The sequence below is a fragment of the Setaria viridis genome, chromosome 4, assembly GCF_005286985.2.
Source record: "Setaria viridis chromosome 4, Setaria_viridis_v4.0, whole genome shotgun sequence".
Classification (NCBI taxonomy): domain Eukaryota; kingdom Viridiplantae; phylum Streptophyta; class Magnoliopsida; order Poales; family Poaceae; genus Setaria; species Setaria viridis.
In genome coordinates, this window is record NC_048266.2 from 16,447,430 (window position 1) to 16,519,518 (window position 72,089).

At 46.7% G+C, this 72,089-nt stretch overlaps 1 protein-coding gene across 1 annotated transcript; it reads left to right on the forward strand.

Moving 5' to 3' along the window:
- Positions 1-26,209: 26,209 nt before the first annotated feature.
- On the forward strand, positions 26,210-29,756 carry LOC117854240 (uncharacterized protein At2g39795, mitochondrial). Its single transcript, XM_034736540.2, has 3 exons — positions 26,210-26,564; positions 27,672-28,009; positions 29,434-29,756. The coding sequence occupies exons 1-3, from the start codon at positions 26,280-26,282 to the stop codon at positions 29,591-29,593; spliced, it is 783 nt and encodes a 260-aa protein (XP_034592431.1). The 5' UTR covers positions 26,210-26,279; the 3' UTR covers positions 29,594-29,756.
- Positions 29,757-72,089: the final 42,333 nt, after the last annotated feature.

A 72,089-nucleotide genomic window follows, 5' to 3' on the forward strand; every position in this document is an offset into this window, starting at 1 on the left:
GCGCGGAAGAGACTTGGGACCAGTCCCTCTCTCGTCGATTTGTAACCCCCTACTACAGAACCCCGCGTGGGCAACACGAACATCCTCGATACTGGACGTAGGGCTTCCCTTGCCCGAACTAGTCTAAACCCGTGTCTCCCACGCTACCACCTGAGGCTTACGCGCATAAAAGAATTTTACTAGTCTAAGTCTTGATCCGCCGATCTTGACGACGACACCACTCCACGTGCCTACACTTCGAGGGTTTTCTTGCTATTTTGTGGGATACCTTGAGGTCGTTTGGGTACCAGTCACCGCCTCTTTACGCGGGACGGGAGTACTAGGAGCACGGAGTGCAGCAGTGCAATGTGCAAGTGGTTGTACCTCCACCCCTTGTACAGCCCGAGTGGCCCCAGCTCGAGGTCTCGACCTACGGTCACACCCTTGAGGACACCTAGGAGTCGGCTGCCCTGCAGGCTCTCACCCAGTTTTGCTGGCTACACCCGCTTGAGGTTGTTTTGGACCCGATCGGTTTGTTTCCAGCCAAGGATCGGCTGGACCCGGCTTGGCTTGACCGCGTCAACAACATGGAGGTGTTGGCAGCCTCCCACTCGTTGGTCTCCCTCTCTACTACCACCAGGTGCATGTCAGCTTTGTACCGGCTGATCGAGCTTCAAGGCCGGGCTATGGCTGTCTTGGCTCGGATAGCCGTAGACACCCAGGAGCATTTCAACGCCGCCAAGAGAGACTTGGTGGAATGGTCATATCAGCTCATTCAGAGGAGCATAGGTCAATGACATGCAGGCCAGGATTTCTGAGCTTGAAGAAAAAGTGACGGATATGGAGCATGATATGATTCAGCTTGCCGAAGAAAAGATGGAGGCTGAGATGAAGCTCGCGGTTGCTAATGCACACTTGGACGAGCACCACGCGAGCTCGATGCTATCCATGCCTTGAAAATGCAGCTGGACGAACAAGAAGACCCTGAGGAGGTAGTGGGAGTGTCCAGTATGGACATTGAAGATGGCGACGCCCCTTCTTCGACGCATAGTGTTCCCTCAATGGGCAACGTAGATAACTTTTAGGTTGAAGACTGTAGGGAGCTAATCTTTTGTTGTACTCCTCGGCAATCTAAATTTTGGATAGTGATGAATAGGTTAGCCTTGAGTTGAGTGTTCCTCCTGTGTTAAAGAACCAACCATATAATGATCTTGGTAGAATCAGTTCCTTTTGGGACTCGCCTTGGATGCCAAAGTGTGTGGGTTTTTGTGCTGTGACCGCACGCAGGTTTCCATTCCTTTGGGTTTGTCCAAAGTGTGGCCGACCCCGGATTGCAAGGTCAGATGCACCCGACCCCTCGCGGCAGGTCTCCGCCTCGCCCGACCCCTTGTTGCACGGTTTCGTTTCGCCGACCCGAGCACTTAAGGTCAGATATAGTGGAACCCATGGGATATGGTTTTGGCTCGCCTGAGGTTGTGTGCAGGACGGAGCTAGCTGCTAACTAGGATGGCAAGAAGAGGTGTACACCTCCTTAATAAAGAAATATTGTTGTGTTGCACTATCGGCAAGAGTCGTATTTAAGGATTTAACATATACATTCCCGCATGATTGGAATACTTCTGAGATTATGGAATTAATGGAACGTTGACTCTTGCAGATGGCGCACCGCACCCGATCCGGCTCTGTGCCCAGTGGCAGTGAGCAGAGGCAGGACCTTCCCACGCCTCCGCCCCCACCTTCGCTGGAAGCCATCTTGGCAGCTCAAACGGAGCTGCTAAGGCACAATGTCCAAGAGCAACAGCAGCAGCCCCATTGATGGAGGGCTCATCAGCAACCTCCGGTTGCTCGTTATGAAGACTTTTTGTGCATGCAGCCCCCGACCTTCCACAAGACAGAGGACCCTCTCGATGCTGACGCATGGGTTCGCACGATCGAATCAAAATTTGAACTCCTCAGCGCCCCGTGCCCTGACCAGAACAAGGCCCGGTTCGCAGCTCAACAACTGCGTGGTTCCGCCCGGCTTTGGTGGGACCACTACCACGCCATGTTGCCGGTCGACCATGTTGTCAGCTGAATGAGTTCAAGACCGCTCTCAGAGGGCACCACATTCCAGAAGGTCTCCTAGAGCGTAAACTCAATGAGTTCCTGGCCCTTACCCAGGGAAGCCGCGACGTCTTACACTACGCGCAAGCTTTCAACGACCTGTGCCGCTACGCAGGCTATCACGCGGATACCGACGAGAAGAAGAGGGATAGGTTCCGCAGAGGTTTAAGCTTGGAGCTCAAGGAGAGGTTGAACCCTATCAAGGTGGATACCTATAATGAGTTGGTGAATCTGTCCATCTCCCAAGAAGACTGCATGCAGGCCCTCAAGGCCGACCAGAAACGGAAGGCCTTAGTGGCATTACCGAGCCCGCCCGCTCGAAGATTCAGAATGATTCCCCCTCAGGTGACCCACAGGCCACAGCAATCGGGATGATGGATTGCTCACCCTCCACCACCAAGGGCACCTCGTTTCCCCGATTTCCACCCGCAGGCCCCCCGGCCAACCTTATCACCGCCGCCGCGCCCTGTGAATGGTAACCGCTGTTTCACCTGCGGCAATGAAGGGCACTTTGCTAAGGGCTTCCCCAGAAACAAGAATCAGTGGCCCGGCCAAAACCCCGCAGCCAACAGGGGAAGAAGACCCAAGGTGCAGGTTTGCCAGGGTCGGCTCAACTACACCAGCCTAACCGAGCTCCCCGAAGGTGCGCCAGTAATGACGGGTACCTTCCTTGTCCATAATCAAACTGTTGTTGTTTTGTTTGACTCGGGACATCCCATAGCTTCATCGGGAATAAGACTGGTGAGAGATGTAAGCTGAGCGTTGGTCACACCAAAGGGTCGTATGTGATCTCCACCCCGGGAGGGAAAATGGCCTCAGACAAGATAGTTAACCTTGTGCCTATCCAGTTAGGCCAGACTCTTTTTAGGGAGAATCTCATCATCCTTTACCTAAAAGAAATAGATATCATCTTGGGGATGGATTGGATGACCCGACACCAGGTGGTTCTAGACGTAGCTGCCCGAGCTCTCCACATCAACTCACCCTTGCATGGAAACTCTACCCTACACTTGACCCACCCTGAATACGCAACTCCTTGTGCGTACCCTGTAACAGAAGCCCGGATAGAAGATCTTCCTGTTGTCCGCGAGTACCCCGATGTATTTCCAGATGACTTGCCCGGCATGCCGCCAGATAGAGATATCAAGTTCGCCATTGAATTGCAGCCAGGCACCACCCCGATATCGAAGAGACCCTATCGGATGCCACCCGCCGAGCTGGCCAAGTTGAAAACCCAATTGCATGGTCTGTTGAAGAAAGGCTTTATCCGACCCAGTACTTCACCCTGGGGTTGCCCAGCCCTGTTTGTGAAAAAGAAGGATGAAAGTCTATGCATGTGTGTGGACTACCGATCCCTCAATGCGGTGACTATCAAGAACAAGTATCCACTTCCCCGCATTGATGTTCTGTTTGACCAATTAGCTGGAGCCAGAGTGTTCTCCAAGATTTATCTTCGTTCCGGTTATCACCAAATCAAGATCAGACCCTGTGACGTTCCCAAAATTGCTTTCTCCACAAGATATGGACTCTACGAGTACTTGGTTATGTCTTTTGGACTCACCAATGCACCCACTTACTTCATGTATCTCATGAATTCGGTGTTCATGCCCGAGGTGGACAAGTTCGTGGTGGTGTTCATTGATGATATCCTAGTATACTCGAAGAGCGAAGAAAAACATGTCGAGCATCTTCATGTAATTCTTCAACGGTTGAGAGATCATTAGCTTTATGCCAAGTTCTCCAAGTGTGAATTCTGGTTGGAGAGTGTCAAGTTCTTGAGACACACCATCTCTAAGAATGGTATAGCAGTTGACCCCAGCAAGGTACAGGAGGTCATGGACTGGAAGCCACCCACTTCAGTTCACCAGATCCGAAGTTTCCTTGGACTAGCAGGCTACTATCGGCGTTTCATCCCGAATTTCTCCAAGATAGCTAAGCCGATGACTAAGCTGCTGAAGAAGGAAGTCAAGTTTGTGTGGAGCAACAAGTGTGAAGAAGCCTTCCACACCTTGAAACATCTGCTGACTTCAGCCCTGGTTTTAGCTCAACTCGACCCTTCCAGGCCGTTTGACGTATACTATGATGCCTCTGGCACTGACTTGGGTGTGTTCTTATGCAAGACAACCGAGTCATTGCCTATGCCTCGTGGGCGTTGCGACCGCATGAGCTGAACTATCCGACCCATGATCTTGAGTTGCCAGCAGTGATTCATGCCTTAAAGATATGGAAACACTATCTGATGGGCACCCACTGCAACATCTACACCGATCACAAGAGCCTCAAGTACATCTTTACTCAAGCCGACCTCAACATGCGCCAAAGAAGATGGTTGGAGTTGATAAAGGATTATGATCTAGGAGTACATTATCACCCCGGCAAAGCCAACGTGGTGGCAGATGCTCTTAGCCGCAAGACCCATTGCAATTGCTTGATGACAACCAACTTCACAAAGACCATGTGTAAGGAGATGGAAAAGCTTAGTTTGGAAATTGTTTCCCATGGAACCCTCTGCCATATCTCCCTTGAGTTCGTTTTGGAGGACCAAATTGGGTCAGCACAGTTAGAGGATGAGGAAATAAGGCGAATCAAAAGGAAGACTTCATGGAAGGATGAAGGGTACAAGCAATTCTGAAGGGATGAGAATGGGAGAGTGTACTATGGAAACCGACTTGTTGTGCCATCCGACCCCACTCTTAAGAAGCAAATCCTAGATGAAGCCCATCTCTCCAAGTTCTCAATCCATCCTGGCAGCAATAAGATGTATCATGATCTCCGTCAAATTTTTTGGTGGAATGGAATGAAGCCAGAAATTGAACACTATGTCTCGGAATGTGACACCTGCCAACGTGTCAAGGCCAGCCATTTGAAGGTAGCAGGTACCCTGCAACCGCTACCTATTCCATCCTGGAAATGGGAAGACATCAGCATGGACTTCATTGTTGGACTGCCCCCTACGCCGCAGCGATATGACTCCATTTGGGTTATCGTGGATCGCCTTACCAAGTCTGCCCACTTTCTTCCTGTTCACACCACCTACCTGGCCAAGAAATATGCAGAGTTGTATCTTGACCACATTGTTTCTCTGCACGGTGTGCCTAGGACGATCATATCTGATCGAGGAGTTCAGTTTGTAGCGCGTTTCTGGTAACAGCTACAAGCATCACTTGGCACCAAGCTCATTTGTAGCTCTACCTATCATCTGCAAACCGATGGCCAGACTGAAAGAGTGAATCAGATCCTTGAAGACATGCTACGAGCTTGTGTCATCCATTATGACAAGAATTGGGATAAGAGCTTACCCTTGGCAGAGTTTTCCTATAACAACAGCTACCAGACTAGCTTAAAGATGGCATCGTTTGAAGCTCTATATGGTTAGAGATGTCGGACGCTGTTGAGTTGGTCACAAGTTGGAGAGAGACAGACCTATGGTCCTGATTTAGTAGTAGAAGCAGAAGAGCAAGTTAAGATAATTCAAGCGAATCTCAAGGCTGCCCAATCTTGATAGAAGAGTTACTCTAACAAGAGGAGGAGACCCCTGCAGTTTGACATTGGTGATTACGTGTATCTTCGCGTCTCCCCGACCAAAGGAGTGCAACAGTTTGGAGTAAAGGGGAAATTGGCTCCCCGATACGTTGGTCCTTATGAGATTGTGGAAATTTGTGGACCCGTTGCTTACCGGATCCAACTACCAGAACAGCTTTCGGCCATTCATGATGTTTTCCATGTATCCCAACTGAAGAAATGTGTCCAAGTCCCAACTGAGGTCTTGGAACAGGAGCAACTTCAAATCGAGCCCGACCTGACTTACACCGAGTACCCGGCCAAGGTCCTCGACCGTAAAGAAAGACACACCCGACGGCAAATTGTGAAAATGTACAAGATACTATGGAGCAATCACACGGAGGAAGAAGCAACCTGAGAAACAGAGGAATATCTGAACAAGCACTTCTGAGGTTTTCTTTTCAACAAAGAAGGTAAGGACTGCACACTCCCACTGGTTGCCCTTACACCCGAATCTTGGGACGAGATTCTTTTTAAGGGGGGTAGGCTGTAACGACTCAGGTTCATCAGCCGAGATAATCCTAAGACAAGTTTCCTAATCTACTGTCTCCATCAGCTGACCCCTGAAACCTAACCCAAACCACCGGTTCTCCTCTAAGTCCCAAAGACAGTGTTCCTTCAAATCTTGGAGCTGTGAGAGAACCAAAGACTGAGTGGTCGACCCACAACCAGATCCCTCGGTTCTCTCGAGTCAAACGGGCCAGAGCAGCGTGCGCCCCGCTTCAGAGCTTCCCTGCCGTGTGGCTCAACTTCTCCGACGCGCGCCGCCTCTCCTAGTCGCCGGCCGCGACAGGATAGATTAGCACGCCTCCCTCCCAATCGCGTGCGGAAGCCCCTGCAACCCTTTCTGCCTTGCCTCATCTCGCTCGCACCCTCGCCGGCCGCGCCAAGGCGCCCTGTCGCCGTTGTGGCAGAGGTTTTGCCGCTACCGCGGCAGACCGCCTCGCATCCCGCACCCATCACCTCGCCCGGATCCCCGGCCACGCGCGCCGATGTCTTCCGGCTTTCCCGCCTCTCCACCGTCGTGCCTCCCACGAGCGCGCTCCACGACGATGCCGTCCTCGCCAACCATGACTCCGGCAGAGACAACTCCTTTTTCCACCTCGCCAGTGATGTGCCCCGGCAAGCCGCTTTTTTGCGCTCACTCGTGCCGCCGCTCGCCCTATCACCTCGCCTGTTGTGACCTCGCTTGCAGTGCCTCCCTTCCTATCACACGCCAGTCAAGTCACCGCCTACAATCCGCCGCTTGACGCGACCAGACCTTGCTCGCCTTCGCAACCTCTAAATCCCGGCAAAACCGCGCCTGCGCCGGCTTTGTCTCCAATTCCCAATGACCAAAGACCCTATCCCTGAAGCTCTGCTTCACCGCCCAAGTCTGTTCCTTCCCGACCCCAAAATTTCACCAGTAGACCTGAAGGTAAGCTGCTGACCCCTTCCTGGTTCGCCCGACCCTGTCTGTTTCACCAACCCTTATCCACCCCGCCCGAGGGCTCGGCTGTATCTTTTTCTTTGACCCGAGGGTATCTGTGTAAATATCGGCGGCTTCTCTGTGTTAAGTCTGACGACCCCAGTACAGTTATTCCTTAAGTTTAAGGGTCAGATCATAAATTTCTCCCCATCCGACCCTTTTATCCTATTCTCCCCCAACTGAAGTTGGACTCCCCCACCTTTTTGGAGCTTTGCTACAAGTCCTGGGCCGAAGCTTGCAAGTGTTGTTGAAATAACCGTCTAAGTGCTAACTCCTGCATTGCATTCGTGTAGAGCTACATCTCACCGACGGCACCTACGAACTGCATCCGACGTCAGAAGATGGAGCAGTATCTGAGCTACCGACTGACAGAGCTGAAGCAGAACCTGCCGAGGACCAGTATGCCTCCACCCCGCTTGAAGGCAAGCCCCAGAGCATGAACCTAACTTTCTAAACTTGCACATGCCTTCCTTCTTATGAATGTGCATTTACGTATAGCAGTTGTTTGAAACCATAGATGCATGACTTAGTTCCTTTGATCTGAACACTAGTCTGTTGGGTTCGAGTAGTTGCAATGCTTAATAGGACTCGGTAAAAGTTGAGTGATTTCCTGTCACTCGCGAGTTATAGGAGTTGGTTGTTCTCCTTCTGGTTACAACTATAAGGACGATGGACGGGGCAGGGTTTGTGTGGCGGATCCACTTCGGATTAGCTTGATTAGACAGGGTTAAGCCACCTAATATGCGACACCCATGCTTAAGTCAAGTTAACACGAAGTGCCGTCGGATTTCATCCGATTTAACCACTTGAACAGGATCGAGTTTAGCAACCCACACGAAGGTGAGTGGTTCCAGAGAATACAACTAGTCCACTGAGTTAAACGGTTTACCCTTTTAGTTCGGCCACAAAAACCAACATCAGAGTTTTTACAAGGTTCAAGGTAAAATAGCAAAAGGTAAAACCACTAGCGGAAGCAATCGTCGGGGTCGGACATCCCTGGTGAGGCCAACCGGGACATCACTGGTTCCTCTCCTCGCCGTCCGAGGAAGGATCCCACTCGACCGTCTAGCCCGGCGGGAGCTGGGGCGGCCAAGCGCCAGCAAAAGAGGGGTCGGGAGCAGCAACTTCACTTGGAAAACAGGAGCCACAACAAGGCTGAGCTACTAAGCTCAACAAGACTTAACCGATAGGAGTAAAAACTACTCCTCCTCTAGACATGCAGGGCTTTCTGGCTGAGGGGGTTTGTTTGCCAAAGCACTAGTAACCCTATTTTCAAGTTTTAGCTCTGGTTCTAGGTTCATTTACCAGTCTAGGTTTTGCAACCTATTCTAAGCAATCATAGAACCAATCAAGATGTATAGATATATCCACAAACATGTCATCATCAGATTCCTCATTTACTCAGGGTGACATAGCGATCAAGCAATCTCAAATTGTGAGAGGCAGACGAATCGATTCGAGTTCTTTAACCATGCATGGTGAATCTAGCCTCACGACATCCGCGCACCCGGAGGTCGCTTCCTGTGTCGGCCTTCCCCATCAATCCCCTAACCCGTGTCGGGCCCATTTCCTTTGGTGTAAGGTTCCACAGACCCGGCCTCTGCCGTCCTGTGACCACGCTTACCACCACGTGCGACAACCAGCAGGGAAAACTCCGTTCCAAGAACAATGGAGCGACCGCTCACGTCTAGGTTCAATCCGGTACTAGGCTTCCTCATCCCATACTAAGTATGAGGCTAGTACTTTCAAACACTTGATCACGAACACCACCACTGTCGGGCCTTAGCAAGTTTTCATAGACAGACGGGGCAACCATCCGACCACCAAAGAGTTTTCAAAACCCTGCCCCGTCCATCGTCCTTATAGTTGCAACAGAAGGTAGACATCCAACTCCTACAACTCGCGAGTGACAGGAGATCACTCGACTTTTACCGTCTCCTAGTTAAGCAAGGCAACTACTCGGTCCAATAGCTAGTGCTCAGGTCATGGGGATAACTAAGTCATGCATCTAGGGTTTCACACAACTCCTATACGTAAATGCACAAGCATGTTACAGAAGGAATGCGCAAGTCTGGTAAAACACGCAAGGTTTCCATGCAACCGGGGCTTGCCTTCAAGCAAAGAGGAAGGAAACTGCTCGACTTCGGGGTTGACTTCGGCTTCAGCGGGCAGGAGCTCAGCTACAACTTCTTCTTCTGGCGCCGGGTGTAGCTCGTAGAAGCCGTTGGCGAGGTGCAGCTCTACACGAATGCAATGCAAAAGTTAGCATAGACAGTTATTTCAACAGCAACACTGGCTCGCCTGAGCCCAGAAACTCACGACAAAGAGCAGGAGGGTAGGGAGGTTTAAGAGAGCTGGTGAAGATCAAAAGGCAAGTGTCGGAAAGGAACTTATGCTCTGATCCTTGAACTAGAGGATGTGGGATACTAGGGATCCTCAGACGCAAGCGTTGAAGGGTTCCTAAGTTTTACACATACACCCTCGGGTTGAAGAAAAAGATCACAGCCGAACCCTCGGGCGAGGCGGATAAGGGTCGGCGGAACAGATAGGGTCGGGCGAGACGGAACCGGGGTCGGGCGGATAGGAGGGGTCGGGCGAAGCGGACTGGGGTCGGCAACTTACCTTCTTCCTGAAAGGAAAGCTTGGGGTTGGGAAGAAGCAGACTTGGGCGGAGGGACTAAAGCTTGAACAACGACTAAGACCGGAAAAGCTACGGCGGCGGCGGCGCTTCTTGCTGATCACAAGAGAGCTTTTACGCAGCACGGAGGAGCAAGCTGCTGGGTGACTTGGAGAAAACTGAGAGAGAATCCGAGAGCAGAGCTCCTCAGGAACTTGGTGTGTGGCGCTAGGAGCTTGAGCAGGGAGCGAGAGAATGGCTGAAGGCAACAATGGCGGAGGGAACTCCGGCGGCTGGTGCATTCCTTTTATAGCTGCTGGAACAGAGGAAAGGAAGCGGCGCGGGAGAGAGAGAAGGGAAGCGGCGCGAAGGCTGGGGAGAAGCAATGGAGTGCTCTGCCGGGGCGGCGATTGAGCGAAGAGGGCGGTGGTGCAGGGCTCCGGGGGTGACGCCAGCGGTCATTGGGTTCTGCCGTCAGGGCGGCGTAGGAGCGGGTAGACCGGTGGTTGAGATTTGGCGGAGGCGGGTGTCGCCATGCGGAAGATTTGATAGAAGTGACCGGTTTAACGGCGCTAGAATCGAGGGCGCACAGGTGAGAAGACAGGCAGCCGCGGGCGCGCGGGCGAGCGCGGAGCAACAGATTGTCGGGCGGCGTCTGACAGGGCGGGGAAAGGAGCTATCGCTGCCGCGGTCGGAGTTGGCGATGGAGGAATCGTCGTGTAGCGGAGACCAGGTAGCGCGACTATGGTCAAAGTGACGGAAAAGACGGGCGACATCGGGCTCCGGGGCCGGGATCTGGCGGCGTGATGATGGGCGCGGGAGGCGAGGTCCTGCAGAAAGGTTGCAGAGGGGCTTCCGCTGCCATTGGGGAAGGGGGCGCGAGAACCCACTTGGTCGCGAGCCAGAGACAAAACTGCGCGGCGGGCGTCGGAGAAGACGAGCCACGCGGCAGGAAGACTCTGAAGCGGGCATGCAACTCGAGTGCGCCTGTCGCGGAGGATCTGGGAAAAAGATCTCGCTGGTCCACCGGGTGGATAGAACGGATGTTTGAGGAAGACTTAGAAGGATCCGATGGTGGGCTGAGCTGGCCGGGGTCGGGAGGGGAGCGAAACGGGAAGGGGTCAGGTCTTCCGGGGTCGGAACCGGGCGGAAGGCTGAGCACTCGGCGCGATAAAACAAGACAGATGACTATGATCAAGGGCTCCGATTAAGATTATCTCGGGAGATTAGGGTCAATCGTCACAGCTTGGTGAACTCCTTTGGTGGTCGGCTGATCGCCCTATCTGTTTACTTGAATCTGTTTAAGGCCCGACAGTGGTGGTGTTCGTGATCAAGTGTTTGAAAGTACTAATCTCATACCCATTATGGGATGGGGAAGCCTAGTACCTGAGTGAACCTGGACGTGAGTGGTTCGATCCACTGTCTCTGGAACGGAGTTCCCCTGCGGCCGCATGTGGTGGCAAGTGTGGTCACAGAATGGCAGAGACCGGGTCTGTGGAACCTTGCACCAAGGGAAGTGGGCCCGACATGGGTCAGGGAATTGATGGGGAAGGCCGACACAGGAAGCGACCCTTGGTGGTGCGCGGATGTCGTGAGGTTAGGTTCGCCATGCATGGTTAAGGAACTCGAATCGATTCGTCTGCCTCTCACAGTTTGAGACTGCTTGATCGCTATGCTACACTGAGTAAAGAAGGAATCTGATGATGACATGGACTTGATGTTGAGTTTATACACATAATGTTTGGATCTATGCTTGTTTAGTATAAGTTGCCAATGTAGACTGGTTAATGAACTTAGAATCTGAGCTAAAACCTTGAAAGTAAGGACCTAACATAGTTGCTTTTGGCAAACAAAACCCCTCAGCCAAAGAGCCTCGCATGTCTAGAAGTGGTGGAGTAGTTTTTCCCACTGGTCGGTTAAGTCTTGTTGAGCTTAGAAGCTCAGCCTTGTTTGTGGCATCTCTTTTCAGGTGAAGTTGAAACTTCCGAGCTTGCTGCTGTTGGCACTTGGCCACCCCAGCTTCCTCCTAGGTGGACGGTCGAGTGGGATCCCTCCTCGGACAGCAAGGAGAGGGATCATTGATGTCTCGATCGGCCTTATCAGGGACATCCGACCCCGGCGCTAGCTTCCGCTATGTTTGGTCTTACGTTGTTTTTGAACCTTGTAAAACTTTGATTTCAAACCAGTGTGTAATGAATTGCTGAACTAATTGTGGATCTATTGTATTCTTTGGAACCACTCACCTTCGTGTGAGCTATGCTAACTCGGCCCTGTTAAGTGGTTAAATCGGATGAAATCCGATGGATCGTCGAGTTAACTTGATTAAGGCATGAGATTCGCGTGTTACGTGACTTAACTATGCTTTAGTTAAGTTAATCCAAGGTGTTCCACCACACGAACCCTCACTCATCGATGGTGATCTTAGGAATAAAATTAACAGCAACCGCGATGCACGCAATATCATCAACAACCAGCGTCGGGAGCATGAACATGAAGGAAACTATAGGGGTGATGACAATGATCACGTTCCCACCTTTACAAGCTGGATTAGGAGCACAATCTCCAAGTATGATGGCAAACAGTATCCAGTTCAGTGGCTTTGCTACTACTCACTAGCAGTCCAAGCTGCAGGGAGGACCGATGACACAAAGGTTATCTACTTTCCTTTATGTATGGAATCTGCGCCACTAACCTAGCTCGAATCCTTGAAGCCCAATTCCATCAACTCCTGGCTAGACTTGAAATGAGCTTTCACTAGCAACTATGCAGGGGCAATGCAGCGCCCTGGTAACACAATAGACTTGGCACAAGTCAAGCAGCAACGAGATGAGTCACTACGCAGCTATCCACATCATTTCTTTGACAAAAAGGCCACAATTGTAGACATTTTAGAACCAGATCTAATAGAATGCTCCCAGAACAGTCTCTATGATCGCCGTATGTTCCAAGACTTCGGTAGGCATCATCCCACGAATGTTAAAGCACTCAAGATCATGGCCCAAACATGGGCAGATGAGGAGGATAAAGAACGCGAGAGGTTTGACTCAAATCGCAATCGCAGCCGTGACAACAACAATAATCACAACAACAGAGAGCAAGATAGAAACCGCAACGACAACCACTGAAATAACTACTCGGGCAACCAAAACCGCAAGCGCAAGCCTGACAATACAGTCGCAGCAATGACGAACTCAAGTAAGAAAGGGTCTAACAGAAATGAAGATAGGCCCATATTCAATGAGCTGTTGAAAAAGCAGTGCCCATGGCATGCGCATAGCAAGCACGCCGCGATAGATTGCTACAGCTTGCGTAGGGTAATGAAAGATTTGCCAGAACCCCCGAACAATAACAACGACAAGGGGAAAGGCAAGGTAGACGAAGGCGAAGACGGCAAAAACAAGTTCCAGACCGCATCAAAGACCGTCAACGTCATCTTCGGTAGGATCCCAGGCACTTCCTCTAAGCGGTCCCAAAAAGTAGTACTCAGAGAGATCATGTCCATTGAGCCCGCTACTCCTACACCCCTCAAGTGGTCTGAAGTAGAGATTACTTTCTCCAAGAAAGACCAATGGACAAGTTTCTCAAAACCAAGACGGTTCCCCCTCGTCTTGGACCCAGTTGTCACTGGCTCAAGACTCACCAAAGTACTAATCGATGGCGGGAGTGGCCTCAACATCATTTTCGCCGAAACTCTAAAGAAGATGGGTCTCGACATCACTAACATGCTCACATAATGAACTCCCCGTTCTATAGGATCGTCCCAGGCAATGCATCTATACTGCTTGGACAGGTAGTCCTACCAGTTACCTTCGGGACTAAGGAGCACTACCACACAGAGTACATAAGGTTCGAGATAGCAGACTTCGAGACTTCTAATCACACTATCCTCGGAAGACCAGCACTGGCTAAGTTCATGGCAATCCCACACTATGTTTACCTACTCCTAAAGATACCAGGACCTAAGGGAGTACTCTCCCTCTGTGGAGACTTACGAAGATCATATGAATGCGACACAGAAGTTGTTGAGCTAGCGGCAACTACTCAAGTACCCAGCTCAATACAACAAGTCTTCGCTGCTTCAAAAAAGCTCTCCCTAACGGAACTCAAAATCCCAGAGAACAAGTTGGGAGCTACTAAAGTCAAACCGACAAGTGAAGTGGACTTCAAAGCCATTGACCTTAAAACTGGTGACTCCTCCAAGACAGCCTTGATCGGCACAGGGCTGGATGCCAAATAGGAAAACACACTCGTCAGCTTCTTTCAGGCAAACTGAGACATTTTTGCATGGAAACCGACAGATATGCTAGGTGTTCCTAAGGAGTTGATCAAGCATTCACTCAACATAGATCCTAAAGCTACTCCAAAGAGACAGCGACAACGCAGATTTGCCCAGGACAAAAGAGAAGCCATCAAGAAAGAGCTAGCAAAACTACTTGTGGCAGGCTTCATAAAAGAGGTTGTTGACGCAAGATTTTGACACATATGGAATCGACGTCAAGGGAAGAAAGAATTGGCCGATGCGGCAGATTAAAAGGTCATGACTGGGAATCGGCCGATTGGTGCTACAGTTGGGGATCGACCGATTGGCGCTACAGTGTTTTGGCAGACGGAGTTGGTGGAGATCGGCCGACTGGAAGGCTGGAGCGATTGGGCCAATATGGGCTTAAAGTGGATCAGGGAAAGAAGATAGAGAAAGATTGGTCCGCGGGAGTATAGTAACCAACTCCGATACGAGTTGTGTTTGTAAATATTCATTTTCGTTTAAGATTAGAGATAGATCCTAGTCGGTTAAGAAATTTGTTGTAACAGGCTATAAATAGCTATCCTCAGAGATTTGTAAAACAATACATCAATCAATACAACAATCTACTATTTCCTCATACTTTACTTTCAAGTCGGCGACTTCGCCAATACTTTTCTTCTTTCACGAGTTCGTACGGGTTGGCGGGGCTGCATCGACACGATCTCCTGCCAATTCTGTATGTTCTGTTTATCGAGTAACATCTAAGCTTTAACTTCGGGTGCATCGTTGTTGTTTTGTTTAGATTTATTCACCAGTTATCGATATTTACTAGAATTATAGGTTTATCTATTGTTCTAGTTTTATCACCAGTTATCCAGCTTGGGATTTGAACTGTCAGCTCTGTTATTGTTACTTTCATTCATCATTATTATATAGCCGATTAGATCTATTTCAAGTGTTGCTTTCGTAGCTTTGTCTAGCTTACTCTAGTAGTTTCCTTTGCAATCACTACGTGATTGTCGGCTGTATCATAGCCGAATATCTTTATATAGCAAATCGGCCGATTCGCTGATACGCTTTCGAGATCGGAACCTTAGCCGATCGGAACCCCTGGAATTTGACACGTTTTCTTCCTTGCCAATCAACAGGTCGGATTGGCTGGCACGCCGCGCGAACCGCACCAGGGCAATCACCCGAACAGGAGGTAAGCAGATTCTCCCGGGTCGTGTGTCCGACGCTGAGGGTCAATCGGCTAACTTTTAGCGACAACACACTTTTGACACGCCCGGTGGGACAACCTCAACATCCATCATGTCAAAAGCTGCCGAGATCTCCAAAGATAACATCATCGAGGTGATGGAAGCAAATCTCAAGGATGACCAGAGAGAAGAATTGGCAAAGCAAATGGAACAATACAGGAAAAAAATGCTTGCAATCTTTTAGTCGTACCAGGAGCGGGGAGACCGTCAAGAAACCTCCTTTTACAACTCCCAGCCAGATCACCATTGCTGAGGATTTGGCCAAGATGTCCGACATGATCCAACAGTCTGTCTACCAGGCCTTCATCGATCAATCCCCGGTGATGGCCAACATGGTGTACAATGCCGTCATCAGCTCCCCAGCCAATGGTGTATCTCAAGGATATTAGGGGTTGGCGTACGCCCTACCCATCGCAGCCCCTGTTAGGAGCTTACCGGGCAAATCTCAATCGGCTCCTCAGCCGATGCCGACACAGCATGGAGGATACAACACTTCACTGCCTTCAATGCATCCAGGATACAACAGTGCGCCATGCTTTCAATCACAAGCACCACCGTAGCCTGCTCAAGTTTCCTCCGTGCAATCATTGCCATCAAACTCAATGCCTTGGGGGCACTGTCGACAGCGGCCGTTCTAGATCAATCGACCGGCTATGGAGGCTCTCCGATCCAGGCACCATTCCAGTCGGCCACCCAGCCGACGGTTACACAGTGTCAACCGGCCATGTCAGAAATCGGCAGGGGGGCAGACGCTGCTGAGGCACTCCGAGGTGCAGCGCCGATGATACTGTACGATGAGATGGCCGGTTCGCTGTGCCATCAAATGTCAACCGCTCAGCCGGCCACGTTGCTGCAGAATCCGCCGCACGCTTTGATTCATCACCCGGTCATCCCACCGCAGATCCACCAACATGTGCCCAGCCAGTAATTCATCAGCAGCAAGTAGACTAGATGGCAAGGATAGTGGAGGTGATTCAAGATCAATTCGGGTTGAAACCAAGGGTACAAACTTACACATACAAAATGCCATACCCGCCTGCCTACGATCTACTGTTGTTTCCCCATCGGTACAAAGTTCCCGACTTCACCAAGTTTTCAGGGCTGGATGACACCTCAACTGTGGAACACGTAAACAGGTTCATCATCCAATGCAGGGAGGAGGCTACATAGGATGCTCTACGGGTGCGTCTGTTCTCATCATCCCTGTTCGGATCGACTTTCCAGTGGTTCACTACGCTGCCGCCCAATTCCATCGTCACCTAGGCCGACCTGGAAAAATAGATCCACAAATACCTCTACGCAGGAGTCCACGAGATGAAGCTCTCAGATTTGACCAGCCTCAGGCAGAGGAGTGACAAGCTAGTGACCAATTATGTGCAGAGGTTCAGGGAAATCAAAAACAAATGCTACACCCTAGTCTTGACCGATGCGCAGCTGGCCGATATCGCCTTCCCAGCCCTCCTGCCACACATCAAAGAAAAGTACGCTTCCCAGGAGTTCGAGAGCCTGAGTCAGATCGTTCACCGATTAGCCGGCCAAGAAGTACGCACTTTTGATCAGCGGAGAAATTTTCAGAAAAAGGTGGTGTACTTGGAGGGATCTGAATCCGAGGAGGAAACGGAAATCAGCCTAGCGGAATGGGTCAAAGGGAAGAAGCCGATATCGTGTCCTTTCAGGAAAAAAGAGCCAGAAGCATTTGGTTTTGACACCTCCAAGGCCGACAAAATTTTCGACATACTTCTCCAAGAAGGGCAGATCAAGCTCTCGCCTTATCATACGATCCCATCGGCCGAGCAGCTAAAAAAGATGAAGTATTGCAAATGGCATAATGCCACGTCCCACGACACAAATGAGTGCAAGATCTTCCATCAACAGATACAATCGGCCATCGAGCAGGGCAGGCTCAAGTTCGAGGTCCCGACAAAGCCAGCAAAGCCAATGAAGATTGATTAGCACCCTTTCCCCACTAACATGGTTGATACGGGAAGGAACGCGCTTTAGACCAAAGTGCTGACGTCGGAATTGGCCAAGAAAAGCGGAGCTGTGGACCCCAGAAATCAGGCTACGGTTGAAGATGTCAAGGGGAAGAGACGGGTTGACGATGAGGGTGAAGGATCGGAAAGGCCGCGCAAACCTATTACCTCCCAGTTCTTGCTCAACAAGTATTAGCGGCAACAGGAAAGTTCGAGATATCGCGAAGAAATAATGCGACGACACGAAGATCATTGGCGATGTCCTTTCTTCATCCATTGCTGGGAAAATAACCTCAGGTTGCCATCTGCTGATAATTGCCTGGAGTGCAGCGGTCCATATCGCAATAATCATCCGTTCAAGAGATCTCGCTCCAGGGACAGAGGATCAGAGCCAATAAGCAGAAACTGGCGCGAGCAAGAGGATCGGCGCCTTTCAGTGCGTAATCGGCTGGGGGGTAGAGTTGACCGATATGATCAGCCAAGGGACAAACGCAAATAGTATGATAGGTCGGGGGGCAGATCTGACCAGCACGACCGTCTGGGGGGCAGAGTCAGCGCACACGATCAGCTAGAGGAGATGGCTGATGCTAGGGTGTCAGATGAAAACCCCCTAGGATGAGAACCAGACTCGGAACACGCCCGACCGCCGGCCAAACCGGTGAACCCCAGGTGGTGCCCTGATGGATTGACCAAATCCCAAAAACGAAGGATCCAACACCTGCGCCAATTGGAACAACAGGAAGAAGAGCAGAGGCAGATAGTGGATAAGAAAGATGACAGGTCTCGAGTCTGGCACCCCAAAAGAAACAACAATGAGGAAGATGGGAATCAGGAATCGGCAGCTGACGTCAGCATGGTGTTCATCTTGCCGATGAAGTTCATGGCTCCCGCCGATCGGTACGACATGATGAAGATGGAGGAACAGATGGCACAATTGGCTTTGGAGCCAATGACAGCCACTTTTGAGAAACCTGAAGATGAAAAACGGCAACACCTCAAGGAACTGTTCCTCAAATGATACGTCAATGGTCAACCTGTCACCCAGCTACTAGTAGATGGAGGCGCTGCAGTCAACATCATGCCGTACGCCATGTTCCGGAAACTCGGTAAAAGCGATGAGATCTGACCAAGATAGACATGATGCTCATGGACTTTGAAGGCAATGTGTCTCCCGCCCGTGGAGCGCTTTGCGTCGACCTCACCATCGGTATGTTGCTCGATCGTGATTGGATACACGCAAATTGCTGCGTCCCGTCTACAATGCATCAATGCCTCATACAATGGGTTGGCGACAACATCGAGATAGTCACCGCCGATTCCGCCTACAGTGTTGCTGCAGCCGATACGCAATAGTGGAGCTGCGAACACATCAAGTGCATATCCGGAAGAACTTAGGATACTGATTTCCTGAAAGTATCCGAGTTTAGCCTACAGCCGATGTAACGACCTTGGTTTAATCAGCCAAGTTAATCTCAAGACAAACCCCAAATCTGCAGTTTCCATCGGTCCGACCCCTGAAAACCTAGCAAAATCGCACCAACCCAGCAAACGGCAACTCTTCCCTAAGTCCCAAAACCCGTGTTCCTCCAAATCTTAGAGCTGTGGGAGAGCCAGAGACTGAATGGTGGACCCAGAACCAGATCCCAGGGATCTCTCGAGTCAGACGTGTCAGAGCCCGCGTGCGCCCCACTTCAAATCTTCTCCACCGCGTGGCTCGACCTCCCTAACGAGCGCTGCCTCGCCCAGTCGCTGACCGCGATAAGATAGATCGGCGCGCCTCCTTCCCAATCACGCACGGAAGCCCCCACAGCCCTTTCCACCTCGCCTCATCTCGCTCGCACCCTCGCCGGCTGCGCCAAGGCGCCCTGTCGCTGCTGCGACGGAGGAATTGCCGCTGCCGTGCCAGACCACCTCGCATCCCGCACCCATCACCTCGTCCGGATCCCCGGCCGCGTGCCCCGATGCCTTCCGGCTTTTCCGTCTCCCCACAGTCACGCCGCCCACGCGCACGCTCCACGATGATACCACCCTCGCCAACCACAACTCCGGTGGAGACAGCTCCTTTTTCCGCCTCACCAGTAATGTGTCCTGGCAAAGCCGCTGTTCTGTGCTCGCTAGTGTCGCCGCTCGCCCTGTCACCTCACCTGCAGCGACCTCGCCTGCAGTGCCTTTCCTTCCTTCCTGTCACACACTAGTCGAGTCGCCGCCCCCAATCCACCGCTTGAAGCGACCAGACCATGCTCGCTCTCGCCAACTCTTCATCCCGGCAAAACCGCGCCTGCGCCAGCTTTGTCTACAGTGCCCAATGGGCAAAGATCCTATCCCCGAAGCTCCGCTTCGCCGGCCAATGGAGGCGCCACCCAATCGCTGCCATGGCAGAGCACTCCATCCTTTTCGACCTGAACTTCACGCTGCTCGAATTGTCTTTCTCTTCCATGCAACTATAAAAGGGAGTACCAGAGCCCTTACCAGAGTTTCCTTCGCCATCGCTGCCTCGCCGCACCTTACTCTGCTTGTACTTGAGCGCTGCCGCTTAAGCTCGTAAGGAACTTCCCCTCTTCGCTCAAACCTCTTTTCCCAACCCACCAGCCGTCTTTTTTTCTCCGCACGGTGCTAGAGCTTGCTTGTTGTCCACAAGAAGCACCGCTGCCGCTGGAGCACCGTCGAACCTCGCCGCCATCCAAGCCTTAGCGCCTTAGTCCTTCCACCTAAGTCTGTTCCTTTCCGACCCCAAGACTTCACCAGTAGGCCTAAGGGTAAGCTGCTGACCCCTTCCCGGTTCGCCCGACCCTTTTTTCCGCCTCGCCCGACCCTGTCTGTTTTGCCGATCCTTGTCCGCTTCGCCCGAGGGCTCGGCTATATCTTTTTCTTTGACCCGAGGGTATGTGTGTAAAATTTTGGGGACTTCTCTGCGTTAAGTTTGAGGACCCCGGTACAGTTATTCCTCAGGTCTGAGAGTCAGATTATAAGTTTATCCCAACCCGACCCTTTTCGTCTTGTTCTCTATCAACTGAAGCTTGGACTTCCACACCTTTGCTGTAGCTTTGCTACAAGTTTCTGAGCGAAATCTTGCAAGTATTGTTGGAATAACCGACTAAATATTTAACCCCTGCATTTGCACTTCCATGTAGAACTAAATCCCACCGACGGCACATATGAGCTGCATCCGGTGTCAGAAGACGGAGCAGTAGCTGAGCCGCCGACCGCAGGAGCTGAAGCAGAACCCACAGAAGACCAGTTTGCCTCCACCCCGCTCGAAGGCAAACCCCGGAGCATGACCCCAACTTTATAAACTTGCACATGCCTTATTTCGTATGTATGTGCATTTACATTATAGGAGTTGTTTGAAGCCATAGATGCATGACTTAGTTTCCCTTGATCTGAGCACTAGTCTGATAAGTCCGAGTAGTTGCAATGCTTAATAGGACTCGGTAAAAGTCAAGTGATTTCCTGTCACTCGCGAGTTATAGGAGTTGGTTGTTATCCTTCCGGTTACACTATAAGGATGGTGGACGGGGCAGGGCCTGGTGAACTCTTTTGGTGGTCGGTGGATCACCCCATGTGTGTACTTGAATCTGAATAAGGTTTGACAGTGGTGGTGTTCATGATCAAGTGTTTGAAAGTACTAATCTCATACCTAGTATGGGATGGGGAAGCCTAGTACCTGAATGAACCTGGACGTGAGCGGTTCGATCCACTATCTCTGGAACAAAGTTTCCCCTGCGGCCGCATGTGGTGGCAAGCGTGGTCGCAGAATGGCAGAGGCTGGGTCTGCGGAACATTTGCACCAAGGGAAGTGGGCCCGACACGGGTTAGGGGATTGATGGGGACGGCTGACACAGAAAGCGACCCTCGGTGGTGCGCGGATGTCGTGAGATTAGGTTCGCCATGCATGGTTAAGGAACTCGAATCAATTTGTCTACCTCTCAAAGTTTGAGACTGCTTGATCCCTATGCTACACTGAGTAAAGATGGAACATCATGATGATACGAACTTGATGTTTGAGTTATCTACACATATTGTTTGGAACTGTGTTTGTTTAGCATAAGTTGCCAATGTAGGCTGGTTAATGAACTTAGAACCGGAGCTAAAATATTGAAAGTAAGGACCTACTATAGTTGCTTTGGCAAAACAAACCCCTCAGCCATGAGCCTTGCATGTCTAGAAGTGGTGGAGTAGTTTTCCCACCGGTCGGTTAAGTCTTGTTGAGCTTAGAAGCTCAACCTTGTTGTGGCATCTCTTGTCAGGTGAAGTTGAAGCTTCTGAGTGTGTTGCTGCTGGCACTTGGCCGCCCTAGCTTCCTTCTGGGTGGACGGTCGAGTGGGATCCCTCCTCGTATGGCAAGGAGAGGGATCATTGATGTCTCGATCGGCCTTATCAGGGACATCCGACCCCGGCGCTAGCTTCCGCTATTTCATCTTCCCGCTGCTTTTGAATCTTGTAAAACTCTGAATTTCGAACCAGTGTGTAACAAATCATTGAACTAATCATTTGATCTATTGTATTCTCTGGAACCACTCACCTTCGTGTGAGCTATGCTAACTCGGTCCTATCTAGTGGTTTTATCGGATGAAATCCGACGGATCGTCGAATTAACTTGATTTTTAAGGCATGTGATTCGTGTGTTAAGCGACTTAACCGTACTTTAGCTAAGTTAATCCTGATACCAGCTGTGGCGGAGCTCCTCGGATTAACTCGGCGCCTCCATTGGCCAGCGAAGCGGAGCTTCAGGGATAGGGTCTTTGGCCATTGGGCACTCGAGACAAAGCCGACGCAGGCGCGGTTTTGCCGGGATGAAGAGTTGGCGAGGGTGAGCATGGTTTGGTCACATCAAGCGGTGGATTGGGGGCGACGACTCGACTAGCGTGTGACAGGAAGGAAGGAAAGGCACTGCAGGCAAGGTCGTTGCAGGCGAGGTGACAGGGGCGGCGACGCTAGCGAGCGCAGAACAACGGCTTTGCCGGGACACGTTACTGGTGAGGCGGAAAAAGGAGCTGCTCCGCCGGAGCTGTGGTTGGCGAGGGCGGTATCGTCGTGGAGCGCGCGTGTGGGCGGCGCGACTGTGGAGAGACGGAAAAGCTGGAAGGCATCGGGGCGTGTGGCTGGGGATCCGGGCGAGGTGATGGGTGCGGGGTGCGAGGCGATCTGGTGCGGCAGCGGCAATTCCTCCATCGCAGCGGCGATAGGGCGCCTTGGCGGCGGCCGGTGAGGGTGCAAGCGAGACGAGGCGAGGCGGAAAGGGCTGCAGGGGCTTCCGCGCGTGATTGGGAAGGAGGCGCGCCGATCTATCTTGTCGCGGCCGGCGACTGGACGAGGCGGCGCTCGTCAGGGAGGTCGAGCCACGCGGCGGAGAAGCTCTGAAGCGGGGCGCACACGGGCTCTCTGGCGCGTCTGACTCGAGAGATCCGTGGGATCTAGTTTTGGGTCCACCATTCAGTCTCTGGCTTTCCCACAGCTCTAAGATTTGGAGGAACACAGGTTTCGGGACTTAGGGAAGAGTTGCCGTTTGCTGGGTTGGTGCGATTTTGCTGGGTTTTCAGGGGTCGGACCGATGGAAACTGCAGATTTGGAGTTTGTCTTGAGATTAACTCGGCTGATTAAACCAAGGTCGTTACACCTGCACATCACAAGCCAAGAGCAACATCAATCCAACACAATGTTATAAATCACTCATCATCCACGGGTGACCACCAATGGTCCTCATATGGAATAATAATGGACATATATCCCTTGCCTTCTCCGGGGTTAGTCAGTTTAGATCCAACCGGATACGCTGAATTATATACAAGGAAGATTGTACCAGATTTGATCCTATCTCAGTTTAGATCCAAGTTTGGCAACCCTCAAACAGTATCATTTCATTATGCTTTGATCGGCATATACTGTTCCTAGATTTTGTCCTTTCAACGTTGAGCATAATATATGCGCTTTTTTTTCATTTTGGTGTTTTTGTTTTATAATGAACAGAGAATTTACTTACCAGAAGATTTACCTTTTTATTATTGAATAATACATAACCTCAAAACATAGTTTGCAGGAGAAATAGTTAAAGCTGGTGTACTCAAAGTCCACCGCTCGAGAGGAAGTCCTGTTGAAAGCAGGACAACACTGAGGAACTTATCGAGCCGAAAGTTAAAATGCATGTCGCTGTTCACAAAGCAGAAGACGACCGGTCCATAGCAATTCCATTGCAAGTTCTTCAGCGGCGAAGAACTGGCACTGGCAATTCAGTGAAGATTCTGGACTTTCCCATAGCAGTCGTGATTTCTGAGAAACTGTTTTTTCTTTTTCTTTTTTGCTATTGCTATATATATTATTAGGTAACAGGCATTACAAATGAGGCCATAGCAAGAGCTGCTTAGATTCCCGTAAAAAAGTTGCTTAGAAAATTGGATAAATGTCATTAAAACGTGAAAAATAGATATTTGTATTTTAGTAATTTCGTTCGGAAACATGAAAAGATTCATTGGGATCGGGAGTAGTGCTTTTATGCCGCTGCCCTCTAAATGTAGAAATCAAATTACAGAAAATGTAGTCATATGTTGGTTTTAGAATACTTAAGAGACAAATGATGAGATCATTATCAATCTTTATAATTTGTATGATTCACTTCTACGGATCCAGAGCTGTTGAATTAAATGAAAAGCGGAACAAATGAAGGATTATTGTGAGTATTCCATTTATTGATGTCATATGGAGGCGTGCCTTTTGAACGGACGGCAACCACCTTTTGCCAGAGCAACGGATAGCGTGGAGCTGTGGACTGTTAAATGTTAATCTGTTATAGAGAAGGAGCCGTCTGAGTGCAATTGCTGAAGTCTAATGCTTGATGCGTGGGAGATGATCGCGGTGTCTTTATTGACAACAAAAGCCATGCGTGTCTCTTTACTTTGTTTTCGTACAAAGCACAGGGCCTGTTGCTTTTCTATCTCCCCATTCAAGTGTTTAATTTACCACACAAGTTCTATAGCTCTAATATACGGAAGGAGGAAAAGTGAACAAGAATAATAGGCCCGCGAGGCTAGGTTATGTTTGTTTTCCTCCTAAATTATATAAGCTGAATCATGATTTATGAGCAGTAGGGTAAAAGATCATCTTAGATTATTTTGGGATCATTGATAATCAGCTTATTTCAGATTATTTGTGGTCCTTTGGTGGTTCTAAAGTGTTCCTTTTTACTATAGTATCAAAACCCATAATCTGAATTATGTAATTTAGATGGATTATAGTCTAAAACAAATAGGGTCTAACTCGTTGTACTAATTTGTATGGTAAGTTTAGACACGTCAACGAATATGCACCCATAAGATATTGCTGACTTTATAGCAGCATCCGTGACAGAATAAATTAACCACTGCGATACCCATACTGCACCGTTTCTAGTTTTGGTTTGGCAAAATAGGGCCTGTTTAGTTGCCCGATTTTGGACAACCAAAATCACTACGCGCAGCACTGTAGCATACTATAGCGTTTCGTTTATATTTGTAAATTATTGTCCAAATATTGACTAATTAGGCTCAAAAGATTCGTCTCGCAAAGTACAACCAAACTGTGCAATTAGTCTTTGATTTCGTCTACATTCAGTACTCTATGCATATACCGTAAGTTTGATGTGACGGAGAATCTTCTTTTTACATAGTGTCAAAGTTGGGATGTTGAGGTAATTAAACAAGGCCATAGTCAAACTCGTCCCTGAACTTCTATCCATCAGCGCGGTCAATTTGGAGGTGGAGCTGCGGTGAAGTAAGGGATAACGGGGAGCCAGCTGTGTGAGAGAAAAAAAAAGATGAAGAGAAAAGGGTAATTTGGACTTTTGATATGTCTAGCAAAATCCTAAGACCCAGATGATGTGGCGTGCCTACGTAGAGGTCCAGGTTGAATGGATAACGAGATTGATCCAAAAATAGAAGTTCGAGAACTATATGGAACCTTTGAAAAGTTGGAGAATGAAGTTGACTCATGGACGAAAGTTTGAGGACAAATTTAGCTATTTTGCCTTTTGGTTTGATTTCAGGGGCCAAGTTACTGTAGATGGAGCAACTGTAGAATCTTTTACCACCGACACTTCGGAACATCGCCTAACTTGTTTAGACTTCCACCAACACCCGTATCAGCATCTGCTTCCTATTCTTTTCCTCCGTTATCGCTCGGCTCTCAGCGATGCCCCTGAGCGGCTTGGGCCCCGACGCTGCAGAGTGAGCTGCAAATGTCCGTTGTTCTTGAACCGCCTCCACACCGACTCTACCATGTTGCACTCCAGGAACGCTGTGTATCGTAGCGGTAGGGGTACACCATATTCTGCTCCCGGAACCGTACCACCTCATCTGCGTGCAGATTATCCACAGTCGTAGTAACCACGGTCATGTTTGACGTCTACGGAGCCCCCTTCCGTGACGGCGCACCCCTACCCACCCACTAGGGATGGACGCTAGGAGGTTAAAGGCCCAACATAGGGAGCCGAGCTATTTAAGTAGAGACAAGCTGTCAAAGTCAAGTTGAACCCACCAAGATGCTCCACGGGATTTTAGAGTTTAGAATTTTATAAATACTATTTTGTAATATTCCATATATGTTGAGACGGTAATTTAGATACGGCTTGCGAGCCTAACGAGCTGGCTCAAGCTACTAACGAACAGAGTCGAGCTAACCTTTTTGCTCATTTTATTAGCGAGCCAAGCTGGGCCGTTAGGCTAACAAGCCATATCGAGCCGAGCCGCGCGAGCTCAACGTCCAGCCCTACCACCCATCAGGGTGCACTTGCCTTATGAGTCAGTATGGTCGTTGACAATCACACAACTGCCGCCTTCTTTCTCCCTCGGCAATAGGCACGCAAATGGAAGCCGCGTTTGTTGGCACAAATTGCTTGGTAGGTGAGGACATGGCAAGGCAACTCCGATCACTGGGCTGGGCTACACTACATGGGCCATGCATGCAAATGGGCTGCATTCTTTCTTTCCTTCTCCACAAGAAAAACCATTCCCCATTCGCCTCCATGCCCTTAAACCCCACCGTCCAAAACCCTAGACTCCGCAACCGGCCGCCGTTTGCCTCTTGAGAACCCAACAAATCACCAACCATGTCGACGGCGTTCCTCGCCGCCCGGCTCCTCCGCCGCGCCGCCACCGCCTCCTCTCCTCTCTCCACCCTAGCGCGCCGCGCCCTCCACTTGGGGCGTGCCCCCGTTCCCCTCCCGCGCCGTCTCCCCGCTGCCGCCTCGTCTCCCGCGGCCGCCGCCCGCCGCTTTCTGGCGTCGCAGTCTCCGGCGTCCTCTTCCAAGGCCGACGCCGACGAAAATCTGAGGCGAGTCATCGAGTCGGAGATCGAGTGCGTTGTCCAGTCGGAGGAGAGCTTAGCCGACAAGGTCTACTTCTTCATTTTATTTTGCTTGCCTTGCTATCGTAGTTCGATTCTGCGTCTGTATGATTAGTTTAGCCCTTGCAAAACCATGATTTATGAGTACCTGAGGAAATATACAGTCCTAGTTTTGTTAAGGGGATCAGAGTCGCTGAATCTATTGAAAAAAGGGTTTAAGAATCCGTATGTAGATTCAGATACATTGTAGGTCAGAAGGAACTTGGTGCTATATTAACGCAGATGGCACTCCTTACGTGATGAAGTAGCAATTGCTTAATTGGATTGCCACTACAGTTCTGTGCCCTGGCATACCTAGCTGAGAATTTACGGAAATTCCTGTTATTCTAGAGGTACATTAGCAGCCACACTATCATCCAGTAGATATATTTGTCTTCTTCCATACAAAACTTGGAAGGTCATCGTCAGCCATCATTGATTAAAGAACCAAAAGAAAAACCTTATGTGGTCATTATTTGATATTAAACAAACACAAAAACTTAAGGTCATACTGTCATGGTAAAACAAAGGGGGAAAATAGAAATGTGGTATTCTTGGACAAAGTGTCAAACCAGTCAGTTTCTAGAATACCAGTGGGTACTGCTCTTTATTTGTTTGAACCAGTTTTGAGAATCCTGATTAGCATTATATGGTCAAATTCTAATCTATGTTGTAAAGACAGTTAACTTAATTGACAACAGATGGTGTTGTTCTTTATACATCAGTTCACATTCACTGAATCCTTTAGAGCCCAATGGGAAAGTTCCGAATGAAGTTTGTAAACAGTTTAAATATACTTGTTTATTTTCAGGTTCAGGACCTAGTAATTTGTCATGTGTAAGTCAGTGTATGTAACACTAAGTCTATGCTATGAGCAGTATGAATCAATCTGTCAGGTGTAACACCTACAGGATCTAGGTGTTCACCACGGATTGTAATCTCATAGTTTATGCCTTGCGATGCAATCTGTTCCTTATGTTTGGGTCATTTTCCCTCATCTGATATAGCAACTCTTTGACTTTTCTTTGTAGTTAAAGCATTATTAATGCTGTAAACTTTGTTATTGTGTCTGGGCAATGGCACTTGGTTTCATTTGTTTGGTTATTTTGTTGAACAGCGCATTGATCTACCAGATGACTTCCCTTTTGAGGTCATAGACAATCCTGGTGATCAGTCCATAACCCTCAAAAGAGAGTTTGCTGGGGAGACAATTAAATCTGCTGTCTACACCAACTTCGATACAGAGGAAGACTTGGATGTGGATGACGGGAGTGACAACGATAAGGAATCTTTCAAGCCAGCAATTCAGATGGTTGTCACTGTTGAAAAATCAGAAGGGCCAATCCTGGAATTTGACTGCAACTTTAATGATGATGAACTTGCAATTGAAAATATGAGGGTGCTGAACCGTGATGACCTAGATGTTGAGCATGCGTATGAGGGACCACCATTTTCGTAAGTTCTTCCTTTCTTATCTATTGGCTGTTCATTCAGGAATAAGAAAACGCTTTATTCGGGGCATATTATAATCATGAAAAAATGATATACCATCAAGGGTACAGAGCAGCAAATCATTTGCACAGTCACCACAGAGTCTTCATATATGCTTTTGTCATGTCCTAAAGATGCTTACCTGTGTGCACATACCGTACCCTTGCCTTCTGGAAGCTGTTCCTGCCCATTAGCTATATACCAGTGCCCTTTTTTCTGTTGATGTTAATACTTATCTTTATTTTCTTGTTTTTTTCTGCTTTTTTTCTTCAGTTTTATTCTTGTATTGTTTTTTCAATAAGGTGACAGAGAAACTAGATGAAAGTAATAATAAGGATGTTCAATTGGAGGAAATCTGATAGGGACAGTTTTTGCAAAGATATCAGATTTGTTAAATCTAACAGACACAAGATGACAACAATTTTGCTAATTACTTCTGCATGCCAAAATATTTCTGCACAGGTTTAATTTGCACAGTAGGTAGATACTCACTCCGTTCCAAATTCTAAGTCATTTTGGCTTTTTTCTAGATACATAGTATTTACTTCGTATCTAGACATAATGCATATCTAGATTCATAGCAAAAGCTATGTACCTAGAAAAGTCAAAATGACTTACAATTGTCTAGATACGTAGTAAAAACTATGTATCTAGAAAAGCCAAAATGACTTGCAATTTGGAACGGGGGGAGTAGATGCGATTCTTTTGTCCCTGAATCAGCTGCAGCGACATGTGGCAATTTAGGTGTCTCAAAACGCATCAATTCGGCACATAACAATGATTACATGGCATGGCATGACACAGTCATGCAACTAACACAGAAACAGTCGTGAAATGTCTGCATGTGCTCATGTAGCCCGAGCCTTTGGTTCTTTCATGTAACTATCTGCATGACTTTGACATTTTCTTTTGAATTAATTTAGAATCAAATGCAAAGTGTGCACTGAATGTATCTGCTAGTTGCAGTACAAAAACACCAGATGACAGTTGAGAAGAACAGACATGAAAAGGTGCAATAGTCAGGAGCTGAATACTTTAATCTAAGGGCGTGTTTGGATTATCCAGAACTCGCCGAGCATAACTTTTCGGCGTGCCACAACACTGTAGCTGCTGTTTTCTTCACGCCCGAACATCGGTGTTAAGATACGTGCCGCAACTTGCCACAAGTGCGGTGAACGAATCATCTGCCACCCTTGTGGCATGCCGCGGTTTAGCATGAGTAGTTGAGGAAGCAGACCAAACAGGCCCTAAATGCCTAATGGGGCGAAAACTTGATCAGACTCAGTCGATATAGCAATCATGCAACTTTGTGGGTGTTTGTTGTGGCTGTAGTTTCTGGCAAAACTAAAACTAACATGTGAATTATGTTTGCATTATTTTCTGTGCAGGGATTTGGACGAGAGCTTGCAGAAGGCCTTGCACAGGTACCTTGAGACGAGGGGGATCAAACACTCACTGCATGACTGGCTGTACGAGTACATGATGAAAAAGGATGAGAAGGAGTATGTGGTTTGGTTGAAGAACATGAAGGAGTTCATTGGGAACTGAGTGCCTCTGCCCTTTAGTTTCCTTTTGTTGGGAGAACAGGCCTGGAACTCCTATCATAATTGTGCAAATATACCTCTGATGGCAACATATACCTTGCTGGTCCAAGATTTTTTGTTGACCTGGTTATTTGTTATGGAAAGTGGTGCTAGTAGTCTGTCCTTAAGCTATGCTTTGTGCAGGAGCCCTTAATTTCTGAACCATGGTTTACTGTGTGATCTTTATCAGGTTCTCTGAGGCCGAATGATTGCGCAACTCTTTCAGTGCAATGCTTGACTGCTATGCTAACGTCTCCCTGCAGATGGGCCCAAAACATTTTTGAGACGTCTATAAGCCTTCTTGGTCACTTGATAGCAAGTCTTCTTTTTGTTCCCGGAAGGTCAAGAGTATTTTGAGCCAAATCTGTTGCCTACCGCCAGTTCTCCTAATTGGAAATGTCAGTTAGATTTGGTTTGTGCCTAGTTCTACCACGTCCAAGACGAGTCAGCCAAGTCCGGCCGCTAGTGGTTGGCGTTCACAATTGTGGCAACCCTGGTGGTCTAAATTTGAGCCACTGCCATTCAGACCCTATCACATTTGGGTCCACATGCCATTGACCCAAAGGCAGAGGATCTCGTTCCAATTTTTTTGCCTGGGTACTTGATAACTTCGTCGCACTTTTGGCACACTTTGCCAAACTTAGTTGTAGGTTGTAGCAAAGCTTGTGATCAACCAAACATGCCTGCAACTTTGTGGTTGTTTGCTTAATGGTTACCGGAACGAATTAATTTAAGCTAGGTGACCACAACAGGTTCGCCAGTTCCGTGATTGTCTCCAATTGTAACTGAAGAAGGCAGAACAAAACGTGCAAGCCTCGAGCAACGTGGATATCCCGTGACAGGCGACATGCCGTCGTCTGCACAAGAATTATGAGCTTCTCCTGATGACTGATGAGGCACACCTCGAAATAAACCTGCCTGTCGATTTGTCTCGGTCGATTGACCGTCCTAAGCAATTGATGATTTACACTCCGCGCTTGCTTACGGGCCCAGATAACGGAACGCGGGATAGAAACTTGAGGCGAGGAGCATCTAGAAAACGTGCCGGCCAATGCAAAAGCGCCGGCGTGTCGGCCGGGATCATGTGAGTGTGGTGCCTAGTATTTTAATCTTGGCGTGTTGTTGTTGGACCGTGAAGATAAGCTCCTGCTTGCTTGGTCTTTCCATTTTCCTAAGATGTTACGGCTTCGTCTTCAATGATCTGGGGTGTCAACTGGCTAAGCACGGACTATATTAGTTTAAATCGTGTTGCGTATAAGTATCGCATGCGATTGGCATCTTCCAGCTGCGCTTGATAATCTTATCAACAAAAGTGTATATTCCAACAAAAAAAAAAGGTATGCATAACATGAGCGAGACAAATTGGACTTTGCAGCATGTGTTTGAGAATGAAACTTAAAATGAAAGAACGGATCGGAATCGCAGAATCGTACCATGGGACCATGATCCTATAAGATTTTTAAATATGTATTCTTATATAACCGAATATTATTTGCAATCCACCTTAATTATAAATAATATTTTACCATAACCGAATATTTCCTTTTTGTGAAACGTAACTGAATCATTTAAAAGCTTTCATATATCAATTGTTATATTACTTAAAATGTATCGCAAGATAAAAAAATAGTATAAAAAACATGTACAAAGAAACTAACAAAAACCCTGCTTGTATAGAACTCACTTCACTAAAAAAAAGATCCGTAGGGTTGAAACGTAACTCTATGATAAAGTTCACTTCACCAAATGCTTTTGCAATAATGCGTAGATGACATAGATATTAAACCCCGTGCAAGTGTACAACAAACCAGTGTCTTATCAAAATAACCTTCCACCTTCCCATTTGTTTTCCCCAGATACTCTATTGGTCATATACGTGATAACAAAAATCTTGTTAGGGGTCTCGACTCTCAATTACCCACCTTAAGTCTACAGTATAACACTTAATCCACGAATTCCACTGTCCATAGCAAGGGTGAAGATTACTCCCTATAACTATTTCATCATCTTCTTTTGATACTCTGAGGAAGGAACCAATGGATAAGTGGGGAACGCGAGATGCGAATGGAAACAATACAGATCAAAATGAACAGACACGAATGGAAATATGAGCAGTAGTTCCAGTTTGGAGAGAGTCATATCTCTCCAATATCAAACCAAGACTAATTTTCCAGAAGTAAAGGTCCCCATATTTAGTCCCAGGTCACCGGGTGTTGGGGATCACCCAAAAAGGCGGTCAACCCCGAGGTCGTCCGAATCTAATACTGCCCCAGATTCGCGCAAATCCTTTAACCTCGGGGCCAACTCACTAGCTTCGGGTGGACCTTACAGTGCATAAAGGTGCCTTTAGCTGCCAATCTGAGAACGCTCCCGAAGCCAAGGAAAAAGCCTAGCTTGTTCACTAATGAAATAACCACACCATTCAAGATTGACTGTTTTGTGCAAGGTGAAAAGATAAAAGCGCCCGAAGATACAGAATCACTGGGTGAGGTAACGAGGGGAGATCGTACTTCCCGAAGCAGAGCAAGCCTCCTGACGCAGAACCACGGGAACCTCGAAGATGGCCGAGTCCTTCAGAGCAAGTGCATGTCGGCCGGAGCGATCGAAGCTATGTAAGACCTCGGAAGTGAAGTCAAGTTGCTCCATGATGTGAACAACGTGGGAGCATGATTTGTGGAACCGTGTGAGAGTGCAAATCACGGGGCTGTCGGGCGGCAAAGAAAACGTGATGCTAACAAGACCAATTTGTAAAGCATATTCCAGAGATATAGTGGTTGAGCAGGGGTAAATGTGTAATGTTGGCACTATAAAAGGAGGGCCTTACCCTTATGTAAATTTTTACGTGCCTAAGTTTTATTTGGTGGAAGAGTCATCCGAATTTGGTAGGATTGAGTGCGCTATTGATTGACTCGTTACGTCTCCCAGCAAAGTTAGAAGCCAACATTTGGCGCCCACCGTGTTTTAAGCCATCAAGAAGCCCACAATGCCACCACAGAAAAATAAGAGAGCCACCACAGAAGCTGAAGCTACAGAGGAAAGGCAGCTTGTTTCGTCTGAACCAACACAACAGATTGAAATGGATAAGGAAGAAAGATACAGGAGAATAAAAAAACCTAAGAGGAAAAGTTCTCAAAGCAAGAGCCGAACAAGACGCCTCCAACAAAGCCCTACCGCAAACAGACACACAAGACAAGCCCTCAAGTGACTCTGAAGACAAGTTAACTTTGGTCTTGAGGCAATTGGAAGAAGTAAGAAGGCAGAAGGAACGGTTTGCCCAACAGTTGCAAGCTCAATGAGAGGCAGCCAATAAACTTGCAATGTTGAATGAAGCCAAGAAACAACTGGAGGAATTACAACGAGAACTAAAAGTGTTGGAGTACCTACAAGGCACGCCTTAGCAACAAACACCACCACCTATGTAAACCTGCGGCACCAACGCCACTCATGCGATATTCACAAACCACAGCTTTGACTCGCAAGATCCACCACTAGCTTCGAACCTATGTGCTGCCATCGACAAGAGCTCGCCACTGTCTGTCACCTTACAAGCAGCTCCATGGCCATCTACCTCCAAGGCGGTGACACTGCCCAAATTCAACGGCCAGGCTGACCCATGCAAGTTTCTCATGAGCTTTGAAGCCGCAGTCGCCTCGGTTGGAGGAGACGATGTCGTACTAGCGAAGTCGTTTATCATCACATGTGAAGGGGCAGCCTTGAACTGGTACTCCTTTCTCCCACCACAGTCAGTGCACAGTTGGGCTGATCTGAAGGTGAAGCTGACGCAAAACTTCCAGTGTTTCCATCGAGCCATGACTGATGTAGGAGAACTTTACAATTGCAAGCAAAATGACAAAGAGCCTTTGGCAACTTACGTCAAAAGGTTCGTGCAGCTCAAGGTGCAAACACCACACGTGGCAGATAGTGTCGCGATATCAGCTTGCATATTGGGGCTCAACCTCGGTCCAACTGCCTCGAAGCTATCAAGAAAACTGCCACAAAAAATGGAAGCCCTGTTCGCGGAGCTAGAGAAATAATGTAGGTCAGATGAAGACCACAGAAGAAGGGTTGCACAAAGAAACCAACAGAGGCAAATGGAGAAGGGGAGAAATTGGCAAGCTTTGCCATATAATAGCCAGCACCAAGCCAACCAAGTGATGGCAATCGAAGGCAACCAAACACCACACCAAACCCAAAACCATAACCACAGCCAAGCTCAAAACTAGAACCATCAAAACCATGCCAACTTCAGCAACAACCATAGAGGTGGGCACAACGGAAGAGGAAGAGGGTGAAGCAATGGCCCTCCAAAGCCAAACAACCAAACCAGGCAAACAAGACCATACCACTACATATTCCATGGATAGCAAACCGACCATGCAACAGATTGGTTCCCTATTGCATTGGAGGTTAACACAAAAAGGGTGGCAGAAAAGAAAGCAGCTGAAGAAGCAACACAAGCCCCTAAGACTATACATCACACAACCTTCTACCCACACCCACCTTACTATCCAAACCCAACCAACTTCGCAACTTTCCAGCCAACAATGAGTTGGCAACCCTCGTCCCAGTTCCAACCCCAAGCCCAATTAGCCCATCAAACCACAAGCTTCGCACCACCGCAGCCCCATCACAAAATACAGCTACCGCCATCAAACACACCAAATGAAGTCCCAAAAGCTGAACCAAACCCACCAAACACCAATCCCAATGCCTTACCCTCCTATGGTGTGATAATGCCAATCTCAAGGGGATCTTTGCAATCTGGGCACCGGGAAGATAGCTCAAACGCCTTGCCAACTTTCAGCATGATAATGCCAATTGCAGGGGGCTCTGCTCACGAGTTTGAAAACAAGAGGCAAAGAAGAGACTACTTTAGGCAAGTGAACACGATCATACTGGACAGACCTTCGGCAAAGCCAGAATGGGCACATGTGCCAATCACTTTCACTAAGGAGGACTTCAAACTGAAGACAGCCTCGCACAACGACGTTGTGGTAATTGACGTCATTATCGCTGGCTGGAAGATTGGAAAAGTTCTAGTGGACAATGGCAGTTCCGTAGACATCATCTTTGCAAACACCTTCAGAGAAATGAAGATTGACCAGCACTTACTCCAACCGGCAGATGTCCCACTTCTTGGCTTCGGGGGAAGACCAGTCAAAGCCTTAGGCAAAATAGCGCTCCTAGTCTCCTTCAGAAATCGAGACAACTCAAGAACAGAGCACATCACCTTCGATGTGGTCTAGATGTATTACCCCTATTTCGCCATCCTTGGGCGAGGCTCCATCAACAAATTCGATGCGGTCATTAGACAACTCTTTCTCTGCATGAAAATACTAGCCCAGTGGGAGGGGGAGGGGGTCATCATGTTTTATGGTGATCAACAAACGGCAAGAAACATAGAGAAAGGAGTAACACCAGGTCAAAAAAATGTCCATCACCTCACAACCACAGGCGAAGCTAAAGAGCAGGAGAAGAAAAGGCCCTATGTCGAACCCAAGTGGGACAAAGAAAAAAGTAAAGATAAGTACAGATGGTGAAACTAAAAGAGTTCTTCTGGATGGTTACATCGAGGACAGATATGTTACAATTGGAGCCAACCTCGAGCAAGAGGAGGAAAAGCAATTAATCAAGTTCCTGAACAAGAACAAAGATGTCTTCGCCTGGTCCGCAAGCGACCTTAAAGGGGTGGATAGAGAGATAATTGAACACAACCTCGATATCGGACCCGGCACGAAGCCAAAAAAAAAGCTAAGAAAAATGCTCGATGAAAAAGCCCAGGCGGTGAAGGCCGAGGTAGACCGATTACTCGAAGCCAATGTCATCAGGCCCATTGTCTATCCAGAATGGTTAGCTAACACCGTCCTAGTCCAAAAGAAAAATGAAACATGGAGATGTGCATAGACTTCACCGATCTAAACAAGGCGTGCCCAAAAGATGATTGCCCACTCAAGATAATAGATAAAGTGGTGGACAATGCTGCTAACAGCGAAATGCTCTTGTTGTTAGATCTATTTTCGGGTTACCATCAAATTAGGATAAAGAAGGAAGACGAAGGAAAGATAGGTTTTGTAACACCGTTCGGAACCTTCTGCTTTGTCAGAATGCTAGAGGGACTGAAAAATGCAGGTCAGACCTTTTCAAGAATGACCGCTATCGTACTCGCTAGCCAGCTTCGCAGAAATATCCTTGCATATGTCTATGACATAGTCATCAAAAGCAACAAAAGGGCTGATCACTTCCGGGATCTCGTGGAAACTTTTGCCAATCTAAGGGTAGCAAATTTAAAGCTAAGCCTAGAGAAGTGCGTCTTCAATGTGCAGCGAAATAAAGTCTTGGGCTGCCTAGTCACAACCAAGGGCATCCAAGCCAACCCCGACAAAATCCAAGCACTTGTAGAGATGAAGGAGCCAGCCTTGGTGAAGGATGTGCAGCGGTTGCCAGGAAGAGTTGCAGCGCTCAACAGGTTTATTCCTCGCATAGCAAGGCGAAGCCTGCCATTCTTCAAGGTTCTACAAAGCCCCAAAAATTTCAAATGGGGGGAAGAGCAGAGCAAGGCAGTTCAAGAGCTCAAAGATTACCTCCAGGCCATGACCAAGTTATGCCCTCCTAAGCCAAAATCGCCCCTGTTGCTCTATGTCTCAGCTTCGAACACGGCGGTCAGTGCCGCCTTGATTCAAGAAAAAGAGATAGACGGCAAGTTAAAACAAATCCTGGTCTACTTCGCATCAGAGGCACTCTCCGATTCGAAGTTATTCTACACAGAGCTGGAGAAATTTGCTTATGCAGTAGTCATGGTGGCACACAAGTTGCGACATTACTTCGAGGGCCACAGAATTGTCGTTGTCACATACCAACCCCTTCATGATCTCTTCTAAAACAGAGAAGCTTCAGGCAGAATCACTAAATGTGCCTTAGAGTTGTCGGAATTCGTGGTTGACTTTGAAAGAAGAAGCGCTATAAAATCACAAGTTCTGGCTGACTTCGTCGTCGAGTGGACTTCCCCATGTGTCAGTCAAGATGAAATTGAAACCCCATGGGTCATTTACTGCGACGGTGCCTGGTGTGACAAAGGAGCTGGAGTATCAGCTATCGTAACCTCGCCTAGCGGCGTTACCATATGGTACGCCATGAGGCTACAGTTCCCAAGTGGTGCAAATTCAACCAATAGCACTACAGAGTACGAAGCAATTTTACTAGGACTAAGAAAGATGAAAGCTCTAGGGCAGCAAGTCTTTGTGATCAAAACAGACTCCAAGGTAATTAAAGAACACATTGAAAAAGAAAGTGAAGCTAGGGAACCGGAGATGATCAAATACCTTTCCACAATCAGAGCAATGGAGAATATTTCAGGGGCTTTACAATCCAGCACATCCCAAGATCATCAAACGATGAGGCAGACAGGCTCACCAAAGCAGCAGCTCAGAACGAGCTGATCCCCCCGGATGTGTTCTATGAAATCATTGACATGCCATGAGCAAAAGAGATAACTTCGAAGACTGTGAAGCAATACAGAACTTCGATTGGAGGGCTGAAATTATGGCCTACATAAGAGGATACTTTGAGCCTCATGATGAAGTTGAGCTAGCCAGGCTAAAGTAGAAGGTCAGAGGATATGCAATCATACAGGGTGAGTTGTTCAAGGTAGGGATCTCAACACCTTGGCTCCACTGCATCGATACAGAAAGTGGGAAGGAACTGCTAGCAGAAATTCACAAGGGTTTTTGCGGATCACATATTGGATCCTGAGCGCTCATAAGCAAGGCCCTGAGGCAGGGGTTTTACTGGTCCACTGCTGCCCGTGATGCTCAGGGCCTCGTCCGAAGCTGCGAAGCCTGCCAAAAAACGACAAACCAAGGTCATGCTCTGACTCTTCCAATGCAGCTTATCCCTCCAACTTGGCCACTAAAAAGATGGGGAATGGACCTCGTGGGTCCCCTTCCAACAGCCCAAGGAAGTTGCATGTATGCAGTAGTGGCAGTGGATTACTTCACAAAATGGATCGAGGCCAAGCCTCTGGCAACAATAACTTTGGGAACATTTCAGAGATTCTTCAGGCAGAACATCATCTGCAGGTTCGGGGTGCCCAGGGAGTTAACTGCGGATAATAATGGCAAGCAGTTTGATTGCCAAGAGTTCAAAGAATTTTGTGCTAGCCTCGGAATGAAGATAAAGTTTGCTTTGGTCTATCACGCCCAATCGAATGGAGCAGTGGAAAAAGATAATGGTCTCATTTTCTTAGCAATCAAGAAGGGCCTCTTTGATCAGAAAAAGGGCAAATGGGTCGATGAGTTGCCAAAGGTGATATGGTCGCACAACACCACTGAGTCACGTGCAACAGGTTTCACCCCGTTCAGATTGCTCTTCGGTTCCGAGGCTGTGACACCAGAGGAGATAAAAAATGGTAGCCTAAGAGTATTACGCTCCAAAGACATACAGGACGCTGTCAAGATTGAGAAAGACACGATCGAGCTCAAAATAATCCAAGCTTCGGACAACATTGACAAATATCAAAAAGAAACCAGAAAATGGAGAGATAAGAAGGTAGTGCAAAGGGAAATCAAAGTTAGTGACCTCATCATCAAGAGGAAGAAGAATTGGGAAAGTCCAGGGAAACTCCAAGAATCGTGGGAGGGACCTTACATCGTCACAAAGAGCAACAGACTAGGTTCATTCCACCTAGCAGACCAACTCGGCACAGAGTTGCCGCATTCCTGGAACATGAATAGTCTTCGAAAGTACTATCCATAGAGCTTCGCTCACTTTACCTTTGGTCTGTGAAGCTATAAATAGTGCCGAAGGTAAAAGCTTTACATTTTAAGCAAGTCTTTATTTTTTATCGAGTCTGGACTGTACTCTTTTCCTTGCTAGAGGGGCTCCACTTTGGAGGCAAGGTTTTTAATGAGGCAGGTCCATGTAAAACTACCTTCGTTCAATAAATTGAGTTCCCCCTCTAATCTCCGGCTTAGTGCAACAACAAGTTGCGGACAAAAATGTGCGCTCAACACAAAGGCTTGAGTACAATAACAAGTGGTTTAGCCTCGCGCAATCGTAACAAAGACAAGATCGAGTCTCTGTGTTAGAGAGCTCCGTGCAAATAAGTAGCTAAACCTCGTGTCTCGGCATGGAGGAAAGTGTGCATTCAACACCAAGGCTTGGATACAATGACAAGTTGTCCAACCTCGCACACCCTTACAAAAGAAAACAACACTTATGACTAGGCCTAATAGCAATGGCCTAATACTATAAGCTCATTAAAGCGTGTCCCCTCATCTTAAGTGCTTTTGTTTAGACTCCGACTACTAGCCTGAGCTGGCTCAACTGCGACAGCTAGCAGTGCTACCCTCACAAAAACCAGCCTCAGACAAGCATCCACGCGCGAGTGCAGAGGGGGGAGGTGATGTTTTTTTTCCAAAGAGTTAGGTTTTGGTCGACAGAGGTATTTAGAAAAAACGCGCTACACGTGCAATAAAGTGTGCACTCCTGCGAGAAGTATCCTCGACCAGACTACCCCACCGCCGAAGCAGAGCGGGCCATCAACGGCAGGTGGCGGGATTACCCTAGTAGTACCAAGCCTCGAGTCGGCTAACCCCGCACGAGAGTAGAAGGAGGGTGATGTTTTTTAGAACAAAACAATTTCTCCCCCAGCCTCATCAAAACAAGTTGAGCTTGTGCAAAAGCTTCCCCCTTTTTTCTCTTTTTTGTCACTTTTACCCATCTCACACCTTCGCAACCTGAGTCACATAAACGAACATTTCTCCCTAAACCCTTTCCCTTTCGCTCGGAACGGCGGGGGGTGACGTTTTTTTAGATCAAAACTCATCTTTCTTGACCAAGCGAATGAGGAAGCTTCAGCCAGAAGCTATACTTTCGCCTCGCCTCTTGCATGTTCACACCTAAGTTGTACCTGCCTAGAGAGCGCCTTTTAAAGAAACACCTAGGTTGAAGCAACTATAAGTTGCCATATCAACCAGACTACCGTCACTTGCTCTAAGTCAACGAAACTCAGAGCTAAGTTTCTTGTCAACTTATCTTTTTCTCTACGAGGCGAACATCTACTCCAGCTCTCCATAGGAAGTACCTCAAGAGTTTCACCTCGGGCAAGGCGTTCCCAACGAAGATAAGCAAATGCAAGGGCATTGCAACGAAACAGAAAATAGGAAGGCAAAACATACTACGGTAAATCAGGCAATCATCAACCAGAGCAGTAAAAGAGTTTACACGAACCCACACCAGGTTTCACTCAGAATCTCACAACAAAAGTTTCATTACAAAAAACACCAAAGCCCACCGCAATAATTTACAACCATCCTGCTTCATCGTGCTCCTTCTTCTCCGCGTCCGCGCGCCTAGCCTGGTCTTCTGCAAGTTTGTCCCTAGCAAGATGCTGGGTATACTCCTAGCCTAAGGCCATCCAGAGACACCGGAAGATCTTCAGCTTTGTAGCCTTCATGGCCTTGGATTTCTCCGTTGCTCCAAGTTCCGAAGCGGCAGGGAAAAAGAAGGAATCTTGTGCAAGAGCTGGAAAATGATCACAACCTTCCCTCTTGAGAAGCTGGAGGATGCTGTCAGTGCAGAATGACGCAACATAATCATTGAGGCTGGCGATAACTTCGGGAAGAACTTCGAATTCTATCTTCATCCAATCGAAAATTTCCACAACATCATCGTTAACGGGGCAAGGAAGAGGTTCAGCACCATAAAGCTGCAGTGAGGCCTTATACTCCTCATAGAGCCCAGCGAATCTCTCTTTAAGAAGAATTTCAGCTTCTTTGATGAATTTAGTTTTCTCCTCGAGCTCTGGGCCTATAACTTGAATGCATTTCGCCTGCTCTGCAATAGTCCGAGCATCCTTATCAGCAGCAGATCGAAGCTCATCAATAATCTTAGCATTATCCTCCAAATCTCCTTGAGCTTCGCGTTCTCATCTTCAAGCTTCTTCGTTTTCGCCCCGAGTTCCTCACACGTCTTCATTAGTAAATCATTGTTCTTTTTCAGCCCAAAGTTAAGCTCTTTAACCTCATCCTTCAAGTTGCACAAATTCTCATTTTCTTTCTCAAGATCTACAACCCTTGCCTCGAGCGCGGATACCCTTCCCATCTGAGCAATCACGTTTTTTCTCCTCGGCCTCTATCCTTTCTCTGGCAACGGCACTTGCTATAGCAATCTGCACAAACCATCCCCTAGCCAATAAGATAGGACGACAAGGCTAAACATGGCGACATAAAAGGACAAACCTTTCAAACATACCTTTTGCCCAAGGACAAACCTTTCAAACATACCTTTCAAGAAGGACCCTGAGTGCTTGCCTCCCCGGCTGTATCTGCGCCATGGTTCCCCTTTGTCGGGTTAGACCCCCACACCAAAGGCAAGTGATAGGTGTTATAATCTTCACCTGCCGCCGGAGCGTGGGCCACGGTAACCTCTTTTCTCAGGTTCGTCCCGAGGACCTGGTTAAAGCCCTTCAGCTTCGCTAGCAGCTCAACATCTGTAGGGTAACGTTTAACCTTTAGCTTTAGATGAGATTCTCGGTACTTTTCACCAGCAGCACCAATGGTTTCCTCCAATACCATTAAAAATTCAAATGAAGCACCATCACACCTAAAGAACCTTAACCTAGGCAAGTGAACAACCACAACGTTACTTACCTTAACCATTTTGGAAGAGGGGTCCTTCAGGTCTTTAGCAATAGCATTGATCACCTTTTCTTTCGCACGTGATAGCTCCGCCAAGATTCTCTCTTTCTCTGTGCGAGGTTCGAGCCTCGGCGGGACGCGTGCCGCCTTAGATGGATTTGCCTTGATAGTAGTCCGGCTAGCTGCATCTCCATGCGTGGGCGTAGGAGCAGAGGATGGTTTGACGTCTAGATCAATTACATCATCAATCGTGATGGTACGGATGAACCGGGGCCTTGCCCCAGGCTTCTTAACTTTCCACTCTGATGCAGCAGTTTTAACCTTGGTCGCAACAACACCGTGAGGCGCTCGTACCAAGATAGGAACATCAAGCTTAGAATCTGCTTTGGAGGAGCTCTGCCCCACGCCTGCAAAACCAATCGGAGCCGGCGGAATCTTGGTAGCACTAGAAGCACTTGGCCTAGCTTTCTCTTTTTATTATGCGCCTTGAGGCTAGAGGTCTTCAGTTTCACCTTAGCTGCCTCGTGTATGATGGCCAACTGATCAGCTGCTTGAATGGAGCCACCCTCAAGTTTCCTCCTCTTTCCTGCGCCATTGTCGCCTGCCCCGCGAGACCTCTTACCCACAGTTTGTACCCGAGGCGGCATGTCAATCTTAAACGCCTCAAAAATCCGGTTCACTAGAACCTCATGTTTCACAATTCTTCCCAACAACTTCAACTTCGCCCTTGAAATCGGGCCAATGACATTAATAGCATGCCGCTCGACCTCTTCAACATACAGAGCATCAACAAACCCTGTAGGGATTTCAAAGTCAATAACAGGATAGGGCATAGGGCTGCTCTTCCATGGAACCTGCTTCATCTCTAAATCAATGGGTCCCCAACCGTTAGAGACCGGCCACAAATTAGAAGCAAGAAACTCCTCCACAATGTCTCGTCCAGAGATCGAGCCCGAAGCCGCAAGGAAAGCAGCCTCGCACTTCTTGACAGCCTTGGACCTCGTGAATTGCAGAGTGGTTGCAATATCCATAGGATTCAGAGGAGCATAGAAAGGGTAGACTGGATGTCTGTCCCCAGAAGTTCTAGCTGCTTCAACCGTAATATAAAACCAATGTTGGAGCCAATCATCATCCCACCTGTTTTTCTACGTGAATGATAGCTCAATCCTCTTAATCTTTTTCTTCTCGTTCTTCCTCCGCGTGTTAAAGTGCAACAGCCAAAGTGATTCTCGTATGTACCAACCTCGCCCTCAAAAACAAGCCTCTTCTACACATGAAGCTCAAAAAGCCACGCGAAGCCATCAACATCAATTTGCCTGCGGAATGTTCACTGCACCCAGTAGAACTTCGATAAGGCAACAAAGGAGTTGGGGGTCAGATGGTGAAGCTTCGCCCGGTAGCGATCTAGAATCAGAGGCAACAAACTATCACATGGGAATCGAAGCCCAGCAGCAAAGAAGTCTCTAAACATGATGGCCTCACCGTGTCTCGGCTCCGGGATCTCCTCATCACCAGTCACCCTACCAACACCCTCGGGAAAATACTTTTTCTTAATGAAAAACTTAATGATCCCCTCAGTAACCAGGGACCGCCCGAAGCGCATGGTGGGAATAAGCACCTCCTTCTCGGGCCCCAAGTTGGTCACGTCCGCCTCAACCCCCATAAGGTCCTCACTACCCTCCTCGGATTCATCACTCTCATCTCCTTCAACCTCGGCGCATCCACCTCCCTCAGCTTCATCCCCGTCACCTTCCCTACCCTCGTTATCTTCAGAACTGAACTCAAAAAGGCCACTGCTCGAGGACTCCTCACCGGCAGAAGCAGAACCTCGGCCCTTAGAACAAGCCTTTCCGATCTCCCCCTCCTTGGAAAAACTTATTCAATTTCAATATTCTCTGATGGGCCCGCCTTCTTGGCTTCGTGGCGAGACCTGGTCTGTTCAGCAAGCTCTTTGGCAGACATGAGTCGAACGGTATGTCTGATGCGAGCCACCTCACAACACAAAATAGGAGCCCCAGCTAATGAAGCAACCGAGAACCAAGCTCAAGTCCGTCTGAATGAGAAACAACTCCAGCTACCTTCTAGGGACACGAAACCAATGATGTCGGATCAAAATACTCAAAAGCCCCGAACCTTAAAGCACTAGAACACTAAAACAACCTCGCGACTGCTTTAACCTCGAGGATAAGGGTGAAAGTGACCCCAACCCTCTATTTATAGCCGCGGCAAAATACACTAGTAACCGCGCGTCGGAGTACAAAGCGTCACCCCATAGAAACACGCCACATCACAAGAAAAGGAAACCATTGGCTCGATTCAAACCGACGCTCGAGGGTGATGTTTTTGGGATAGATCTTTGGTTCGCGGGTTCGGTCGTCGGTGTCTAACCTCACCCATGAGGGGCTACTATTGGGGATCGCCCAAAAAGACGGTCAATCCCGAGGTCATGCGAATCTAAGACTGCCCCAGGTTCGCACAAATCCTTTAACCTCGGGGCCAACTCACTAGCTTTGGGTGGACCTTAAAGTGCAGAAAGGTGCCTTTAGCTGCCAGTCTGAGAATGCTCCCGAAGCCAAGGAAAAAGCCTAGCTTGTTCACTAACGAAATAACCTCACCATTCAAGATTGACTGTTTTGTGCAAGGTGAAAAGATAAAAGCGCCTGAAGATACACAATCACTGGGCGAGGTAACGAGGGGAGATTGTATTTCCCGAAGCAGAGCAAGCCTCCTGACGTAGAACCACAGGAACCTGGGAACCTCGAAGATGGCCGAGTCCTTCAGAGAAAGTGCATGTTGGCCGGAGTGATCGAAGCTATGTAAGACCTTGGGAGTGAAGTCAAGTTGCTCCATGACGTGAACAACGTGGGAGCGTGATTTGCGGAACCGTGTGAGAGTGCAAATCATAGGGCTGTCAGGCGGCAAAGAAAACGTGATGCGAATAAGACCAATTTGTAAAGCATATTCCAGAGATGTAGTGGTTGAGCACGGGTAAATGTGTAATGTGGAAAGTTGTCCGAGGCACTATAAAAGGAGGGCCTTACCCTTATGTAAATTTTTACGTGCCTAAATTTTATTTGGTGTAAGAGTCATCCGAATTTGGTAGGATTGAGTGCGCTGTTGATTGACTTGTTACGTCTCCAGCAAAGTTAGAAGCCAACACCAGGACTAAAGACATTTTTTTCTTTTTACTCTGAATTCTTTTCCATACTAATGCTAATTGTTGCTTTACTTAGATATATACATAATATATATATATATATATATATATATATCAGAGAGAGTGAGACACGTATACATCCTTAGCGTACACTACTTCCATGTATACGCTCGTATTGTATGCATGTCGTATATATATTTCATGATAGTATATGCATAATATTAATTATGACTACTATATATACAATTTTTATTATATTATACACACCAAACTAGTATTAATACAATTACTATATATCCAATAATTTGTCCTCTTAATTCTTAGGATCCTCCCGTTGTGGTGTTGCTTATCCTTTGGGATTTATCACCGCGTTCACCAGAAATCCTATGAGTGCTTCATGGATTACCAAAAGCCTTTCCTTCTCCAAGAGTTCTTCACAAATCCGCCACATCTGTATTTTGAAAATATATGAATGTTACACCAACAATTAAATAAAAGGAGCTAGAAAATGATTATTAATTAATATATTTATTTTATGTACAGTTATATCGTCTGATAGCACCTTGTCCCTCACGAAATGGTGTATGTGCTCACGGACGTAGTATCCACATAAATTATTCCCTTGTTTTTGTCTCAAGCACTTTAGTGGAAAAAACAAGTTATAAAATATTCATATTATAGAATGTACAAAATGTGCAAACTTCATACATACTGGAAAAGTTGCACTGAATGTAAGTTGTTCTTTGAAATCACCACGGTGATTCTTACGAAATCATTTCCAGACACAGCAAATTGAAATAATTAATGATACAGTGTTAGGTGAAAATTTAGGAAACAAAATTTTGCATAGAGATAATGGTCCAGAATTATTACAAGTTACGCAGGTCTTGAATGTCTTGGTACTTGTCCTTTGGTTTTCTCAACGAATCAAGCACAATAATGTTGCTTTTATCAATCATAATTATAAGGAGAATCCAATGAAAACTGCGTACATAAATGTTCATATTAGAACTAACTAACATTAATTAGGTAAGGAAAGGAAAAGGAAAATAGACGGTACCCACACTTACTTAAAGTTGTAAGGTAGTAGTTTGTATTACTTGTAATTCTATTGCTCCAAGAATTTGTATATTCGGTCCAATGTATCCTTTGGGTGATCATATATCTACTGTTGGTTAACAAGTGCTGGGTCCATGAAGCCAACGTTGAAGTACGATTCTTGGCAGGACCTCTGAATTCGCATCCTAGATAAAATGAAAGATAAAGTTAGTGGGACGACACACACAAAATCATGATCTGAGCCAAAATTAACATCTAATAAACACACACTTATTGAACCCAGGCGCTGATAAGAGAGACATCAAGGGCATCTTGATGTTACACTTCATAAGTATCCTTGAATTCCAACCACAACAATTTCTCACCTTCACCGAAAAAATTGATCGGTTTAACAATAAGAGCGAACATGGTCCTGCCATTGGCTGGCTGCTCCATGTACCACTGATGGAATTCATACATCTTACTTGTAAGCTTCCATACTAATTTAGGCCTAACTAGAGGCTTGCCTAACTCAAAGGGCTATTTAGGTACAGTCTTTTCTGGAGGTGGCGGTTCATCTTGCCTTACAACTTCAGAAAGCGAGAGACCTGTCTCTTCCATAAACTGAATGACCTTGGTTTGTTGTTCTAAAGGCAAAGCTTCTATAGCTTGAGCGTCTTTATCTGCTAGCTGGTCTTGCTCCCCAAGCTTGGGGATAGTACGACCGGACGATGACTCTCCTCGATTTTTCTTGTGCCAAGACTTAAGTAACGAGTGATCATAGTTTGATAGTAGTTTCTTCTTGACATCTTTTTGCATGCTAATAAAAAACTTTAATTTGGCTAGATCTACTAGCTTTGGCTCTAGCTTCTTCTCTTTCCTTTTTTCAGCACATGCTTCGAAGAACTCCCTCACCTATGCTTGCAATACTACCTTGCATTCCTCAGGATTCATAACGCCTGCTAGCTTCTTAATAGGTTCAGACTTCTTTGGTTTCTTCCTTGGTTCTTTTGCCTTTGGCTACCTTGTCTTGGAAGACGGTGGTCGCGACTTCTTGGGAGGTGTTGCAGGTGGTTCCTTGCTCACACCAGACTTTAGTCCCGACGCTGTAGATGGTGATTGAGGAGGGATGTTTTGGTCATCGTCGCTCCTGCCTGCAGGATTTGATGGTGCTAGAGACGGTGATCGAGCAGGGTGCAATGGTCCCGGTGGTGATGACGGTCCTGGAGGTGGATGTGCTGCAGATGCTGGTCTTGAGTTCTGAGGAGATGGTGGCTGCGGGGGATCTATGGGAGGAAATGATACCTCCTGGCCAGGGATGATGATGTAATGTTTGCGCCATAGAATTATACCATGAAGTGCATCTCCTAGTGTCCTTTCCCTATCACCTCCCGGGAGGTCGAGCTCTTGGCCTTCATATTTACTATCACAAATCTGATCCACCCCAACAGTGGAGTAGCCAGGTGGAATTACCGTGCCATGGCTTGTCTGCCCTAGCAAGATTGGTAAAGCACTTCTGTACGCCACCTGTACATTGTGGAGAAATAAAGAAGTTATTAAGTCCTAATGCGTGGATCAATTGAGATAATTGTATATATTATATATATGTATACCTTAATAGTGAGGTTGCCAAATGGTCTGTACAGCTCACATGAGGTACGCTGAGTGATGTCATCCACAGGGTATCGTTGGTTGTCCTGCACAACCACGGGTATGCTTGGCATGTTCTCATTGGGGACCCCTATGGAAGCACAACTGCTTCAGTGTTGAGAAGGGCTGATGATGACGATGGGATCCGGCAATGCTCCAGATTGGGCCATCTCAGTAAGCGCTAGGGCCACTCGCCGATTAATTTCTTCCTGCATTCTTATGTCTTGTTCATGTACTTTAGCTTCTAACATGCGTCGCCACTTCTACTCTTGTTGTTCCTTTCTTCTCTTCCGGCTTCTGTATGTGTCAACGTCCCTACATAAATCATACTTCCATGGAACCACCCCGAAGCCTCAGCAACATCCTGGCTGTTCGTGATTCCCAAGCACCAAAGTCAAATCATCGTTCTCTCTATCAGGCTTGAACTTTCCCGCTTTAGAATCTTCATTGTTTTTGATAAGCCTAAGGGCCTACTCACGTATTGTTTTGTTGAAAACAAGTGTGCCATCCTCAGGGCTAAGGGTGCCTCCGTGAGTGTAATACCAATTCTTCGATTGATGCGGCTAGTCAATAGTCACTGGTCTGATACCTCGATTGATTAGGTCTTGTTCCATCTTTCTCCATATGGGAATTGCAGTCTTGTAACCGCCTTGCCCTAGACGATGATGGTACTCCTTCTGGGCATTGCCTGAGTTGACACGAACCTTGTTCGCACTATCTTCACTCCTCTTGTATTCCAGAAATGATCTGGATTTCGGCCCTTCTTGATGTAGTTAGTATCCAGATTCTTCTTGAAGGTCTGAAATTGGGTTGCCATCTTCTTGAGTGTCCAGTCTTTCACATCTTTTTCATTGACGCTGTTAGGAAGTGTGAAGTGTTTCTTGACATCTGCCCACAACATATCTTTCTGTGTCTGCGGGAGCACGTATGGATCATCTTTTTTTACTGGACTTCCATTCTCAAATGCTGATGGGCACGTTGTCCCTAACAATAACCCCGCATTGACTCACGAACTTTCTAGTGACTTTTTCAGAAGCAATTGGTTGGCCTTCTTCTGTCACTGTAGTGATCTGAAGCCTTCCCTTCATTATCTTTCTACGACCTCGCAGCTTCTTTCGCGTCATCGATCGAGAGGGCTAAAAGTTCAAGATTTGTTAATTAGTACATAGTAAATAATGAATATGAAGTTATATATGGGATAAAACAATGAAAGTGTTATATCCCTCACTCCAACTTTCCATCACGGCAATGTCTTGTTCCGCATTGTCATCAACGCCATGCTCGTGCTCATCATTGCCATCACCTGACATGTTGAGGTACATGTCCGCCTAGCTACCCTCATCCTTGGTGTAGGTTCTTGGAACGTTTGAGCCACTACCGCTAGCAATAATCTGCTCCATTATATACCTTTCATCCTCTTTGTCTCCCATCTCAACTCATAATGGCATTAGTTATACACAAGTAATCATAGATACATTAAATTAAAGATTGTCTCAAGTAGTACAGTAAATGTATATACATGAAATCATACAAAACTTATCATAGAATCATATATATACATAGACACATAATTGAAAATAAATATTTACAAATATATATACACACACCCTAAACCATACATTAAATTATAAATATATATACAAATATATACAATAAAACTTTTACAATTTATTACACGAAACTTACATGAAATTAAATATTAAAAATATTTATATGAAATATATAAACATGAAACCATACATTGTACTAATTTTCTATAATTTTCTAAGCATTTATACTAATGTTCTATAATTATACTAATTTCTGCTAATTTATACTAATTTCCCAAGCATTTCCACGAATCCACTAATTTCCTAAGCATTTATAATAAATTAGAATAATTTCAAAACATTTCCACTAATCTACTAAATTATACTAATTTCCTAAACATTTATACAAAATTTTACAAATTTCTACTAAATTATACTAGTTTCCTAAGCATTTATACAAAATGATACTAATTTCTACTAATTTCCTAAGCATTTATACTAAATTTTACTAATTTCTACTAAATTCTACAAATTTCCTAATTTATATACTTATTTCCTAATTCAAAAAAACCCGGCTTGCGTCAGCGCCCATTTGGTGGCACACCGTACTTACCCAACGCGGCGCAGGGGACCGCGGGCGTCAGTGGACGACGACGCGGGGAGGGGGGCATCACGGAGGGGCCTGGCTGGAGGTCTAGGGGCGGCCGGCGGCGGCGGCAGTGGCGGCGGTGCGGCTAGGGCCAGATCGGGGTGCTCCGAGGAGGCGGATGGCACCAGGGGAGAAGGAGGGCGCCGCTGGGGAGCCGCTGGGTAGAGGCGAAGGAGATAGAGGCCCACGACATGCAGGGTCGGGCTAGGCAAGCTGGGGCGCCGCTCCAAGGGGTCGCATCAGGGAGCCGGGGCGCGGAGATGACAGCGGCGGTGCGGCAGTCGGGAAGTGATGATGACATCGAGGGGGATGCCCGCGGCGAGATGACGGTGGCCTGGTGGCAATGTGGCGGTGACCGAGGTGACGGAGGCGACGAGGACGACAAAAGGGCACAAGCGATGAAAATGGCTAAGTCTCGAGGAAGGAGAAGGGGTTAGGATATTTATTTACCAACCGGGACTAAAGGGTGGGTTTTTAATCCCGAGTCATTTTACCACCCGGGACTAAAGGGGTTCCATGCACGAGAGATGAAACTAGACCCCTTTAGTCCTAGGTGGTATTATAAACTGGGACTAAAGGTATTATCCCTTTTCACTTCCCACGCTGTACTAATAGTTTGATTAAATTGATTTGGTCTTTTTTCATATGTTCTAAATTGATTTGGTACTTCTATTATCCAAGAAAAATCGTAATATTCAATATTTTGAACAAGCAAAAATATATTAAATTATCAAATAACTATTTTTCCACTTTATTGATAAAAAACTCTCATAAATGAGTTTTACACATCACTAAAATATAATAGAAAGGTTCTAATGACTATAGAGTATAACAATGTAACGTTAAAAAACTTCTTCTTAACAAAAGTTCCTTGTCATGATCGCGGTGTAATTATGGAGCCTATTCTTTGGCTAGCATGATGATTGGGTCAACTTCAATAGCGAATGGAGGCATGCCATCAAACTGATCAAAATCATCTGACTGATTTGTTTTGTTCTCGACTCCCACGATTACTCTTTTACCTGGAAGAACTATATGACGCTTTGGCTCCCATGGTTTTTCTTTATCTTCTGAATTATTCTTGGGTTTGCTAGACATGTGCTTCACATAGAAACCTGATGCACATCATTGGCAAGGACAAATGGTTCATCTTTGTATCCAGTCTTGGTCAGGTCCACTATTGTCATTCCATACTGATCTTTCATTACGCCACCTCCAGTCAGCTTCATCCATTGGCAACGAAACAGAGGGATGTTCAGCGGTCCGTGGTCGAGTTCCTAGATCTCCTCTATGAAACCATAATACGAGTCCTTACTCCCGTTGCTATCTATGGCATCTATACGGACACCACTATTTTGGTTGGTGCTTTTTTGGTCTTGGGCTCTTGTGTAAAATGTATAACCATTTATCTCGAATCTTGGAATTTCACGATTGTGCTAGAAGGCCCCTAGCTAACCAAGTGAGTTGTTCATGAATCATGGAGTTGCCCATAAGGTGTTGACACAACCAAGAGGGAAAAGTATCCATGTGAGGACGTATAATCTAGGCATCGGATTTGGTTGGGTATTAGGAAAATAGAATCTGCTTGTGTTCCTTGATATACAGAGTCACTAAGGATGATTGTTGCAGAACCATAAGTGTGCTTTATGGAACAAATCACTATCAGTGCTCAAACTTGATTTCCTTCCAATGGTGCCCTTTCCCCGTAGCCTACCCTTGTGCCATGATACTAAACCACAATTGAATTAATTGAGTCAATAAAATCAACACAAAACTGAATGACCTCCTCTATTCCATATCCCTTGGTGATGCTTCATTCTGGATGGGCACGATTAAGAACATATTTTTTTAGGACTGACATGAACCTCTCGAAAGGCCACATATTGTGCAGGAATACTGGATTGAGAATAGTAATCTCTTTGACTAGGTGAACTAGGAGGTGTATCATAATATTGAAGAAGGATGGTGGAATTACCAACTCAAAGCTGACAAGACATTGTACCACATCATTATGTAACTTTACTAGCTTGGTTGGATCAATTGCCTTCTGTGAAATCGCAGTGAGAAATGCACATAGCTTTATGAGCGCTAATCGTACATTCCCTGGTAGAACACACATCAGTGCAACCAGAAGCAATTATGTCATCAACATGTGGTAGTCATGGGCCTGTAGATTTGTGAAGTTCTTTTCTTTCATATTTATTATTCCCTTTATATTCAAGGAGTACCCAGACAGAACCTTGATACTATTCATGAAATCAAACATGCTATTCTTCTCTTCCTTCCTTTATCTCCCTTTCCCGAATGTAGGTCATCTCGTTGCTTCATACGTTTTAGGTCCTGTCATGGTTCCAATGTATCTTTTGAGTTTCCATAACAACCCAGGAAGCCTAGCACGTTCATGCAAAGATTCTTTGTCAGGTGCATCACGTCAATTGCGTTGTGGACCTCTAGCATTTCCCAATAAGGTAGCTCCCAAAATATAGACTTCTTCCACATGAGTGCACGTCCGTTATCGTCATTTGGAACAGGTTCGCTACCAAGACCCTTTCCAAAGACTACCCTTACATTCTGTATCATCTCAAATACACGCATTCTGTTGCGGTGTGCAGGCTTTTTACGATGGTGTAGGGTCGAGATGGCGGACTAGGGGGGTGAATAGTCCTTTCTAAAAAAAACCGTACCGGCTAACCAAAACAAATGCGGAATTAAACTTATCGGTCTAGCCAAGACTACACCCCTCTACCTATGACTTCAAACACCTAAACAATTAATAGATTATGCTACTAAGGTGCCGGGCTAGGAAGCTCACCTAAACAAGTCTAGGTTGCAAGGTCACACAAACTTAAGCACCTAGTACTTGAAGCACACGAGGGAGCTCCTACACAAACTAGTAAAGCAAAGCACACAAAGCCTAAGCTCCCTAGCAATGCTCAATAGCAAGGCTACACAAGCCAAACTAGAGAGCTCAAATTACTTAGCTACACAAACTAAGAAATGTAACTAGCAAGGCTACACAAGCCAACTAGTTACATACAAGAACACCCCGAGGAGCTCCTACACAAACTAGTGATGCAAAGCGCACAAAGCCTAAGCTCACTAGTGATGCTCAATAACAAGGCTACGCAAGCCAAACTAAAGAGCTCTATTACTTAGCTACACAAACTAAGAAATGTAACTAGCAAGACTACACAAGCCAACTACTTACTCAAGGGATCTACTTCTATGCTACACAAGCAAGAAGGTAATAAGCAAACTACACAAGCTAGCTAATTAGAAGAGCAACAACACAAGATATATAAATATGAACAACAAGTAATAAGCTTGTGCAAGTAAAGAGCAAACCACTGAGAAGATGATGACACGGTTGACATGGTGATTTTTCTCCCGAGGTTCACTTGGTTGCCACGAAGCTAGTCCCTGTTGTATCGGCTCACTCACTTGGAGGTTCACGTGCTAATTGGCATCACCCACCTAGCCCACACTTGGGCGCCGCACAACCAACACAAGATGAGGGCACTCAATGACACGCTCTACTAGAGTTGCTCTTCACCACTCCGATGAGGTGAGCACAAAACCTCGCACAAGAATAGCCGGAGCAACTTCACAATCTCCTTGAAGTGCTCAACGGCTCCACAAGCTCCAAGCCATCTAGGAGGTGGCAACCTCCAAGAGTAACAAGCACCACCGGCTTGCAACAGAAACACCTAGTGCCACTCGATGCTATCTCTCAAAGCAATGCACTAGAATCCCACTCACTCGCAATTGATTCACTCTTGCAAGCACAAGTGAGTTAGAGGGCTGTCAAGTCAAGCACAACCAAGGGAAACACATCCCCAAGGTGCTCAACCATCCCCAAGGGCCGGACACCCCTCTATATATAGAGGGAGGGGACAAACTAGCCGTTTTCCCCTTTTTCCCGAGCTGTAACGGCTCTCCCAGACCGTTCGGGGTCCAAGGGCGGACCGTCCGCCATTCTACAAAACTAGCCGTTAGGTTCAAACACGTGCAAACTAGAGACTGGCAGACCGTCCGCCATATAAGGGCCGGACCGTCCGCCCTACACGGACCGTCCGTGGAAAACACTTTTCGGCTCGTTTTTTTAACTGTGGACCGTCCGCCACCCTAGGGGCGGACCGTCTGCTTCATAAAAGCAGCCTCTACCTCCGAAAAACACGTCTCTATCTAGTTTATCGGACCGTCCGCAGGTCTATTTTCAGCACAACAAAGGCTCGGTAAAACGACTATAACTTTTAGCTCAGATATCCAAAATAGGTGATCTTGGACTCTATGGAAAGCTCATTCAGAGGGCTACACATCCCAACTGAATGCTTGACTCCAAACTCATTGGATCAAAGCAGAAATGCAATCCAAGATCCACCACAAGCCATAACCATCAACCATTTCTTCAACCCCTTTGCAAATGTGCCAACTCCACAAGTGTACCACCTCATGTGTGAGAGAGTTAGCATTTTCACAAACATTTTTCAAAGGGTTTTCACTTGTTCTCACCACGCCACTCGATCCTAGCAACATCGCAATGTTAGATCGCTCAAGTGGCACTAGATGACCGATATGCAAACAAGTTTGCCCCTCTTGATAGTACGGCCATCTATCCTAAACCCGGTCATAAACTTCTCTACACACCTATGACCGGTTAAATAAAATGCCCTATAAATATACCTTTGCCTTGCGCATTCCATTTCATCTCCTCAAATGTTGATGCAACACATGCACCAACCATATCACAAATGATATGATCCACTTCATATCATCACGTGACCTTATTGGTTCATCGATCTTGACCTCACTTGCTCTTCACCGTTGCATTGGTCCATCGGTGCCAAGTCTTTTCCCAAGTATCCTGCCACGCGGTCCAGTGCTTCAAGGTCTCCGACTTTCCCTTCACACTTGCAACCGGTCCATCAAGCCAAGTCTTGTCTTGATCTTCTCCACCTAGTCGCATGACTCAATGTCATGTCTCATATGCAATGAGCTCCTTCATCATATAATTTCCTGTGGACTAATCACCTGTGCATTTCACTTAAACACATATTAGTCCACCTAGGTTGTCACTCAATTACCAAAACCAAACAAGGGCCTCTCAGATGGTCTACTGCCCCTTTGAAATGCATCCCTTTCTTTCTTAAGGGGTGGTTAGCTAGAAGAAATCAACAATGACCCATATACTCAACCTTCCTACAGTGTTTCATATACATGTTGTCTGTGTCGTCTAAATAGTGGGTGCAAGCTCGATATCCCTTATTTGTCTGTCCTAAAAGGTTACTCAGCGCAGGCCAATCATTGATGGTTATGAACAACAATGCTCGTATGTCAATGCTCTCTTGTTTATCCTCATCCCACACATGTACACCTTTTTCATTCCAGAGCAGTAAAAGTTCTTCAACCAACGGTCTTAGATACACATCAATATCGTTGTTGGGTTGTTTTGGGCCTTGGAAAAGAACCAACATCATAATAAACTTCCGCTTCATGCACAGCCAAGGAGGAAGGTTCAACATACATACGGTTACAGGCCAAGTACTATGACCACTACTCAACTCACTGAATGGATTGAAACTATCCGTACTTAAAGAAAACCTTATGTTACCAACTGATCTCCACTAGGCCGCATCAGCGGATGTCTCAACATGTCATCTTGCTTACATTCTTCTTTGTGCCATCGTATCAGCTTAGCATTCGCCTTGTTTCTGAACAAATGCTTCGAATGTGGTATTATAGGCAAATACCACATCACCTTAGTGAGAACTCTCTTCTTGGGAGGCTGCCCCTCGACATCACTAGGATCTTCTCGCCTGATCTTATACCGCATCGTGCCACATACAGGACAAGCATCTAATTTCTCGTATTCATCACCATAATAGAGGATACAATCATTAGGATATACATGTATCTTCTGAACCTCTAATCCTAGAGGGAAAATAACCTGTTTTGTTTCATATGTTGTGGATGGCAATTCATTATTATCGGGAAGCATGTTCTTTACAATTTTTATTATTGGACACACCATTTTTAGCCTTCCATTGCAGCATTTCCATTGTATTACCCAAATTTTTATGCCCCTGCATACAATCTAGGTACAGTAAGTTTTGTGGTCACCTATCATACGCTGTAACTTTTTTGATTCCTTCTCAGTTTTGCAATCTTTCTGTGCATCCTATACCACCTGATCAAGATCATCAATAGGGCCATCTTCTACAAACTCTTCTTCATCAGCCTCACCCATTGTAGTATCTGCAAAGGATTGGCCTGCAGCCCAATTCGGAATGTTGTTATCATCCTCCTCTTCTTCGTTGTCTTCCATTATAACCCCTCTTTTGCCATGCCTGGTCCAAACCTAATAGTTAGGTATGAAGCCATATCGAAACAAGAGGCTATGAAGAGTCCCCCAGGAAGAGTAGTCCTTCTTGTTACTGTATTGAAAGTATGGACAACATATGAATCCCTTCTCTGGCTTCTTGGCTTTGGCCACTTTGAGAAAATAATGCAAGCCATCAACAAACTCCTTGGTCTGTCTATCCATGTTGTACATCCATTGCCGGTCCATCTGCATTGTATTACGTGAAAAATGGACACAGATCTTCATATTAGATAAAGAACTTGATCAATATTAGGTAGGGAAAAATAGAGTAAAGGCATTTATAATATTTAGTCCATGCAATAAATATGAGATAAATAAATTATTGGTGAAAGAAATAGAATTATTGTTAAATTAGAGTGACATGAAAAATTACACCAATCAACATTCATATGATTCACTAGTTTGACAAAAAGAAAAATGCTAGAATCCTAGAACAAGATAATAAAGATACATTAAATACTACAGACGTTGCACAATGGGCTTCATGGAGTCAAAAATCCTAAAATAATGGTAGAACAGAGCAGGATGTTCGCCCTCCAAGCCATCTTTGTGGTGACGGTTGCTCCCAGCCAAGTCTATGGAGAGCCACCCCCGCTTCTCCAGTACCTAGAATAGTGTAAGCACATTCATGCCATGTGCAGATACTATTCTCTGGTAGTGGAGGAGCGGAGGTGGTGCATCCATTGCCGCTCCATCTGCATTGAATTACGGGGAAAATGGACATAGAGCTTCATATTAGATAAAGAACTTGATCAATATTAGGTAGGGGAAAAAATAGAGTAAATGTGTTTAGAATATTTAGTTCTTGCAATAAACATGAGATAAATAAATTATTGATCAAAAATAGAATTATTGTTAAATTAGAGTGACATGAAAATTACACTAGTCAACCGTCATATCATTCACTAGTTCGACAAAAATAAAAATACTAGAATTCTGGAACAAGACAACAAAGATACACTAAAGACTTCATACGCTCCATAGTGGATTTCACGGAGTCAAGAATCCTAAAATAATGGTACAATAGAAGATCTTGAGTCCACATACTCTAGCTGTATATCATAGAGGAATCTTGAAATAATTGCCCAAATATCTTTAACATTTAACATGCAAACTATCCAAAAATTGTAGCAAGGACCAAATTCTATTTCTTTGACCCACATTTTATTTACCTCATTTTATTGCATGGAATAAATATTATAAACACATTTAGTTTATGTTTTCCTATACCTAATATTGCAAGTTCTTTATCTAATGCGAAACATATACAACAAGCAAGCTATCCATGAAACTGTAGCTCAAAAACATGTATAAATAAAAAAAACTCTCCATTCTCCCTAGTTCATTCTAAAAAAACTCGATTTTCTCTATCTCTAATGCATAAAACAAAGCATAATAACAATAAATGAAGGGAGGATAAAGTAGCTAACCTTTACAACACATGGGATGTATGAAATCCCTACGAAATTGATGAAAACAAATTGGGCAGCACCTCCCTAAGCATGCCAAGTCGCCATGGAGAAAGGAGCCCGAGCTTTCTGTTTGAGTGGGTCGGGCTCGGGGAGGAAGAAGGGGATTTTATAAGTGAGGCGTTTAGTCTCAATTGGTTGTGCTGTCTTTAGTCCCGGTTGGCAAAAAAGATCGAGACATATGTCTTTGGATAGAAGGTCATTTCTCTACTTAGTGAGAACTCAAATACTCAAATCGAGCACGAATTTTAGAAAGCTGATAACTGTAGAACTGAATGGGTAAGAACAAGTTCAGAGATAACCCAATTCAGCCGCTGCCTAGGGAGAACGGCGAGAGCTATAGCTAAAAGCTAACCTAGAGTTTGATATGCCCAATACAAGTTCGATGCCTAATACAAACATTGACCAGAGCCCGAATACAGATGGATCGATCATTAACTTAAGTAATAAAGTAAATGTTGTTTAATATTCCGCGATGGCACTTAGCGCACTAATGGAACTAGAGTTTGATCTCAACCGATGGATGGCGAATGGACGGCGATGTCGTAGTCGCTGCAACGTTAACTTCTCCATCGACTTCCTTTGCTTTGCAAATGAACCTTGTCTGACCAAACTGAATGTGAATTGATCAGTAAAAATCCATTTTCTTGTAGATGCTCCCCTTTTGTCATCCCCTTTCCCTTTAACTTTTCTAGTCCTCTTTATGACCCATCATCTCCCCTTTAAAAAGGGGAATTCACCATTTTCTCTTTCCTTCTTTTCATCTCTTCCACACAATTTCCTACCCGCAAGAGCTCCTATCCTTCTGATCTGCACTAGCCACCATCATTCCCATCTACCTCAACTGCCGCCCGTCCGAGCACCGACATCTCCATCCAGCCGACTGCCATCTGCCCGTGACCTGTGTCGGTGTTTTATACCCGGCAACCTACCAAGGGGTATCCCGATGTAGTAGATTGGTTGGTGGGGAATCATCGGACCTGGAACTCGAAGGTAAAAATGAGGACACAAGACACAGATTTATAAAGGTTTGGGCTGCCAGAGTAGCGTAATACCCTATGTCCTATTTGGGGTGTTGTATATTGCGCACTGAGTTTGGGTGTTGTGTAGCCTGATTGTTGGCTATTGATGATGGTTCTGAGCTGCCGATCTAGGTACCTCTACCCTCCTTTATATACTCCAGGGGGCGGGATTAGTAGTTGGTTACAAGGAGGAGTCCTAGTAGGATTACATGGTATGAGTCATAGTAGGATTACAGAGGAATCCTTAGTAGGAGTCTGTCTTCTTCCTTCCTTGCGGGTACTAGGGATCTATCCCCGACAAGCCCCCTGAGCACTTCATTGTCGAATGCAACAGCCTTGGGTACTTTTCAGATCCTAGCCGAGTAGTTTTGGTGCTCTTCGAGTACTTTGTCTAGCTGAATCTCCAAAGTTCCTCAAAGCTGTCATGAGGCTATGGTGTGCTCAAGCCCTTGATCATCTTGAGTTTATAATCTTCATCTTTGGAATATGATATGGAGGACGCGGAAGTCACACTCCATGTGGAGTAGCCCTCAAGCCTTAGTTTGAATCGAAGAATTAGGCTAAGGGGTAATAAAATCTTGAATCTTCTTGTTTCATCTTGAAAAAATCAACTGTTGGGTGTAGCTTATTAGCCCCCGAGACTTGGAATGATTAATTAATCAATCCAAGGGTCTTTAGTCTTCACACAAGTCATCATCCGAGTAGTTCTACGGTGTCCAGCCCCCGAGCTTATGTTCCAGGTGAGTCGTAGGAGCCACATTGAGTAGTTATTGATGCTTAGCTCCAAAGTTTGAGAACTGACGAAGCTACCGAAGATATTCCGAGTAGTAATTGGCACTTTAGCCCCCAAGCTTCGAAGCTAGCTGAGCCACTGGAGATATTTCGAGTAGTAATTGGCGCTTAGCCCCTAAGAATAGGAGCTAGCGGAGCCATTATAGGTATGCTGAGCGTCCTAGAGAGTCGTTGCCGGAACTTGACCTGAAAAAAGAAATGCATACATTATGTAGCATATTTATAGAATTTGGAACTACTAAAATTTATTCATTGATAAATATAATGTAAATATCTTGTGTCATGCTCTTGTTTCGGCTATATTTCTCCCGAGTAGTTAGCCTATTACGTTTAGGCTCTCAGTCCTTGTTTAGCCATTGCCACTGCGTGTGTGAGATCTTTTTGTCTCGTGTACACATACTGACACTGCTGCTACGGAGATTGTTTGTCTCGCGTCCTAGCATTTAGGCATGACAGAAGATCCGAGGCTATCACGAATTAACACATGTTCTGCTCAAGAAGATTAGTGACCATTAAGAGAAGACATTGAAAATAAGTAGTTGGTATTGCGACAAAAGAGAGCGCATTGCGCTTAAAGTAGTCATTGGGACTTGTCTGCCTTTTGGTGAGGAGAGCGTGTGTTGTGCGCATAGGATTTGTGCCTCCTTAGGGTGTAGCCGTTGTGAGCCTCTAGTATTCAGTGCAACAAATCCTTAGCTATTGCCTCCAAAAATTGATGTACCAAACCTGTGGTGGTGCCTCCAAAACTCAGTGCACCAAACCCATGGCCATAGCCTTCGTAATTCGGTGTACCACCCGTGGCTGTTGGTCAACATGCCCCAGGAATAGTTGGCAAGGTGTAGCTTTGAAGAGTAATTACCATTGAGAGGCGTACACAAAAAAGTACTCATAGCATTATCCTACATGCGGAAAACAAGCCAAAAAAAATTATATAAAATAATTCAAAAAGTGACTTAGCTTGATTCATGGACAATTGTCGACGAAGCCGTGTCGATTGTTGATGAAGCCGACCAGTCGGAACTTGTCACTGACTAGTTGTTGATGGTGTGGCGTCCATCCTGAACTAGATTTTAGTCGAGACGAGTAGTCGAGGTAGTCACGTTGTCGGCAGAGCGATGCACGATGAAGTCGTAGTGTAGAGCTTATAACTTCCAATGATTTTTGGATGCACGTAGCAGATTTCCTCAAGTAGGCTTATGTGTCCTTGTAGAGTAAGCTAAGGTGAATTTCCATTAAGCTACAAAGAGATGGAGGCAGCTTTCCTTGCTCTTGACGCTGGCCTACTTTGTCTCTCAAACTTGATCTGGTGCACGGCTGTAGCTTTGTTTGAGGAATGCAATCTTCTTTGTGCCTTGGGAATAGAAACACACATGGAAATAGCATGGCAATCTGCTGATCAGTCTGCAGGATGCAGTAGGCCAACTTTGCTTCGGACCTGGCAATAATGCAATCCCAGGCGCCTTGCTTCTGCTTCGGACTCGGTTACCGAAATCGATTTTTGCTTGACGCGGCAGGAGATGCATGTCGACAAGTAGTGATCCGCTACGCATTGCACCGAACAGAGCATATACACCAACGTGCTAGCTGGATTAGAATACGGAGCTGATTCCATCTTGAATTTTGACGCAGAGACATGACAAGTTTCCGATTAGCTGTCACCTAAAAACAATAACACTATGCCACCGAGTAGATTGATCTTGAAGGTGAGGCCTTCAAGATCATCCGATGATCTCAATGATCACCCCCACCTAGCATGCCAGATGTCGATGTTTTATACCCGACAACCTACCGAGGGGTATCCCGAGGTAATAGATTGGTTGGCGGGGAATCATCGGACCTAGAACTCGAAGGTAAAATCGAGGACACAAGACACAGATTTATACATGTTCTTCCTGCCAGAGTAGCGTAATACCCTATGTCTTGTTTGGGGTGCTATATATTGCGCCCTGCGCTTGGGTGTTGTGTAGCCTGATTGTTGGCTATTGATGATGGTTCTAAGCTACCGATCAAGGTACCCCTGCCCTCCTTTATATACTCCAGAGGGCGGGAATACTAGTCGGTTACAAGGATGAGTCCTAGTAGAATTACATGGTATGAGTCCTAGTAGGATTACAAAGGAATCCTAGTAGGAGTCTGTCTTCTTCCTTCCTTGCAGGTACTGGGATCTACCCCTGACAACCTGTCCGCTTGAGCGCCGTTGGGCCCTGACCCGACCGCTGCCCAATCGCCTGTGTCCTATCTACCTAAGCGCCAGTAGGCCCTACCGCGACCACCACCATCCAAATCCACATGTGTGTCGCGCGCCTTTTCATCCACCCATGCATTGGCCGCCCACCATTCCTGTCCACGCCGCACACTGGTAGGCTTTGCCTCGACCACTGTCCGCACGAGCGCCGGCTAGACGTCCCTCTCCATCCTGGCCTTCCACAAAGCAACACCGCTATTCTCATCCTTGCCCCGGTCATGGAGAAGGAGAGATTGAGAAGATGATTGAGTCATTGACTGGTGGGTCCCACGTACCCGGGGAGATAGAAAAAGGGAAAGGGGAAAATCCATCTGCTGCAGCCTGCAGCACCACTTCCCAATATGCTAAAAATTTGAAAGGGGATTCCCCTGTCAAGGGATAAAGGGATTGGGAAAAATCAATTTGCTGGAGATGTCCTAAACCGATTTCTGACCTACCCTCCCAACCATCAAAGGGTATCGGGGGTACGAGAAATATAGTTTACAAAATGCAAGAAACTGTCGGTACTCCATTTCAAATTTAGGTTATTTTGGCTTTCCGTGTGATGCTACACAACAAACGTTCAAAATCTTAAAAAAATCGAACAGCTCAACATATGTTGCAATAGTTAAGCATCAATATTTCAACTATTGTTTCTGCATGTTTCTTAGTGAATGTTGCATGAAACATAGTATTTATATTGCGACGGAAATTTTCTATCCCAGAGTCGAACAACTAGTCATTTTTACACATTATTTTTTACACATTATTTTTTAATGTTGCAAACTGTAACAACTAATATTGCACTAGGTAATTTTTAATGTTTCATCAGAGTATCCGATGGGAAATTTCCTATCGGACATCCGAGAGCAACGTCATTTGGCTTTTCTATGTTCATAGGTGTTTGTATATATCTAAATACAGTGTGGTACTGATTGGTTGGGTGCATAAGTCAAAACCAAGCTTGGCTTATGCAGTTTACACCTATTTGGTAGGGTGCATAAGCCCACTAGCCAGGCACAACTTATGCATCATGGCCCTTGTCGACCATACATCTATGGGTCCACCGGAGGCTTGGACAGTTCTACAATACGGGGTTGTACACCAAGACGTGAGGATAAGGAAACTACTCGTAGCAATTAGAGTAGGACTCTTTGGTCGAATCCGACTAGTACTCTTGTACAACAACCGACATGTAACCCTACCTCCGGCAATATAAGGCGAGGCAGGTACCCCCTCCAAACAATCATCAAACAATACAAACCAACCAACACACAGGACATAGGGTAGACGCGACATAAGTGGCCCGAACCTGTCTAAATGAGAGATCAAGTTGAGAAATGCCTTGGTCTATTTGTGATGAGTGATTGACTAGATGATTTGAGGCTTTACCGGTTGAGTCCATGTTTCATATGTGCTTGATTATGCTAACGGCTAACCGGATGTGTTGTGTTGTGTGTGTTGTGTTGTGGTGTTTATGTAAACCATATGTGGTGTGTTGTATCTCTTGGCTTGTGATGTGCAGGTGATGGATGCGACATGACAGTCGACGGCATGAGGTGAAGGTCAAACGCAAAAGGTTCATGCCGATGTACTAGGGCTGTGAAGGGTGGACACGAGTAGGCTTGGACTGAGGGACCCGAGGAGTCTGGGCAGAGTCATGGGCAATCCACATGGTGCACGAAAGAGCAAGAGTACACGGACAGTGATGGAGACAGCATCGGTCGAGTGAAGCAAGACGGAGGCAAGTCGAGTAGGCGGTCCGGGAGCCGGGAGCGAAAGACTTGGAGGCGTCGAAGGCATGGTGGAGGCTGGACACGCATCGACATCGGTGCGCCTTGCGGGGCGTGTAAGAGGGTTCGACTGGTTTGGCCTCAAAACTGGGGGTGAGTCATGCCAAGAGGGTGTGCAGAGGGTTTGACCGGTTTCACCTCAATCGGGGGTGAGTCATGCCAGGTGTGTGTGCAGAGGGTTTGGGTGGTTTAGGCCTCAAAACCACAATGCAGGCAGGCTTGCTGGTTTGGGTCTCAAAACTGGGGGTGAGTTTGGTGCAGTTGGACGACATCGAGTCGGAGGATGCGTGGCACCATCACGAAGCTTGCGTCGAGGCGAAGCGAAGTTATGAAGGCGTCGGGTCCGTCCGATGAACGAAGAAAAAGTTGGACAACTTTACCCCTGGGGGGTATTTGGGTTTTGTGCTTAATATCAAGGCATTTGGGACATTGGCCAAATGCTTATATATGTGTAGGAGGGCTGTTTGGGGCAGCGATCCCTTGGGCTAGTTGGTGGTAGGCTACTCATTTGTTTTGTGAGAGTCTTTGGTAGAGGGAGACAGGGAGAAAAGAGTGGATCTTTGTGCTTAGTATTGGCTTGTAACCGGACATGGTGAAGTAATCCAAAGATCTATTTCGTGCCATCTTGTTCCATCCAATTTGGATTTGTAATTTCTGTTTGTGTTCTTCACGTTCTTGCTTCTTGCTCTCCGCTCCCTTCACGTTTTTGTTCGATTCGTGAGTTGTGGGGTGTTTTGAGTCAAACCGATTGTTTGGAGATGAACTAAGATGTGAGTTAAACCTTTCCACCAAAGGGATTTGATTGAAACCTCACGAATTCATAGATCGGGGCGATTCAAGTTTAGGGGTTGAAAAAAATAGTGCTCTTCACAAGATTTGGAATTCCCTTTGATTGACAAATCTTTTGGGAATGATTTCTTAGGAGAAGCTTTTTTACTATGTTGTGAGTCTATGGTTCAAATTTTGTGATTTTTGGAGGTCGTTTGATCTAGTTTTAGATTTTTCTTTCCTCCTCACGCAGGCTGTTTTGGAATTCCGGAAATCTTCGGACCTAATTTCGAAAATCTTCGGACCTCCGGAAATTTCCAAAGATCTCCGCACGTCCAGAATTTTCCGAAGGTTCTTCCAGATTTTTCCGCACAGAGGTGTTAGTTTTCAAAGTTCCTCTTCTGAAGCTTGTTTGGACCCTTTCTTGCTTCTGCTTGTATCAAATTAGGTTCCTAGCATCATTCCTAGGCCCATTAGCTCATTCATACCTAAGTGGACTAGATTTTGCTACAAGAGAGGTTGGAGGATTTTAGTCGAGGTTTTTGAAGAAAATTTGAATTGGCTCCCATTCACCCCCCCCCCCCCCTCAGGTCGTCTTTCCGGTCCTTCACTAAATCGTGTGTTCGAGTTCACCTCGACAACCTCCTATACCAAAAGGGAACACCTTTGTCTCCTATCTATGAAGAAGATGGCCCTATGGAGATCATCATGTCAAGCTCGAGTAGTTTCTCCCTAGAGTGAGAACTACTCACCATTGTCACTCCCCAAAGAGCAAACGATGATGGAACAGAACAACCAAAAAGGAACCCATGACGCGAGCGTCACCCTGACGACATGTCAACAGATGAGCTCACTGTTGGAGGTATGCCCTAGAGGTAATCATAGAGATGATGATATTCCATTGTATCCATGTTTTATATTGTTCCTTGAATATCCATTAAAGGCTACTTGAATTGATTTGCAATTATGTGAATTGTGTGTGAAACTCTTTACTTGTATGGTTATTCTAAAAGTTGTCTCTAGTTAGAGTTCACGTGAGGACACAAAAGATATCTTTGGGCCCCTCGAGTGATCGAATCCGGAAATGCATGGACATGCTACATGAGGTTAAGAGTTAACCTAGAAAGGGATTCCGGATCACAGCATCGAGAAAGAGTGGTCGGCTTGGAGCTAGACCAAATATCATGAGGCAAAAGGAATAGTATGTACTTGATGTTGCGATGGTTCATCTGATATGATCTTCATGTGCGTATAGAAGTTGGCACGTCTTGCTAGACGCCGCTACCAACTATTGGGCGAGTAGGAGTACTCACGCCATGTCTATACGTATACGAACCTATAGGGTCACACACTTAAGGGGTTGGAAGCCTAATGAGGATTTGATCCGAATTGGACCAGGTTTAGGAGTACTAATGCGCTTTGGACCTAGAGGTCCGTTAGGGACCCCTATATATATTGAGGGGTGGGGGCGGCTTAGGGTTTAATCCTTTTCGCATGAGAAGCAGCCGCGCCTCCCACGCCCTTGCCTTGTTGCACTCGTGGACCTAGCAGTCCGACTTGTGATGCTTCCTCCCCGCACGTGTGGATACCTTGGAGGTGTTGCATCTGCAGCACTTGAATAAGCCACCGCAGGAGAGCCTGATGAGCCGACGAGGAGCTTGACGAGCCGTCGCGCGAGCAGCACGCCGCTGCACATGGACGAGCTACTAAGGAGCTGCTAGACGTGGACGTGTTCGATTGCACTGCGGCAATGTATGATCGACTACACTGCCCCGATGCACTTCATCAACTTCCGCATCTGCGCGTCTAGTGGTAATCCCGTGATCCATATAAGGCAGTTTTTCTGGTTCACACGGTAGAAAATTTTGTTTTGCGCTAGCGTAGCCTACCTCGTAACCCATCACTCACCGCCAACATAGAAGGAAAAGAGACAGAAGACCAGAAGGCACACCGGCGAGCAAGAAATGTAAAGCGAGCAGACCATCGACGCCGCCTTGCAAATGACCTACCCATCATGAACCTGGATCACACGTTCGAAGCAGTTTCAACGCATCAACATAACACTCCTCTCGCCACTGTCAGCAATGGCGCAAGACAAGTACACCAGGCAACTAGCTCTACTGGTGGAGCACATGTATGAACTACTCAATGGGGAGAATCCGATCAGCTTGGTTCCTAGACAAGTACACCTGATGCACCTCCTCCCTCCATGGCAGCAGCAGCAGGCATCCAAGTCGCCTCGAAGCTGCTAGAAATTAGGTTCCTAGAAATGAGCAACCTAGGGCAAGTCAACACAGGGCAGAAGGTAGTCGGATGGGACCATCGGGACGCCACAACCACCATGGACCCCACCAAGAACTTTAAAACCTTGTGACCTTTGTGAACAACTCAACCAGAATCGCGACGCTCGCGTCATCAATGAAGGGTGCTGACGCAAATGCGATCAAGAAGCCAATTACTCAGGAGAAGACACTGATGGGTTCCCTGCCTTTTCAAGCCGAGTACGCAAGATGATCCTACCCAACAAGTTTAAACTTCCGGGTATCAACAAATATGATAGCAAGCAGGACCCAGTCTAATGGCTGCGGTGCTACTCGCTAGTGGTACAAGCGGTGGGAGGAAACGATGACACCAAGGTCATCTACTTCCCCATCTACATGGAGGCAAGGCCACTCACTTGGCTTGAGTCTCTGGAAAGGAAATCCATCGACACATGGAGTCAACTGAAGGCAGCGTTCACAAATAACTTCGCTGGAGCAATGCAACGTCCTAGTAACAGGATCGACTTGTCGCAAATCAAAAAGGGTGAAACCTTGCATAGTTACTTACACCATTTCTTTGACAAGAAGGCCACTGTCGTGGACATCACGGAGAAGGATGCCATAGAGTGCTTCCAGAACGGTCTCTATGACTGCTGGATGTTCCAAGATTTTGGCAGAAGATGCCTAGAAGATACCAAGTCTCTCAAGACCATGATACAAGCCTGGGCAGACGAAGAAGACAAGGAGATCGAGCGGTTCGAATCTAGTCGTAACAGAGGCCACCACAACAACAACCAGAACAACGGCCAAAAGTAACAGCAAAAATAGCAACGATTGCCCCAACGACAACTGAGGCAACAATCAGGTGGTCAAAACCGCAAGAGGAAGCCAGACAACACTATCGTGGTAATGTCCCAATCTTCCAAGAAGAGCGGTGGAAACAACCAGAGGACTCCTTTCAAGTAGCTCCTGAAATAGCAGTGCCCATGGCACTAAAACTCCAACATTCTGTGATGGACTGCATAAGCCTTCGTAGAGTCATGAAAGATCTGCCGGAATCTTCTAGAGCTAAAGATAAGGGAAAGGTCAAAGAAGACGAAGACGAGGACAACAATGGAAAATTCTAGAACCCGTCCAACACCGCCAACGTAATATTCGACGGCACTCCGGGTACTGCCACCAAGCGGTCCCAAAAATTAACGCTCTGAGAAATCATGTCCATTGAGCCAGCAATGCCTACATTCCTTAAGTGGTCCAAGGTGCCAATCACCTTTTCATGAAAAGATCAGTGGACTAGTTTATCCTACCCAAGATGTTATCCTCTCGTCCTGGATCCAATTGTCGTAGGTTGTAGCCTCACAAAAATACTCATCGATGGTGGCAGCGGCCTCAACATGCTCGTCACCAAGACTTTAAGGAAGATGGGCCTCAACATAACAAATATGCTCACCCCAACGAACTCTCCGTTCTACGGGATTGTCCTAGGTAACACGGTTGTATCCCTTGTTCAAGTGGTTTTGCCAGTTTCTTTCGGGACCAAGGATCATTACCGGATCGAGTACATCCAGTTCAAGGTGGCTGACTTTGAGACTTCGTATCATGCCATCCTCGGAAGACCAACACTTGCCAAGTTCATAGCCATCCCACATTAAGTGTACCTAGTACTAAAGATGCCAGGACCAAAGGGAGTACTCTCCCTGCATGGAGACTTGAAGAGATTATACAACTGCGACACTGAACCTATAGAACTGGCAGCGACTACTCAGGCCCCAAACTTCATGATGCAAGTCTTTGCCACCTCCAAGAAATTGTCCCTGACAGAACTCGAAATCCTAGAGAAGAAGTCGGGGGCAACCAAGGTCAAGTCGTCAGGAGAGGTTGATCTCAAAGCCATTGACCTCGAGACTGGCGACAGCTCCAAGACAGCCCTGATTGGCTCAGGGCTAGATCCAAAATAGGAAGACGCCCTCATCAGCTTCCTCCGAACCAACCGAGACATCTTTGCATGGAAGTCATCTAATATGCTGAGGGTACCCAGGGAGTTCATCGAGCACCCTCTCAATGTGGATCCCAAAGCTACGCCCAAGCGACAACGACTACACCGGTTCGTTCTAGACAGAAGAGAAGCCATCAAAAAAGAGTTAGCCAAACTACTCACGGTAGGCTTCATAAAGGAAGTCCTTCATCCGTAGTGGTTGGCTAACCACGTCTTGGTGCGGAAGAAGAACAACAATGAGTGGAGGATGTGTGTCGACTACATGCACCTCAACAAGAACTGTCCAAAGGATCCCTTTGGGCTCCCTAGCATTGACGAAGTCATGGACTCGATGGCTAGGTGCGCTTTACTCTATTTTCTTGACTGCTACTCAGGGTATCGCCAGATAGCACTCAAAGAATAAGACTAGATAAAGATCGTGTTCATCACCTCGTACGGAGCTTTCTGCTACACTATGATGTCCTTTGGGTTGAAGAATGCAGGTGCCACGTATCAACGAGCCATCCAGGAGTGCTTCAAGAACCAGCTATACCACAATGTAGAGGCGTATGTGGACAACGTGGTCATAAAGACTAGAAATTCCAACGACTTCATTGCGGATTTTGAAGAAACCTTCGCAAGCCTGCGAGCATACTGGTGGAAACTGAACCCAACAAAGTGCAAGTTTGGTGTACCCTCTGGAAAACTACTCGGGTTCATCATCAGCCATCGAGAAATCGAGGCTAATCCCGAGAAAATCGCTGCCATCACCAACTTACATGCTGCATCATGCATCAAGGACATCCAGAAGCTGATTGGATGCATGGCGGCCCTCAACAGATTCATCTCAAGACTTGGAGAAAGGGGACTACCCTTCTTCAAACTACTCAAGTAGGAAGACAAGTTCCAGTGGACCGAGGAGGTAGAACAAGCCCTTCAACAACTGAATAACTTCTTATCAAAGCCACCGGTCCTCACGGTGCCTACTCCCAATGAAGACTTGCTGCTCTACATCGTCGCGACTACTAAGGGCGTTAGCACGGTGATCATGGTCGAAAGACCAGAACCAGACCATGTATACAAAGTAAACAGGCCCGTCTACTTCACCAGCGAGATGTTGTCAGATTCTAAGACAAGGTACCTGCCAATACAGAAGTTGCTAATACGCAATACTACTCACCTCGTGGAAGCTACGACACTACTTCTAGGAACAAAACATCTCCATCATCACAGACTTCCTCTTGGGAGACATACTCCACAACAGAGATGAAATAGGAAGAATCTCCAAGTGGGCAATAGAACTTGAAGCCTTGTCCCTAGATTTCAAACCAAGGACTACCATCAAGTCACAAGCAGTAGTCAATTTCATGGCAAAGTGGCAGGAAAATCAAGTACCTGCACCGACGGAGCGACCAGATCATTGGGTCATGTACTCACTCTCGCAACTTGTATTCACAGGTCTACACAATAAATCCTTCAGGTTATTCAACTCGTTGGATAGCAGCAACTTGCGCAAAAAGCAAGTCTGCACATACAATCTCGAGCTAATCAGCTCCTTGGACAAATCTGTCCTCGACGGTCTTCGCAAACAGAAGTCATCAAACAACTTGGGAGTTATCTATACTACCTGAGTCCTTATCTAGACAAGTCTGCCTAGCTGTGGTTTGTAATAACAAGTTTGCAAGTTCTAGGTTCTTCAGAGCACAACACCCACACAATCTAGAGAGGTTGCAAAGGTAGGCTCCAGTTCATGAAGTCCTAAAGAGTCTACTCGCCTGAAGAGTTTTACTACCCAGATACACGAGTGCTGGCACTCTGCAAAAAGGAGCTACAGGCTAAAGGTGCTCTACATAGTGTATCTGAAGAGGCTCACAAGAGCAGCCTTGTGCGCAGGCACTCATGACTACCATACGAGCAAACTTCAAGGTAGTCCGTGAGATGCACTAAACCAAAAAAGATTCAAACAAGTCGACAAGCAAACATTACGACAAGACTTCAAATAATTAGCATTAACATAACTTGTTTATATTACAAACAATTATTTTTGCAGATTACTCAAGGTCTATCTGATCAGCTACTTCTTGAGCAGTAGGAGCCATCTACTCCAAGTACTACTGGGACTGCTCATTAGGGCAGTCGTCGACAATGCCTTCTGCCACAGGAGCCAAGTTGGCTTGTGGGTAGAACAACTTCACCATCCCTAGTAGCTACTTGGAGACGGACTCTGCAGTTTTCTTCACGTAGCTGGTGAACTTCTCGGGTACATCCTTGATCATCTCCACCAAGGGTCGGGGCTCCACACCTTTCTCCGAGGGCTCCACCATGTCAGCAATGGACTGAGCGGCTTCTGTTAACTCTCTGAGAGCAAAATCCTTTGCCTCCAACTCAGCCTACTGCGCTCGAAGTCTCTCCATCAGATCTACAAGCTAGACCTCCCCATCCTTGTGTAGCTACTTCTCCTTATCAAACTTATGCTTCAGGGTCTCGTACTTCTTGGTCAACTTGTCGTACTCATCAGTTTTCGGTAGTACGTGTTCTACCAATCCATGGCATGACCCTGGAAATCGTTATTCTCCTTGCTAAGCTCTGCAAGCACAAAGGCACAAAACAAGTCAGCTTCAGCAAGGGCCATACAAGTACTCGAACACAATAGAGGTTAACAGCTGAAATGAACCAAATTTTCTTTTCTGAGAATCCAACTCTGTACCCTTGTGATACTCCCTGGATCAGTAGCTATCACGTACAGAACTCATTTCAGCACAATATCATTTCCATACAATGCAATCAGAGTACAAAATTTGAGAGTTACATCCGAATCAACTCGGAACACGAATACCGTACATGCCCCTTGGGCTAAACGACAAGCAAAACTCATACGCAGCAGTAGCTAGGGCTTCAAGTCTTCATCTCCAATCTTCACCACAGGCATCCTTGAGCGAAGCAATGCGACCCTTCCTTCATGAATTCTTCGAGATCGGTCTTTCCCTCCATGTCCATACCTACACACTCACGATCTATCCCCAAGGAATAGGACAGGTCCACGTCACCATTCGTATGCAAGCTTTAAGTGGCCTAATGCTAGGATTCAAAAGAAGTCAAGGTATAGGTTCGAGTTTCCTAAGCAGCGGCAAGCATAAAGATTTAACTCCCATATCCATCACCCCAATCTCTTGTCACATTGGGCACACCTTCCTTGATCGGGTCCCTACCACCATCGTCTTATCTCCATACTAGGGTCGAGGTGAAGACTCCCTTTCTTCACCTTCCAACAACTAGAGCCGGATCCTAAAGGCAGAAGGGAGCAACTTCTCCTCTCCCCGACTGTAGTTTTGGCTCACGTCACACACAAGTAGCTAAAAGGGGAGGTAGAGAATTCCAAAACAATAGAGAGTCATCGCGACACAGGGTTGTCCATGACCGAGGACGTGGCTATACGTATAGTTTTAACTCTACAGAGTGTGTACACCTGGACCCATCTCGGAGTGAGCGCAACGGTGATCAGCTGACCGAACATCACTCTACCGAGCGAAGAACCTGGGAGTTATGATACCATCCCACAACTAGGCTCGGATGTGATCCCCCGCAATGGAACACCCTGATACTGTGAAGCAGTCCCACTGGGGCCAATAAGGGGCAAAAGCAATTCAGGGGGCTATAGGTCAACACCTCTGCCCCCTACACTAATACTCTATCCTACAGCAGGTATGGTACCCTACTTGCCAGTCTCGACCCTGCCTAAACCCATAACTCAACGAGTGGCATGCACATTTAACATACTCCTGTGAAGCATGGCGACCCACTCGGTTTCAGATTGGGGCGAGCTCCTATTCTCCCACAAAAGCAACTCCACCACTCGGATCGCAATGGTACCCATAACAGGTATCACCACCAACTCCTATACTCCTCAACCATGTACTTGCAACAAGTACCAAACAGGGAACATCCGAGAATGAACCCCAAGCCCCTAATCCAAAGATTGGGTTGTGTAAAGCTCACCCCTGTCAAATATCCCAAAAACACCTTCTCCTGCAGGTTTTAACCCCACTCATGCCAAGAATCCTATTCACAAAATCCCATACACATGCAAGCATCGCACAAAGCAAACATAAATAGCAG

Excerpts from the sequence above, each read along its gene's own strand:
- LOC117854240 (XM_034736540.2), top strand. The coding sequence starts at position 26,280 with ATGTCGACGGCGTTCCTCGCCGCCCGGCTCCTCCGCCGCGCCGCCACC. Across the intron at positions 26,565-27,671 it reads AGGAGAGCTTAGCCGACAAG|CGCATTGATCTACCAGATGA; the intron begins GTCTACTTCTTC and ends TTTGTTGAACAG. Across the intron at positions 28,010-29,433 it reads TATGAGGGACCACCATTTTC|GGATTTGGACGAGAGCTTGC; the intron begins GTAAGTTCTTCC and ends TTTTCTGTGCAG.